The sequence below is a fragment of the Ornithorhynchus anatinus genome, chromosome 18 (assembly GCF_004115215.2).
Source record: "Ornithorhynchus anatinus isolate Pmale09 chromosome 18, mOrnAna1.pri.v4, whole genome shotgun sequence".
NCBI classification, from domain to species: domain Eukaryota; kingdom Metazoa; phylum Chordata; class Mammalia; order Monotremata; family Ornithorhynchidae; genus Ornithorhynchus; species Ornithorhynchus anatinus.
Window position 1 is genome coordinate 18,205,001 of NC_041745.1, and position 70,993 is coordinate 18,275,993.

A 70,993-nucleotide genomic window follows, 5' to 3' on the forward strand; every position below is an offset into this window, starting at 1 on the left:
GTCAAAGCCAGACAAACCAACCAGGCTCTGCCCACAGTACCTTTCTTGATCCAAGAAGAGGCAGCCAGGTTCTGCCCAAAGTTCCTGTATCAATACCTAAAGAGATGCCCAGGATCTGCTCACAGTCCCAGGATTCATGCCATAGGAGGTGTCTGGGATCAGGTCACAGTCCAGGTGTCAATGACAGAAGAGGATCCCAGGTTTTGGTCATAGTCCCAGTGAAAATGCCAAAAGAGGCACCCCAGATCTGCTCACAGTTCTTGCAAAAATGATGTCTGAGTTCGGCCCACAGTCCTTGTGTCAATTCCAGAAGAAGCATACAGTCTTCGGCCCGCATTCCCTGTCTGGATGCCAGAAGACTCCAAGGATCTGCCTACAGCCCCAGTGTCAGTGCCAGAAGAGGTAGTACACTGCCCTCAAAGCCAGAAGAAGCACCAAGGTGCTGCCCACATTGGCTGAGAGTCTGCCAGCAGAGGTGGTTGAGCTCTGCCATAGCCCTCATATCAATGTGAAAAGAGGGACCCAGGCTCTTCCCACAGTCTCTGTTTCAATGCCAGAAGAGGCTCACAGACTCTATCCAAAGCCCTTGTGCTAATGCCAGAAGAGGCACTCGGGCTGTACCAACAGACCCCATGTCAGTGGAAGAAGAATCAACCATGTGCTGCCCAAAGCCCCTGAGACTCTGCCACAGGGACACAGACTCTGTGCAAAGCCCCTATTTCAACGCAAGAAGCACCCAGGCTCGCCCACAGTCCCCTTCTCAAAGCCAGAAGAGGATTTTAGCCTGTGCCCAGAGCCTCATTTCAATGCCAAAAGAGGCACCAGGTTCTTCACACAGCCCCTGTGTCAATATCAGAAGAAACGCCCATGCTCTGCCCACTGCCCCTGAGACTTTGCTAGAAAATGTGTTAGGGATCTGTCCACAGGCAACCAGGCAGAAGAGGCACACAGGGCAAACCCACATTCCCAGTATCTATTGCCAGTGAGGCACCCAGGTTACACCCTCACTCCCTATATCAATGTTAGAAGAGGCACATGAGCTCTATCCACAGCCCCTTTATCAGTACCAGAAGAGGCACCTAGGCTCTACCACAGTCCATGCATCAATGCCAGAAGAGGTCTCCAAGCTATGTCCACAGTCCCTGTGTCAATGCCAGAAGAGACATTCAGGTTCTTCACACAGACTCTGGGTCAGTACTACAAGAATCACACAGGCTCTGCCCATATTCCCTGTCACCATGCCAGAACAAACAACTAGGCTTTGCCCACAGTCCCATGTCAATTCCAGAAGTGGCAGCCAGGCTCGGCCCACATTCTCCAAGACAGTGCCATAAGATGCAGTGAGGTTGTGCTCACAGGCCTTGTGCTAATGCCAATAAAGGTGCCCAGGCTCTGCCCAGAGTGTCTGTGTCAACACCAAAAGAGACGCACAGGATCTGCTCAAAGCCCCAGGGTCAATGCCAAAGGAAACACCTAGATTCTACCCACCGCCTCTGTGTCAATGCCAATAGAAGGGCCTGTGGTGAGCAAGTGTGACTCCATCTTGCACATAGCAGATTATTTGCCTCTGAGAGCAACAAAGTCAAAGGAAGATTTGGAGGAGAAACTGTATTATCTTTCTGAGGAGTCCTGAGGAGATGAATTGTTGGAGAGAAACTGAATTGTTTTGCAGAGGGACTTGAGGAGGAACTAAATTGCTCTGCTGAGATGCCTGCAGGTGTAAGCATGCAGGCAGGAATTGCCCCCCCGGGCTTACCCAGTAACAAGGAAGACAGCAGGAAATCTTGAGCAGACCCCACTACAACCACCTCGTGTCCCCAAAACAACAGATAAAAGGGGGAAAGAACTGGACTCCTGCCCCATGTGGAAAAATCTGCTAAGCCAAGACACCTTCGGCGTGCTGCACTAAGACACCTACCCCGGCTGCAGCCAAACCACCTAAGACTTTAACCAGTATGACAAGCTGAGGGCAGTTGAACTCCTCGAACTCCCCCAACATGAGATCATCTTCAAAAAGACTTGGGGAAAACTAGATTGGTAATAATAATAATAATTATGGTATTTGTTAAACACTTACTATGTTTCAAGCACTGTTCTAAGCACTAGGGTAGATATGAGGTACCTTTAGATGATGTAATGTGTGTGTGTGTGTGTGTGTGTGTGTGTGTGTGTGTGTGTGTGAGCATATATATGTGTCTACCTCCTGGTTTAGTAGGTTAAGTATGAAATAAAACTTTCAGTTGTACACAATAGTAGTTTGGTTTCATTTTTGAAAACTTGTCATGGAGCGCCTGAATTTAAAGGGGAGGTAATCCCAAGGGAAGGGCTCATAAACTGAGCACCTGAATTTAAAGGGAGTCAAATGTCTGGTGAAGGATTTGAAGGTCTAGCACCTGAAAATAACAGGGAAGACAATCCCCAGTGATGGTCTCATTACAGCGCCCAGGCTGTTCTTGTGTCAATTCCAGAAGAAGCATCCAGGTTCTGCCCACAGTCCCTGTCTCAATGCCAGAAAGGTCCCCAGGCTTTACCCACAGCTCCTGGTCAATGTCACAAGAGGCACATGAGCTCTGCTCAAAGCCCCTATGTCAAATGCCAGAAGAAGCACCCAGGCTTTGCTCAGAGCCCCCTTGTCAATGTCAGGAGAAGCACATAGGAGCTACCCATAACTCTGCCAAAAGAGTTTCCCAACCTCTGTCCACAGCCCCTGTGCCAATGCCAGAAGAGATGTCTAGGCTCTGCCCAGTCACTATCTCGGTGGCAGAAGAGGCAACAAGGCTGTGATTTTGTACAGAGAAAAGTTCAAAGAGAACCATTGTTTCACTTCCAAGCTCAAGGTTTTCACATTTTATGCTATGTTGATACAACAAGAGCACCTCTAAGTGTAGGAATAATATGTGGAGCAGCTTAGACAGTTGTCTCTAAATTTCTTTATCTCGTTCTGTGAGTCTTATGCCAGTAATTCTGTGTAGCCTAACATATTCGCTGTAGTGTGCTAATTATACAGCCTAGTGTTTGAGTCCAAACATCAGGTACCATTTTGGGGCAAGACACAACAACTGAAACTTTTCTTTTGATTCAAATATGAGATCTCCGAGACACTTTAAATAAAGATTCAAAATTTAAGTTTCATATTATACAGAAACACAGTCTCAGATGATATGTACACAAATCAAAAAAACCTCTGTACATCTCCTCAGGGATTTAATTTTCTCCAGGGCCATTAGTCTTCTGGCATGCTAAATTGATGAGTTATGAGTAAGATTAGAAGAGCTGCTCACTCTTTACTTTAACCTTAAGTTCAAAGCTGTAACAGTCATTTTGCTACCAAGCTCAAAGTTACCTCACTTAACTCTATGTTAATGCAAGAAGAGCACACCAAGGTCTAGGAATAATGTGTTAAGCACCTTAGTCCATTGTCTCTAATCCTTTCCATTTTGTTCTAAAAGGCTTAGCACAGTACATTTATGTAACTTTACATATTGTGTTTACTGTGCTTATTGTGCAGCCTACGGATCCACTCCAAGTACCAGAGATTCACTTTCTGGGAAGTCACACAGAAATTGCCTCCTAATTCAGACTTGAAATCCCAAAATTGCACTGTGGATGAAGGTTTAAATTTTAAGGTTCAAGTACAAGAGAAATACAGTGACTGATGACACACGCACATAACAATATATTGCCTCAGGAGTTTAGTTTTTACCTGTGCCATTACTCATTTAACCTTCTAGATAGGCACATTATGTGGAAGATTTGTAATGTTGTTCAACTTCTATGTTTACTATCTTTGTATAGAGAACAGTTGAAGCCATAACAGTTTTTCCACTTCCAAGGTCCAGATTTACTCATTTTACTCTATGATGAGACAATAATAGCATGCCTTGGTGTAAGAGTAATGTAGTTCAATCTTACTACAAAGTACTTTTGATAGCACGTCTAAATGTAAGAATAATATACTGTACTTATTTTGCAGCCTAGTAATTGAGTTCAAATACCAGAGACTGCTTTCTGGCAAGTCACACCATTTGAACACACGTCTCCTGAAGAAGATGTGAAATTCCCAAATGCACTCTAGATGAAGGTTCACACATTACTTTTCACATATACTATAGATTAATAATAATAATAATTATGGTATTTGTTAAGCATTTACTATGTGCCAGGCACTGTACTAAGTGCTGGGTGGATACAAACAACTCAGGTTGGACACAGTCCCTGTTCCACATGGGGCTCACAATCTAAATCTCCATTTTACAGATGGAAGCACAGAGAAGTGAAGTAATCCCAAAGTCACTCAGCAGGCAAGTGACTGAGCTGGGATTAGAACCCATGACCCTCTGACTCCCAGGCCTGTACTTTATCCACTACACCACATTGCTTCTCAGTGACAGATATGCATACTTATCAGTGAATTGCAATATAGAACTACACAGGACTTTACTTTTCTCCTGCTTTATTAGTCTTGGATCATTCTCTTCACCTCCTATATTAACGGTTTTGGATAGGGGACAGTTCAAAGTCAAAACATTTTGTTTTACTTCCAAGTGGAAAGTTTTCATTCATTCATTCAATCGTATTTATTGAGCATTTACTATGTGCAGAGCACTGTACTAAATGCTTGGAATGTACAATTTGGGAACAGAGACAAATCCCTGCCCAACAACGGGCTCACAGTCTAAATAGGGGAGACATACAACAAAACAAAGCAAGTAGTAAGGCATCAGTACCATCAAGATAAATAGAATCATAGATATTTATACATCATTAATAAAATAGAGTAATAAATAGTACATACAAATATGCACAAGTGATGTGGGGAGGGGAAGGGAGAATGGGGAGGGGAGGAGGGGCAGAGGGAAAGGGAGGGCTCAGTCTGGAAGCTTCCGGGAGGAGGTGAGCTCTCAGTAGGGCTTTGAAGAGGGGAAGAGAGCTAGTTTAGCAGATGTAAAAGGGAAGGCCTTCCAGGTCAGTGGTAGGACATGGGCCAGGAGCCGACGGCGGGACAGGCAGGAACGAGGCACCATGAGGCGGTTAGCGGCAGAGGAGTGAAGTGTATGGGGTGGGCTATAGAAGGAGAGAAGGGAGGTGAGGTAGGAGGGGGCCCGGTGATAGAGACCTTTGAAGCCAAAAGTGAGGAGTTTTTGTTTCATGCGAAGGTGGATAGGCAATCACTGAAGGTTTGTGAAGAGGGGAGTGACATGCCTAGAGCATTTCAATGGAGCAGGGAAAGACAGGAGAATGAGAGATCAGAGAAATAATAATCTGTCAATTATTATAATAATCCAGTCGGAATATTATGAGAGCTTGTACCAGCAAGGTAGCAGTTTGGATTGAGAGGAAAGGGAGGATCTTGGTGATGTTGTGAAGGTGAGACCGGCAGGTTTTGGTGACAGATTGGATGTGTGGGGTGAAAGAGAGAGCAGAGTCAAGGATGAAACCAAGGTTGCAGGTCTGTGAGACAGGAAGGATGGTAGTGCTATCCAGAGTGGCAGGGAAGTCAGGGAGAGGACAGGATTTGGGAGGGAAGATAAGAAGCTCAGCCTTAGACATGTTGAGTTTCCTGTTTTTCTATATGTTGATACAAAAAGAGCATATCTAGGTATAGGAATAATATGTAGAGCTGCTTAGTCCACTACTTCTAAACTTCTTTCTTTGCTTCTGCAAGGTTCATCCCAGTAACTCTGTGTAGCCTACCATGTTCTGCATACTGTGCTTGCTGTGCAGCCTGGTCCTTGAATCCCAACATAAAAGATCATATTCAGGCAAGTCACACTGATTGAAATTTATCTCCCAACTCAGACTGAGATCCCAAATATACTTTGGATGAAGGGTCAGATTTTAACTTTGAAGGGTCAGATTTTAACTTTCATAATCTGAAGAAATACTTGACAGATGATATGTCCAGTGATCAGGGAAGTGCACTCTACGATTCCTCAGGAGTTTAGTTTTCCCCATTGTTATTAGTTAATAATAATAATAATAATGTTGGTATTTGTTAAGCGCTTACTATGTGCTGAGCACTGTTCTAAGCGCTGGGGTAGACACAGGGGAATCAGGTTGTCCCACGTGGGGCTCAGTCTTAATCCCCATTTTACAGATGAGGTCACCGAGGCACAGAGAAGTTAAGTGACTTGCCCAAAGTCACACAGCTGACAAGTGGCCTAGCTGGGATTCGAACCCATGACCTCTGACTCCAAAGCCCGTGCTCTTTCCACTGAGCCACGCTGTAGTTCATTCAACAGTATTTATTGGGTGCTTACTATGTGCAGAGCACTGTACTAAGCGTTTGGAATGTACAATTCGGCAACAGATAGAGACAATCCCTACCCATTCCAAGCGCTTAGTACAGTGCTCTGCACATAGTAAGTGCTCAATAAATACTATTGAATGAATGAACAGCCAGAAAGATAGGAGAACCAGGAGAGGACAGAGTCTGTGAAGCCAAGGTGAGTTAAGGTGTGGAGGAGAAGGGGATGGTCGGCAGTGTCAAAGGTAGCTGAGAGGTCGAGGAGGATTAGGATAGAGTAGGAGCCATTGGATTTGACAAGAAGGAGGTCATGGGTGACCTCTGAGAGAGCAGTCTCGGTGGAGTAGAGGGGACGGAAGCCAGATTGGAGGGGGTCCAGGAGAGAGTTGGGGTTGAGTAGTGGGTAAAGTTGCCAGAAAAGGAGATTGTAAGCTCCTTGAGTTCAGAGATTCTGTCCACCAACTCTATTAAATTGTTCTCTCCCAAACGCTCAGTACAGTGCTTGCCACACAATCAGCACTCAACAAATACCACTAATCGATTGATTTGATTCTAGGGTCTGCCACATCACCACCTTGTTGGAAAAGAACTTTCTACACCTTCTCTTCTGCTCTTTCTGCTACTAGTGAGAAGCACTGCAGGCTAGTGGAAGTAGCACCGGGCTGGGAGTCTTCTAACTCAGCTTCACCACTTGCCTGCTGTGTGACCTTGGGCAAGTTATTTCACTTCTCTGGGCCTCAGTTTCCTCATGCATCAAATTGGGATTAAGTACTTGTTCTCCCTCCTACTTAGACTGTGACCCCCATGTGGGGATGGGGCTGTGCCTAGACGTTATTATCTTGTATCTACCCCAGCACTTAGTACAATGCCTGGTACATAGTAAGCACTTAACCAATTCTACAATTATTATTTTCTCTTGTTTTGCTAACTACCTGGGACTCCTTTCCTGGTCTGATTCAAGTGTCCCTTTGACCATTCCCCCAGACACTCTTCATCCTCAGAACCCAACCCCCAAAACAATCTTGCTTTAGGCCTACCTTCCTGCTATTCCTGAAATCCTTCCTTGACTTCTAAGACAGACTCATTCTGTGTCCTTCTGCCCCTGACCCCTCCCTGCTCCTTTACCTATTGTCTTCTTCCTTCACAGGATGAAGCCCATTGCCAGGCTCAGCACAGCACCAGCATGGCAGCAGCCACCACGCCCAGCACCGGACTCCAGGGCATCCTCCACATGGATTTACCTGGGACTGTGGGCTCAAGAGGGTCAGCATGGAGCAGTATAGCAGCCTGACCCCACAGCTCTTCCCTTAAACTGGTTTGTGGTCATTTTCATGTCATTTGAATTGTTGGTCTATATCATCTACTTGGTGTCCCTCAGTATTCAGTCCACAACTTGGGAAAGAACGATTACCAAAGGGAATTAAATTAGAAGTAAACTTATTTCTCTCATTTCTGGGACTACATTTCCTAAGATCCTGAAAGAAGAAGCATGACTTAGTGGAAAGATGATGGGCCTGGGAGCAATAGGGCCTGGGTTCTACTTCTGGCTCCACCACTTAATAATAATAATGATGGTATTTGTTAAGCACTTATGTGTGAAGACTTGTTTTAAGCGCTGGGGGGATACAAGGTGATCAGGTTGTCCCACATGGGGCTCACAGTCTTAATCCCCATTTTACAGATGAGGTAACTGAGGCACAGAGAAGTTAAGTGACTTGTCCAAAGTCACACAGCTGACAAGTGGTGAAGCTGGGATTAGAACCCACGACTCACTTGTCTGTTGTGTGACCTTGGGCAAGTCACTTAACTTCTCTGTGATTCATTTACCTCATCTGCAGAATGGGGATTCAATATCTGTTCCCAGCTTGGAGAAACTGCTGGCATAGCCCTGCCTTGGTGCCATCCTGGGGAGTTTGAGCCTCAGTGGAGCCCCTAGAGAGACATGGGTTCTCCTGCCCCTCCCCGCAGGGCCCATAACTGTGTAAGCAGTGGGCAACCCCAGGGCACTCTGCTCCACCAGGCAGGTAATAAGTCGTTGGCCTCTGCCTGCAGATAAAATCCCTATCCCTTATGGGGTTCCCAGTCTAAATAGGAGGGAGAGCAAGTAATAATGATAATGATAATAATGAAGGTATTTGTTAAGTGATTACTATGTGCCAGGCACTTTACTAAGCGCTGGGGTGGATACAAGTAAATTAGGTTGGACACAGTCCTCTGCCCCATGTGGGGCTCACAGTCTCAATCCCCATTTTTACAGACAAGGAAACTGAGGTACAGTTAAGTGATCTGCCCAAGGTCAACGTAACAGGCAAGTGGCAGAGCCAGGATAAGACCATAGGTCCTCTGACTCTCAAACCCATGCTCTTTCCCTTAGGCCACTACTTTCTCTACACAAAGGTGATTCAGATTGTCTTGTCCCACTTCCAAACTGTAGCGTTCTACTGAAGGGAGGTTGTATTACCCTGGTCACTGAATCACATATGAAAATGCTTCCCTGGCTAAGCCCTCTTTCCTTTTTCTTCCATGCCCTTCTGCATCACCCTGACTTGCTCCCTTTGTTCTTCCCTGCTTCCCATCCTCACAGCACTTAGGTGCATATCCATAATTCATTTATCTATATTAATGCCTGTCTCCTCCTCTAGACTTTAAGCTCATTGTGGGCAGAGAATGTGTCTGTTATATTATTATATTGTATTCCCCCAAGCACTTAGTACAGTGTTCTGCACACAGTAAGAGCTCAATAAATCAATGATTGATTGATTGGTCTCTCACCCCAGTCAGAAGAGTCCCAGGGAAGGCTGAATTCCCCTCCCTCCTCCTCACAAGGCACATACCCAGTAGTCAGTGGGATCCCAAGATTTTGTGCTCCACCCAACAACTATAGCTGGAGACCAAATCCCCAGAGTCTGGTGGAGGTAGAAGATGCTGTCAGGATTGGGGAGGGTCCCAATGTAGCTCTCCCCTCTGGCCAGGCCCTCCTCCCTGTCCTTCATCCAGTCCAGCAGGATGGAGCTGGAATAAAAGCAGGTGGACAGGCAAAAGAGTGTCAGGCTGCCATCTGGGCATTCATTCCGGGTGGCAGTGGTCTCCAGGAGTACTAAGGGAGCATCGGAGGGATCACTGTTGTTTCTGCTGGGCTGGGAAGATGTTCCCAGGAAGGAACCATACCCCTGCCCCCAGTTGCCATTCTTCTCCCTCCTGGTCATGCCATCTCAACTGCCAACTCAGCCCGCAGTTATTTTACTTGTTGATAAATTTGTTACTGATTTATTTAGTAACTTGAGCCAATCATTTTTATCTATCGGCTCCTCACAGTTCTTCATCTAACTGCCTCCCTTGTGAGACTGTCAGCTCCCAGAGGGCTTCTAGAGGTTCTCCAGAACAAAGTAGTATGCTGTACACAGTAAGGACTCAGTGAAATCTTAGGTGGTGTATGCGGGAGAGTCATAATACACCCACCCTGGAGAGGACACCTGGACTCTTTTTGATTTGCCTATGATTGTCAGTGCTGAAATTTTTTTAAAAGTTCTAACTGGAACATGGCTGGGCCCCAGGCCCCATCACCTCAGTGGGAAAGGGGCTCTCCAGGGATAGGGGGGAAGATGGAAGCAGGGCATGAACTCCCTGAAGGTAGGGTGTGTCCAATCAGCTAAAGGAGGAACCAGGCATGCAGTCTCAGAATTAAATGTGCAGGCTTGAGAGATCATTTTCATTCATTCATTCATTCATTCATTCATTCATTCAATCTTATTTATTGATCACTTACTGTGTGCAGAGCACTGTACTAAGCCCTTACATTATTCTAGCTGCTGGGATTGGTCAGCTCTGGAGAAAGCACTTCAGGCCAACCAAGGGATGTCATTTCTGTGGAACAGGAATAGCACATGGACCCAGCCACCCCTCTGGACTCCAAGCACAACCTCTCACCATCCCACGTCTGATCCCAGGCTCAGGCCTCCCATGTGTTTGCAACAACCCCTCTTTTCCTGCTCCATGTCTGTCCATCCATGGTGGGTCCGTCAGGGCGGGGCTGACTGAATGCCTGTGCTTCATCCTTGGGTAGACTGGGAGCTCCATGGAGGCAAGAACTCTATTACAGCCCCTAGGGACTCCCAGACCAGACTCGGGAACAGATGAATGAAAACGCTCTGGCTTTAGGGTTCTCACTTTTCCTTGAGACACAGACAGCCTGTGAGGATGCAGAGTTCCTCCCTGAGGGACATGGGGCCAGAAGCACTGGGCTTTGGGCTCTACTGCCGACAGAGACTCACCCTGCTCTGAAGCAGCAACCTGTTCCCCTGAGTCTGGAACACAAATGAAGGGAAAATCAAATATGCTTTTGGCCAGAGGGACCAGTTCATTATTATTAAATTATTATTACGGTGTTTGTTAAGCACTTATTATTTGCCAGGCACTTAACTAAGCACTGGGGTGGTTACAAGCAAATCAGGGTGGACACATGGTCCCTGTCCCACATGGGGCTCACAGTCTTGATCCCCATTTTACTGATGAGATAACTGAGGCACTGCATAGTTAAGTGACTTGCCCAAGATCACATGGAAGACAAATGGCAGAGCCAGGATTCAAACTCATGACCTTCTGACTTCCAGGCCCATATACTATCCACTATGCCATGCTGCTCATCCTTCCCATCCTCAGCCTCTGGGCAGACCACACCCAACCCAAGCTTGAATGCACATAGATGAAAACACCAGACAAGGAGGTCCCACAACCTTCTCAGCTGTTATTCAAAGGTCCAACAAACCTCACTGTTGGGAGAATCCTGCCAAAAGTCTCACCTAAGTTTACCCCTCCAGCCCTAACCGCTCTACTTCTCTGCAATCTGCATTTCCTCCTGCTTTCAGGACATCTTTACTTAGACATGCCACCAAAACCTCAAGCTTATCATGTCCAAAACAGAACTCATCTTCCTTACAAAACGCTGTCCTCTCCACAACTTTTGGATCACTTTAGACAAACACCACTAAACACCATCTCACAAACGTACAATCATAGCATTATCCTTGCCTCAACTTACTCCTTCAGCCTGCATATTCAGTCACTCGCCAAATCCCAGCTGTTCTATCTGCAGCACATCTCCAGAATTCTCCATTTCTCATATCCTTGCTGCTGCCACCCTGGCCCAAGCAATGGTCATATCTGGTCTCGACTACTGCAACAGCATCCTTGCTGACTCCAGCCTCTCCCTTCACCATTTCACACTTCACTTTATTCATATCCTCCCTTCAGCCTGGAAGTCTCTCCCTCTTCATTTCCTTTGGACCACCCTCTCCCCATCTTAAAAGTTCTACTAAAATTAAATCTTCTCCAAGAGGTCTTCCTTAATGAAACCCTTATTTCCCCGTGCTACTCACCCTCCCTTCTGCTACACCTTTGCACTTGGATCTGCACCCCATACACACATTGATATTCACTCTAAGTCCAGCCCACAGAACTTATGTATATATATCCTCATATTCTGCCACTTCTCCTAGCTGTAATTTATTTTATATATTTATTGTCTCCAACTACACTGTAAACTCCTTGAGCACAGAGATCACATCTACCTACTCTTAGGTACTGTACTCTACCAAGTGCTTAATACTGTGCCCTGCACTCAATAAATTCCACTGATCATTTGTCCCTTTAGGCATCTGTCCCCTTCTGGGTATAAAATAACTCTGGAGTGTCTTTCTCAGATTGTTAGTCCCCTCCTCTTTATCTAAATCCTCCTCTCCAAGTCACCAGGTGAGTGATTGACAACTTATGTAAATGAGCTTTCCTTGGGGAGGCAGTACTCAGGAGTGACTGTGTCTCTGGGCTTTCTCCTCTTCTCTAGATGTGGATCCAGGAAAGCTTGACCATCTGTCATCATTGTCCCACAACTCTCTCCCACCTTGCTTTCAGCTGTCCCATAGGACAGCTATTTGGGTATCCTGCAGTCATTCATTCTCTTTGCCTGGGCCATTTGGCTTTAGTACTTGGCAGCTGACTGTATTTCAGGGCTGTGATCTGTGATGTCATCTTACTATTTGAGGTTGAGTTTGGCTTACAAGGTAGACCCCTGCAATCCCACCCTTGACTTGACCTGACCCATGGGCATGGCCACAAAGAGTGTCAGGTCAGATGGCTGGTGTGAGGATGCAGGTTTGAATCACATGAGCAGACTTTCTGAGTTGGAAAATGAAAGAAATCAATCAATCATATTTACTGAGATCTTACTGTGTGCAAAGCACTCACTAAGCACTTGGGAGAGTACAGTATAACAATTTAACATGCACATTCCCGGTCCACAACAAGCTTACAGTTTAGAGCTTACAGTCTAGAGCCGCACCATCACTGCCATTGACAAGGTTACCACTACCAGCACTACCATCTCTGCTCCCCTTTCTTGTCTCAAGGTTATATAATTGTAGTAAGAAAGAGCCTGAATCAGGGTAGTAGCTGGGTGGAGACGAAGGGGCAGGGTAGAGAAATACTGTGACAGAAGAACACCTGTCCAGTTTGCCACTTAAAAACAGAATCATGTGAGGGCTTTTATCTCTCTGTTACCAACATAGATTTTTTAATTGTGTTTGTGGTTTCCCAAGGACAAGTTTATTCAGAGTTATCACTGGCAAGTCTGAGCAAGCCTCAGCCCAAAATGCCGGGGGCCATAAAATGGTTCCCCCCCTATATTTTGGGGGTTTGGAGTGCATATAGACAAGAGTTTCTCTCCGGATGATGCCCAAACTCATAAATCTCCCTGTTGGGAGGGTCATTTTCAAAGTTAAGGATAGCTCTTCTGTGGGAGGGAGGAGACCGGAAATGGTAAAGTCTGTGTAATAAGTATGTGCCTCTGACAACCTCTGAAACACTCTTTTTTCTTCTTTACCTCTTTTTCCTCCATTTTCTCCCCTCTAGTCTTGACTGCCCCATGGAACTTGATTACGAATGTTATGTCTGCAAGACACTAATACAGAGAACTCTTTTCCACAATTCCACTTCCAGCATTCGGCTAGATACGACTTAGCAAGCAATTTAATTGATTCTCTCCCTTTATTGGAAGGTTATACAGCCTTCCCCCATCCCTTGGTGCTAAGGGGCACAGCCACCAGTGGGGCAGAGACATAAAGAAGGGGTGGGGCCATAGAGGCAGAAAGGAAGAGCTAGAAAGGGAGAGGGGAGGGTGTCAAGGAGAAGATGTGATCAGAGATTGGGGAGGGGAAATGGTGGGGGAATGGGAGACAGTTGCTGGCTTTCTTGTGGTAACAGAAAGTATCTTCTTCAGCTGGGGTCCCTCTCCTGTGCTGGATCTAGGCCTGGAGAACAATATAAATGACCCGCACAAAGGGACCCCACCCAGTCCAAGCTAGGTAAGACCCAGTCCAGCACCTCCTCGGCTGGCCAGCTCCAATGTCTCCTGCTCCATCCAGACCGGCACTTTTCCAAGGCACTCAAATCACTCCTGCATCCTCTGCAGAGAAGCCCCATCTGCTTCAGAAATCAGGGAGCTTTCTGGTAGGATCTGGTCAGAGATGGTGATGGCCACCACCAGGAACAGCTTCAGGTAAGCCCCAAGCCATAGTGATAATGTTCCTGGAGGAAAACAGGAGAGACAGAAATGAGTGGGTCCAGAGAAAAGGACACAGAGCCCTGTCCTGAGACCCACAGCCCAGTAAGTGGAGGCCGAGTTGTTGGGAAGGATCTTCAACAGCTTTGGCCCCCTTCCTCCCAGGACAACCCAGACTGGGCAGTGTGAGCCTCACTGTGCCCCAGAGCTGGCCATACTGGCCACCCAGGAGCAAGTAACACCCACACAAGTCAGCTTTTCTGGCTTTGCACCAGACATGATCAAGGACTGAATGATAATAGCCCACCCTCCTTCACAACCTAATTTGGATCTCCACCAGTTTTGTATCCTTCCTTTACCTTTGGCAACAAGAACATTCCATTCCAGTGATGTCACAGCTGGAGGTACCCAGCTCAATCACTCCTCACCCCCTGTCCTGTCAATGGAATCTTTCTCCCCAAGGTAGGGGTTCCTACAACAGACTTGGTTCTTCCCTTCACCTCAGATACACAATGCCCTGGGCATCCATTCTCTAGGCAAGGATGCCCTGCACTGCCAAACACAATGTCAGTGACCTTATTCCTGTCCCTCAGAGAAAATGTCCTTAACTGATATAAAGACTCCATGTAAGAAACGTGTTTTTGATCCTCAGGGGTCATGCTCTTCAGGTCTTGGGTTTTTTGCTCTCACTGGTTTCCCCTCAGTTTGAAGGTCTAATACATCTGCTGTCTATTGCCTGGCAGGTGTCTTCTTCTGTGTTTACTCCTAGGGCCCAGTCATCTGCATGCAGAATTCTTGAATGACTGTTTTTAGGGTGATTTCAGCTTTGGATGATGCACAGTCTTTTGAGTTTACTTTCTCAGAGGTGTGGGCATGTGTTCTTTACTCCTGAATCCAGGTCTCTTGTTGCATCTTCCAGCCTGGCTGCAGAGAACAAGTTAAATAGGACTGAGTCCCTACATGGACCTCTTTTAACCTCTCCTCTTTGGTAGTGGGGAATAGATCAGACAGAGCACGTCCAGCTCAAGCTCAAGGAGATGAAGTCCAGTCCAAGCCCAAGAGAAGCCCAGAACCTCCTTCCCTCCCTGAGACCCCCAGTCCTGAAGGCCTGCAGGGGTTGGTCCTGCCTCCGTGGGACACTGAACACGAGAACAGATTAAACAGTGTGGCTCACTGGAAAGAGCACGGGCTTTGGAGTCAGAGGTCATGGGTTCGAACCCCAGCTCTGCCACTTGTCAGCTGTGTGACTTTGGGCAAGTCACTTAACTTCTCGGTGCCTCAGTTCCCTCATCTATAAAATGGGGATTAAGACTGTGAGCCCCACGTGGGACAACCTGATTCCCCTGTGTCTACCCCAGCGCTTAGAACAGTGCTCGGCACATAGTAAGCGCTTAACAAATACCAACATTATTTATTATTATGAAACCTGAGATGCCCAGCCAGGCTGTTCCCAACCCAGACCAGCCCAAACCTCCTGAGAAGGAAAGACCCAATATGTGCCCATCTCACTGGGCCTGAGCAGACAGGCCCAGGAGTCCTGGCTATGGGTGGGCAGGAGGAGCCACTGGCCCAGGACAATCAATCAATCAATCAATCAGTCATACTTATTGAATGCTTACTCTGTGCAGACCACTGGATTAAGCACTTGGAAGAGTATAATACAAGAGTTAGTAGAGATGGTTCCTGCTCACAGGAACTTCCCTGATCCACTTTTCTCTCCCTTCTTTTGGGAGTTAAGTTCCCAGATGTGGATAAGTGTTGGGAGTAGAAACTGGTGTCTATTAGAGGGTAGAAAACACCTCTTTGGGAACCAAGGAGCAAAGATCACATTCTCATGGTCTCCTCCCTGCTTCATTGCAGAATCTCTGGAATGAGGAGGAGCTGGCACATGGGTCAGAGTCCAGCTGTGTGCAGATGAATCTGCTACTCCTTCTGTGTCCCACTGGGGATGACCCTTAGCTCCTAGCCCAGCCAGAATCCAAGAGCAGAGTGTCCTGGTCTGAGTCAGGGGCAGAGACATAATCAATCAATCATATTTATTGAGTGCTTTCTGTGTACAATGTAATACTTACCAAAAGCTTCACACACTACTGACAGCCCTTAATAGATGTTTTTGACCCCTACCTCTCAGCCCCTGAGCTCCTTCCTCCCTCTCCCAGTCCACCTCAGAGTCTCAAGGAGCAATGTGATGGCGGTGGAGGCTGTGTTAACCCCTTTGGCATCAGAGAACTGTCCACTGCCCTAAACTGCAGGCCATGGTGTTCTCGAGCATTGCTCACTTCCTCTGCCTGTCCGGGGTCCTTTGAAGGCAGGGGGAGGTCCAGGCTGACCCCGTGGTCCAGGTTAGTGTGGTAAGTTGGGGCTAAGGTTGGACTGGGAAGGAACTGAGCTGAAGGGAATGAATCTCAGTTTTCTGCCATCGTGTCATCCACCTGTATCGGGAAAAAGAAACTGCTGAGGTCAGGAAGGTGAGGAGACCACCTTCTCAGGGCCACTGTGAGGTGCATTATGAGCTCTGGAATCTGAGGAGGGTATCATTGAAGTTGGGTGGGCTCTGATTTAGCAGTTGCAGAGAGCTCCTGCCTCACCATCCCCCCTTCCTCCTTCCCTCCAGCACTAGAATTTTCCCTTGCCCAGAGGGGGCCGCACCCCTCCCTCATGCACTACCCCCAACCCACAGAGGTACCTGGATTGGATTGTCTCGGTCACTCAACTCCACCGAGTTCTCATCCATCTTCAGCCTGTAAACAAGTCTGGTCCTGGGGAGAAGGGGAAAAAAGAGGATGTTCATTGTATTTTCCCCTCCCCCTCTGCAAATTGAGGTACCCTCACTCTTCTCTACAGACCCTGTACCCCAGGAGAGGAGCCAATGGGTGTCCCAGAATTCCCCTGGCCCTCTTACTACCCAGCCCCAACAGTCCAATCAACCAACTTCCCTGAGGATGGAACAAGAGTAAACAGGCTTGAACTACAGCAGGAGGGTTTGAAGATAGACTACAGGAAGAGCCTCTAGCCTGGGGAGTGTTGACTAGTCATAGGTATGGTATGGGGAGGGAGAGGTTTATCTTTCTGGATTCCAACATCTCAACTGTCCTGGGAAAACATAGCAACTGCCCTGGGGGCTTTCAGGGCAGTCCTAACCTGGAAGCAGTGTGTTGGATGAGATGACCTTTTAAGGTCAGAGGGCCCAGTGAGGTTACCTCCTCCATATCTTGAAAGCCCCCAGTCCCAGCAGCAACAGTAGGGAACCTGCAAGCACTACGAAGAACCACATGAGCTGGTGGTACAAGCGCAGATGGTCCAGGACTAGAAAGCAGAAAGGAACTTAATCAGTCCATGGGCCCCAGGCCCAGCCCCATGGCCACCTCCCAGCCACCATCTCCCCAACTCCTAGGTCAGTGGAGCACCTATGCCTGACTCCCAGAACTCAGTGCTTGGATCAGGCAGGGCTCAGGAGCTTCAATCTGGAGAAGCTGAAGGTGCCGCCATGTTCTGGCCTCCAAATTTAAGAAGGGTTCACATAAGCCAGATGGTGAGCTGCCTCTGGCTGCAACCCCTGGCAACAGGGTTCGCCTAGAGCAGATCCAAAGGGGAACTTCCAGGATCCAGGAAGTGTGAGTCTGGAATATGTCTCAAGCTGTTTCTCCTTCCTTAGAGATGGTTGAGAGATAGCTGGTCATTCTTTCACTAAGCAGACTTGAGGATCGTCCTGCCGGCAGGCAAAGCAATGGTCTAATTGACATCTCAACATTCCTTCCAGCCCATGCTTCACTTCAAACACTCCCTGTTGTTCCCAACCATAACTTCCAGATTCCTGCTCCCTCCCCTGCACACTGCCCAGTCTCCTCACCTCTAACGCCAAAGTAGGTGGAAGCATTGGCTGTGCCCAGTGCATTGATGGCTGAGCATACGTACTCGCCCTGGTCTCCAGGCCTCATGTCCCAGACTTCCACCCGCAGAGCATTATGGGATGGGAAGACTTGGACCCGGGGAGCAGGGAGGGTGCTTTGGTGAGTGGATGCCACAGGCTGGCCTCTGCAGTAGAGAGTCAGGTCAGCCTGGGGTTCACTGTCTGTACTGCAGTGGAGGATGCCCCGCTGGCCACTTTCTGGATCAAGGAAGGATGTCACTGTAGGTGTCTGAGGGGCATCTGTAAGGAGGGATAACAGGTGGTATCAGAGTTAGGGCAAAGGGAAGGCAGAACAGAGCCAGGAAAGGGACAGAAAAAGGCAACCAGGATGGTCAGGGGGATAAAGCAGCTTTCACTTGAGACTAGAGGGTGGGGAATCCGTGGTCTGAAGTGATCAGGCAAGGGGTCAGGGCTGGAGTTTACAGTACCAAGAGGGGGTGGACAGGACAAACAGAAAATTATTGTCCCTCCTCAAAAAACCTCCTACACACACCAAGACAAGGACAAGGGACAAGATGAGGGGAGGCGGGTGGGAACAAACACAAGGAAACTCTTCTTCCCCCACTGGGGAATGAGAGTGGGGACAGGTTTCCCACAGATAGCTGGGCAGCCAGAAACACCAGCCAGGGCAAGAAGAGATTGTACAGATCCATGGATGAGTGGTCTATGCTGGGTCACTAGAGGCATAGACAGGGATAAAGAGGGGAGAGTAAGGTGAATTGGATGGTTCATGCTGGGTCACTGGAGGCAAAGTCGGGGATGGGGAGGAAAGAGAGGGGTTGGATGGTCAGTACTGGGTCACTGAAGGGATAGTAAGGGATGGAAAGGGGAGAGGCAAGAATGTTGGACAGTCCATCCTGGGTCACTGGAGTAGAGTCAGGGATGGAGAGGGGACAGTTAAGGGTGTTGAATGGTCCGTGCTAGGTTACTGTCAGTCAGTCATATTTATTGAGAGCTTACTGTGTGCAGAGCACTGTATTAAGTACTTGGGAGAGTACAGTATAACAGACACATTCCCTGTCCACAATGAGCTTACAGTCTAGAGGGGGAGACAGACATTAATATAAATAAATAAATCACAGCTATGTATATAAGTGCTGTGGGGCTAGGAGGGGGGATGAATAAAGGAAGAAAGTCAGGGAGACACAGAAGGGAGTTGAAGAAAAGGAAAAGAAGGTTTAGTTATGGAAGGCCTCTTGGAGAAAATGTGCCCTCAATAAGGCTTTGAAGGGAGAAAGATTACTTGTCTGTCACATTTGAGGAGGGAGGGTGTTCCAGACCAGAGGCAGGATGTGGACAAGAAGCTAGTGGTGAGGTAGATGAGATCAAGGTACAATTAGAAGGCTAGCATTAGAGGAGCGAAGTGTGAGGGTAGGGTGGAGTAGGAGAGTAGCAAGATGAAGTAAGAGGGGCAAGGCGATTGAGTCCTTTAAAGCAAATGGTGAGGAGTGTCTGTTTGATGCAGAGTTGGATAGGCAACTACTGGAGGTTCTTGAGAAATGGGGAAACTTGGTCTGAGCATTTCTGTAGAAAAATGATCTGGGCAGCAGAGTGAAGTATGGACTGGAATGGAACAAGGCAGAAGGCTAGGAGATCAGCAAGGAGGTTGATATACAGTAATCAAGGTGGGATACTGGAGGGACACTTAGGGATAGAGAAGGGAGAGTCATAGGTGTTGGATGGTCCAACCCAAATCATGAAGTTGAGTGGCCAGGAGCACAAAGGGCACCCAATTTCTAAGAAGCACCCTGGTGCCCTTAACAGAGATGGTGTCCTGAGCCCACTGGATCATGGGGCTGACTTGGGGCATTCATTCATTCATTAATTCAATAGTATTTATTGAGCGCTTACTATGTGCAGAGCACTGTACTAAGTGCTTGGAATGTGCAAATCGGCAACTGATAGACAGTCCCTGCCCATTGACGGGCTTACAGTCTAATCGGGGGGAGACAGACAGACAAAAACAATAGCAATAAATAGAATCAAGGGGATGTACATCTCATTAAAACAATAGCAATAAATAGAATCAAGGAGATGTACATCTCATTAACAAAATAAATAGGGTAATAAAAATATATACAATTGAGCAGGCAAGCAAAGTGCTGAGGGGAGGGGAAGGGAGAGGGGGAAGAGCAGAGGGAAAGGGGGAGAAAAGGGGGCTTAGCTGAGGGGGGGTGAAGCGGGGGCAGAGGGGCAGTGGAGGGAGCAGAGGGAAAACGGGAAGCTTAGTCTGGGAAGTCCTCTTGGAGGAGGTGAGCTCTAAGTAGGGCTTTGAAGAGGGGAAGAGAACTAGTTTGGCGGAGGTGAGGAGGGAGGGCATTCCAGGATAGCAGGAGGACGTGGCCCAGGGGTTGACAGCAGGATAGGCGAGAACGGGGGACGGTGAGGAGGTGGGCAGCAGAGGAGCAGAGTACACGGGGTGGGGAGTAGAAGGAGAGAAGGGAGGAGAGGTAGAAGAGGGCAAGGTGATGGAAAGCCTTGAAGCCTAGAGTGAGAAGCTTCTGTTTCGTGCGGAGGTTGATGGGCAACCACTGGAGGTTTTTAAGAAGGGGAGTGACATGTCCAGAGCGTTTCTGCAGGAAGATGAGCCAGGCAGCGGAATGAAGAATAGACTGGAGAGGGGAGAGGCAGGAGGAAGGGAGATCAGAGAGAAGGCTGACACAATAATCCAGCTGGGATATTATGAGAGCCTGTACCAGTAAGATAGCCGTTTGGGTGGAAAGGAAAGGGCGGATCTTGGCGATATTATAAAGGTGAGGCCGGTAGGTCTTGGTGACGGATTGGATGTGGGGGTGAGTGAGAGAGCAGGGCAGGAACACCATTCAGGACCTGGTTCCCTTAAAGGCTTCAGTCAGGCAAAAAAGAGATGCTGAAGGGGACCAGGCCAGTGGAATCAGTCCCACTCAGGTGTACCTGATGCAGAGAATTCAGACTTGGTGCGCATTGGCAGATAATTTCTCTGGGGAAACTGATTCACACAATGGGGGGTGGGGGCCCAGGAGGGGCAAGGCCCAATCCATCCTTGACACTCACACAGCACATGGAGATTGACAGGACGTGAGGTGGTACGGCCTGCACTTCCCTCAGCCTGGCAGTGGTAAGCTCCAGCATGGGTTCTGGACACCCTGGGGAAGGTCAGCCCTGGCTCTGGTCCCTCTCTCAGCCATCGGCCGTTCCAGAACCAGGTGTAGTTGGCTACTTTGTCCAGGGTTGGGTGGACCAGCAGGCAGCTCAGCTTGACCAAGTCTCCTTCACAGATATCTCCGGTTGGTTCCATCTGCACCCTCACACCTGTAGGGATGGAACTGGAGCTGCCTTTCCACCCGGCCAACCCCACTTGCAGTGCGTCAATCAGAGCCCCCATCCCCTTCTGCTCCCTCCAGTCACCAGTTCCTTGTCTGCCTGGATCTATCCTATAATCCTTACAATACCGGGGGCTCTCTGTGGGCCAGGACCAGGTCCAGATTCTAAAAGAAGGGAAATAGTGTGGTTAGTGGAAGACCATGGGCCTGGGAATCAGGAGAAATGGATTCTAATCCCAGCTTCACCACTTGAGTGCTGTGTGAACTTGGGCAAGTCACTTAGTCGTTCCTCAGTTTCCTCTTCTGTAAAATGGACATTAAATACCTGTTCTCCCTCCCCCTTAAACTGTGAGCCCCATGAAGGGCAGGGACTCTGTGTGTGATATGATTAGGTTGTGTCTACCCCAGATCTTAGAGTGCTTGGCACAATTTTTTGTGGTATTTGTTAAGCACCTACTGCATGCCAGGCACTGTACTAAGCACTGGAGTAAATGCACACTAATCAAATTGGACACAGTCCATGTCCCACATGAGGCTCAGAATCAAAATCCCCATTTCACAGATGAGGTAACTGAGGCATAAATAAATTGTGACTTTTTTATGGTATTTTAAAAAATGTTTACGGTGTGCCAGGCACTGTTCTAAGTGCCTGGGTAGATATGTGCTAATCAATTTGGACACAGTCCATATCCCATATGGGGCTCACCGTCTTAATCCCCATTTTACAGATGAGGTAACTGAGGCACAGAGAAGTGAAGTGACTTATCCCAGGTCATACAGTAAACAAGTGATGGAGCTGCTGGGATTAGGACCCAGCTCCTTCTGACTCCCAGGCCCATGCTCTATCCACTAGACCATGATGTGCCTCATAGTAAGCATTTAATAAATATCAAAATCATTATTATCAACAGGGGCCCCCCAGAACTTGGTGTCTTCTCCCTCCACTAATGCCTCTCATCTCCTGCCCCCACCCCAGGCCAAAGGACTTTCCATCCCTGACCCTCTTGCAAGAGATGCCCAGAGCTGTTAGCTGTGCCATAAGCATTCCTGGCCAGGCATATGTAGGGTCCCATGTCTTCCAGCCGCACATCCAGCAGCTCCAGTCGCAGGGCATTGTGGGTGTAGAAGATGTGGCCCCGTCCCTCCTGTTCTCCGGGGGTCCCGTGGCTGCTGGCTACCGGCTCCCTGTCCCTGTACAAGGTCAGCTCAGCCTGGGGCTCGCTGTCCACAGTGCACTGGATCACGGTGACCTGCTCCATGCGGGTCTCCAAGAAGAAGGCCAGGGCCACGTCCCTGGGGGCATCTGAAATAAGGAGATCGGGCTGGAGTTGGGGATCGCTACCCACAGAGGTTCATGGGGCAAATCTCGCCCTCGACAGAATCCCTGCTGAGAATTCTGCTTCCCTGAAGGGTCCTGGGGACCCCAAAAGAGGATTGATACCTGCTCTCCACCAATACCCAAGGAGGCAGTAGGGGAGGTGGGACTTTGGGCGGGGGAGGAGTTGGGGGAATTGGGAAAAGGCAAGACACGTTTCACCAAACAGCAAGAATGAGGGCGGAGCCCATCGTTAAGAGTGGGGACTGTGACCAGGAGGGGGCACCCTCGCCAGGACTGCAGTGGAGGGGGCTTATGGGTCCGGGCTCCCCGCTCCCAGCCAATCTCACAGAGGATCCTCAGGGCGGCGGGCCGGGCTCCCCGACTGCCACGGACGTCGTGGACGGTGCAAGAGTAGGCTCCAGCTTGGGCCCGGGTGGTTCTGCGGAGCAGGAGGGAGCTGGCGGGGCCCTCCTGCAGCCAGTGGGCATTGTGGTACCAGGTGTAAACAGTAGATGGGTGGACAGGGGTCACGTCTTCGCAGGTCAGGGTCACCGATGTGCCCTCCAGGACCTCCGGGGAGGGGGAGATAGCCACCCGCGTAGCTGTGGAAAGACAGAACAGCACAGCTGGGAACCCCCTGGGGGTGGGACTTTAGGCAGGGCTGGGGCTGCTGGGATTCCAGTTCACGCTTCCACCCCACCTTGCTGTGTGTCCCTCAACCATAATTTCACCCTGTCTAGGGCCCATAGTCCCCATAGCCCTTCATGGCACTGGAGCAGAAGCCTAGGGCTGGAACCCAATCCAGAAACCCTAACAAGGTGGTCCAAGCTACCACCCTCTGCTTTCCCAATTCCCAGGGTGCCAAGCCACTGAGCACTTTTCAGAGGTGGGACTTGCCCCCAGGGAACCACAGGGTGGGTAAACACCCTGGATTTCCACAAGAGTTGTCCAATGCTGCAGTGGGGCGAGGGAGGGAAGGAGGAATAATCAGCCACCATTCCACCCTCAAGCTGATAACAGCACCTTCAATATGGGGGTTCTTCAACCTCCAACTGACTGCCCCAAAGTAACCTCCTGCCCAGTGACCACATCTCAAACTTACCTTCCACTTGCAGCTCCGTAGAGGCATTGGTCTGGCCCAGACCATTGCTGGCTGAACAGACGTACAGGCCCTCATCTTCTGGCTGCAGGATCTGGACCTCCAGACGCAGAGCATTGTGGGAGGAGGAGGTATGGATCCTTGGGATGGGCTCTCCACCCTGGCTAGAGGCAGCCAGCAGCACCCCAGCTCGGGTTAGCACCAGCTCTGACTGGGGGAGGCTGTCTACTGTGCAGGACAGGACAGCTAGCTGCCCATCGTGGATCTCCAGAAAGGATGTCAAGCGCATGGCCCTGGGAGGGTCTGCAGAAGGCATACAGGCAACCAAATCCTACCCAATTCCCCAGTTCTCCATCCCTTCGTAGTCCATTCAATCCCATCCCCCAGCTCCCCATCCCACACCTCAGCTCCCCACCTCATTTTACAGTTCCCAATCCCACAGCTCCCGATCCCATCCCCCAACTCCCCATCCCATCCTCCAGATCCCCATCCCATCCCCAGTTCCCCATCCCATCCTCCAGCTCACCATCCCATCACAATTCCCCATCTAAGCTTCCCATACCATCCCACAGCTCCCCATCCCATTCCTCAGCTCCCCATCCTCCCACCTCATCCATGTTTCCTTCACCACATCCTACGTTCTGAGAGTCAGGAGATTAGGGTTCTAATCTTAGCTCTGTGCCTAATATGCTGTGTGACTCTGGATCAACCACTCTCCTTCTCTGGATCTCAGTTTCTCCATCACCAATGGGGACCATTACACCTGCCTCCCAGGACAGGCATGGAACACACATGACATTTCTGATGTGAGGGTGTTCTGGGGGCATACGAACATCCACTGGGTTCCCACATGACCCCTCTCAGGCTTACACATGATGGTGAGCATGCTGGGAGGGGAGAACCGGGGCCCCCTGGGTGTGCTCACAGAGCAGCTGTAAGGAGCAGCATCGTCTCTGGTAACGTTGGGGAGGAGGAGGCTGCTGGCTCTGGGGCCCTCGCTGTGCCAGATTCCACCTCGGTACCAGGTATAGTTCACTGCCCAGTAGGAGCCTCCAGCAATGATACATGTTAGGTTCACGGCCTGCCCTTCGTGCACATCTGGAGAGGGGAAGATCTGGACAAACACCGCTGGGAGAGAAGGGTGGTAATGGGCAGAGGTGCAGGGGGAAGAGAGTGTGAGATGCATCCATCACCCCTATTCTACCTCGGACACACCCCAACCTCTCCCATATGGCCCGGGTTCTATGCCATTTCCTCCAGAAAGTCTTCCACGAAGGACTCTACTCTAGGCTCCCTCCTGCCCTGTCTGGGTCTGTTGGATCACTTGGATGGGGCCTGTCGGGTGTCCATCCTGTCTTCCCTCTACTGATCTCTCTTATCTGCCTCTCCTATTAATATGGATCCCATGCCCTGGATGCAGGATTCTGGCCCTGGAGGGGCACTCAGGGCAGACTGGGGGTGCAACAGGAAGAGGAAGGGAAAGAAATGGAGAAAGAAAAAGGAGGAAAAGGAGAATGAGGATGAAGAGAAGCAGGCAGGGGAATGGAGGAAAGGAGAAGGAAGATGAGGGAGAGGAGAAGAAAGAGAAGGAAGAAAAAGGAGGAAGAGGAAAATCAGGAAAATCAGGAGGAGGAGGAGGAGAAAGAAAGAAAAGAGGAGGAAAAAGGACAAAAGGAATAGGAGAGGGAAGAGGAAGAGGAGGAAAGAGAGGAAGAGAAGAAGTATTTCCAGCGAGGCAAAGGGAGTCCCAGGCAAATGGGTTCACATGCCCAGTTTAACCGCCCTGGCTCCTCCAGCATCAGGAAGGCATTAATGATCAAGAGTGGAGTGGGAGTTGGGACTATACCTGAAGAATGGCTAGCTTAGGAGTCCTTGGACTCCTTTTCTCCCCCGCCCCGGCACTGCCCCATTTTCACCCCTTTGGGACCTGGCTGGGGGGAAGGGGAGAAGGGGAGGGTAAGAATGGGCCTCATTAACATCCATACGAACCTGACCTAAGGTTGTGCCTGGGGCCAAGTGATTCGTAGGAGTCTTGGAAATCCCCTAGCTGGCATCACCATGTTGCCCTTCTCTCCACCATTCCCATCCTATCCCTCCATCGGCCACTAAGCTAGGTGCCCCTCAACTGGCCCCAACTACTCAGGAACTCCTGGACACTCACTCTGGGCAATGAAGTTCACAGAGGCCGTTGCATTGCCGTAGAGGTTGCTGGCCACACAGGTGTAGTTGCCCTCGTCCTCCAGCACCAGATCCAAGATCTCTACCCGCAGGGAGTTGGGGGACCAGGTGGAGTGGATCCTGGACCCACCCTGGGTAGACAAGCCAGGACCCCCTCCTTTGAGAAGGGAGGAAGCCACAAGCTGGTCCCCTCGCTGGAGGGTCAGCACTGCTTCCGGGTCACTGTCCACAGTGCAGAAGAGGAGGCCCAGTCTCCCTGCCTCCGCCTCCAGCAGGGTTGTCAGCTTGAGTTGACGCGGAGGATCTGGTGGGTGGAACACAGGAAGGTGAAGTCACAAAGACAGGAGTGTGGGGAGGGCTGGAGATAGGTGGGGAAGGGGTCAGGAGGAAAGGGGGTGGGGAGTGGGGTCCACCTTCCCAGTGGCCTCGACCTTGCCTATCTCACTACTGACCCCTTGCCTATGTTCTTCCTCTGGCCTGGAACTTCCACCTCATTCATATGGGACAGACCACCACTCTCTCCACTTTCACACCCTATTAAAATCACATCTCTTCCGAGAGGCGTTCCCTGACTAAGCCCTCATTTCCCCTACTCTCTCTTACTTCTGCATCATCCTTTAAATACTTAATATTCACCCCACCCTCACCCTCACCCTCACCCCACAGCACTTATGTACATATCCATAATTTATTTGAATGTCTGTCTCTCCCCTCCTACACTGTAAGCTACTTGTTGGCAGAGTATATGTCTACCAGCTCTATTTACTGTACAATAATTTACTGCACTATTTACTGTACTGTACAAGGGCTTAGCACAATGCTCTGTGCACATTAAGTAATCAATAAATACCACTGATTGCTTGATTGATCGATTTAAGGTGGGAGGGGCAAGGTGGAGTCACCTCTAATTTTTTCCAGTCCCAACTAAGTTTCCTCCATCTGTGTTGCCCCGTCTGGGAAGAGGATATCAGAGAGCAGAATCTGGGATCAATGAGTCAAATGGCCAAGTGGACAGAGCATGGGCCTGGGAGTCACAAGGTCAAGGGTTCTAGTCCTGGTTCCGGCACTTGTCTGCTGTGTGACCTTGGGCAAATCACTTCACTTTTCTATGCCTTGGTTACCTCATCTGTAAAATGGGTATTGAGACTGTGAGCCCCAGGTAGGACAGGGACTGTGTCCACCCCAATTTGCTTGTATTCCCCCAGTGCTTAGTACAGTGCCTGACACATAGTAAGGGCTTAACAAATACCACAATTAATATTATTATTATTATTATGAGAAAAAGGATTGCTGGAAAAGTACAGTCCTCTTGCCACAGTGCCACAGTAAGCAGTCAATAAATACTAATTGCTTGACCACTTGAATTTTAGGCAGTTGCTACAAGTGACAGACCAGACAATGGGGGCAGAGAGTGACTCCATAGAAACTATGTGTATGTGTGTGAGGGGGAAGGGGAAGGGGGTTTAAAAGAATGGTGGTATTTGTTAGCATTTATTACTATGTGCCAAGTACTGTGCTAAACATTAGGGTATATACAAGATAATCGTGTGTGTGTGTGTGTGTGTATTCTGGAGATGGGGAAGGGAAAAGAAGGGGGTGGCACTTACAAGAGACATGAAGGCTGGCAGAGGGAGAAAGCCTGGAAGCACCACCTGGGACCTGAGCCTGGCAGTGATAGGAGCCGCTGTCTGCTGCTGATATGGCAGGAAAAGAGAGGACTGGGTCTGAGGCCTCCAGGAGTGGCTGGCTATTCTTGAACCAGTGGTACACAGCCTCTTCGGGGGGCTGGCCCACCACCTGGCAGGTCAGGGAAACAGACATCCCTTCCTGGATTTCTGCTGGTGGTGATACAATGACAAGAGCGGCTGTAGGAAAAAGAGAAGTCAAGTCACACTGTGAAGGTTAGGATCCACACCTAGATGGAATGCCTTCCCCATCCTCTGCAGGAAACCATATCCCTTCCCCCCTTTAAAATTACTGCACATCCCATCTCCTCAAAGAAGCCTTCCCAGGTTAACCCAATCTAATTCTTCTCCACTTCAACAACTTTTAGCACCTAAGTATAGATGTTCAGGCTTAGGTTATTTATGGTTCTTATTTTGGTCTATATTTGCATGGGTGTGGGAGGGGGAGAGAGAGAAAGAACACAAATCCTGTCTTTCCTTAGGATTTACGGCCTCTTATTGGCAGGGTCCACATTTTCTCCTTTCTCTACCTCCCCCAGTCAATCAATCAATCAACCAGTCAGTAATATTTATTGAATACCTACTGTTGTTTTGGGAGAGGGGTAAAAGGGAAGACATAATTCCTGCCCCCAAAGAGTTTACAATTTAACTGGGAGGACAGACATGTTTAGCTCTTTGTGGACAGGAAATATGTCTTTTCCTTCTTGACTTTTCCTTCTTGGCTCTCTCCCAAGAACTTAGCATAGTACACAGCACTCAGTAGCTGCTCTCAATGAAGACCACTACCCAGGCACAAAATGAATTACAGTTATGAAGAAAAAGAGGACAGAAAAATGAGAAGCCAAGTGCTACTGAGTATGGTGACTCAGTGCCTAAGTGCAAAGGTGGTAGTTGAGAGTACATAACCTGGGAGAGGGGAAAATTAATCGGGGATGGAATTTCAGGTAGGTTTCGAAGATGGAGAGGGCTGCTTCCTGGGGGGATTTGAAAGGAGAGGGAATTTCAGACAGTGGAGTTGGGGTGGCAGGGTGAGCCAGTGGCCAGGGGACAGACTGCTGAGGGTGAAGTCAATGCCCAGCCCAGGGCTCTCCCAGCACAGGCTCTTGTTGCTTCAGACAGAGGAGGACTGAAGGTCAAGCCAACTCACATTCATCCTCGTTCGCCCTCCATCATTTTCCTCTCCCAGCTGCAGACATCCCCAAGGGGAGCAACAGAGCAAGGTGGTGGCTAGCCCGAGGTCTCACAGCACAGCAGGGGAGGGGTGGGAAGCTCTGAGTCCTTGCTCCCAGACCAGCCTGCTAGCCCTCCCAAGGGTGTGCAAGGGGCTGCAAGGCACCTCACTGGCCTGACTCCAGGGAGAAGCGAAGTACTCACCATGCACGTGGAACAGTAGCGCACTGGAGGCTGTGCCAAGAGCATTTGAGGCCGTGCAGTGGTAGGTTCCAGCATCTCCCAGCCCCAGTTCCCCCAGCTCCACTCGCAGGGTGTTGGGCGAGGCCTGGGCCCGCAGTCGCCCAGCTCCTGAAGTCCTCGCCTGGCTGCTGGAGGTCAGAAGCTTCTCGCCATGGGCCAGGGTCAGTTCAGCTGGGGGGCTGCTGTCCACAGAGCAGAAAAAAACTGCCATACGGCCCTCAGCCGTGTCCAGGAAAGCAATAAAATGTGGGGGCTTCGGAGGATCTGGAGGAGGTGGCAGGAAGGAGATGAATAGAGGTTGGTCTGAGAGCCTCAGGGTTCTCTCACCAATCATTGTTAACGCCAGCTTGACTTAGACCCAACTAGCAATCTTTCATACTCCCCAGCCCTAAACCTGCCCACCACCTTAGCCCCACCCACCAACTTTAACCATATCCACCTCAAGCCTAGCCTTGATCCCCACTTTAGCACTGCCCCTTCCAGCCTTAGCCCCTCCATCCATAAGCCCACCCCATACCTTAGCCCAGCTGCTCTAGCCTTAGCCCCAGCCCCATCTAAGCCTATCCCCTCTAGCTCTAGACCCACCCCCTGCCTTAACCTAGCCTCTCTACCCTTATCCCCACCCCATTTCATTCATTCCATAGGATTTATTGAGCACATACTGTGTGCAGAACACTGAACTAAGCACTTGGGACAGTGCAATATAACAATAAACAGACACATTCCCTGCCCACAATGAGTTTACAGTCTAGAGGGGAAGACAGATAGTAATATACATTAAAAAATTACAGATACATACATAAGTGCTGTTGGACTGGGAAGGGGGATGAATACAGTCAGGGTGATGCAGAAAGCAGTGGCAGAAGAGGAAAGGGGGACTGAGAGAAGGTCTCTTGGAGGAGATGTGCTTTCAATAATATTTTGAAAGGAGAGAGTATAATAATCTGTCAGATATGAAGAGGGAGGGCATTCCATGCTGGGGGAGGATGTGGGTGAGGTATCTGTGGCAAAATAGATGAGATAGAGTTACATGAGAAAGTTAGCATTAGAGGAGCAAAGTGTGTGGGTACAGTGGAGTAGAAGAGTAGTGAGGTGAGGTAGGGAGGGGGCAAGGTAATGGAGTGTTTTAAAGCCAATGGGGAGAAGCTTTGGTTTGATGTGGAGGTGGATGGGCAACCCCTGGAGTTTCTTAAGGAATGGTGAAACATGTTCTGAACATTTTTGTTGAAAAATGATTCGGGCAGCAAAGTGAAGTATAACCTGGATTGGGGAAAAGCAGGAGGCTGGGAGGTCAACAAGGAGGCTGATACAGTAATCAAGGTGGAAGAGGATAGGCGATTGTATTAACGTAGTAGCAGGTTGGATGGAGAGGAAAAGGCAGATTTTAGCGATGTTATGAAGGTGGAACTGGCAAGAATTAGTGAAGAATTGAATATGTGGGTTGAATGAGAGAGAGGAATCAAGGATAACACTAAGGTTACAGGCTCGTGAGACAGAAAGGATGGTGGTGCCACCTACAGTGATGGGAAAGTGAAGGGGAGGACAGGGTTTGGGTGAGAAGATAAGGAGTTCTGTTTTGGACACGTTAAACTTGAGGTGATGGGAGGACATCCAAGTAGATAGGTCTTGAAGACAGGAGAAAATGCAGGACTGCAGAGAGGGAGAGAGATCAGGGCTGGAGATGCAGATTTGGGAATCCTGCAGAGATGGTAGTTGAAGCCTTGGGAGTGAATGAGTTCTCCAAGGGAGTGGGTGTAGATGGAGAATAGAAAGGGACCAAGAACTGAACCTTGAGGGACCCCTCAGAATTAGGGGTGGGAGGCAGAGGAGGAGTCTGTGAAGGAGACTGAGAATGAATGGCCAGAGAGATAAGAGAACAAGGAGAGGACAGTGTCAGCAAAGCCAAGGTTGGCTAATGTTTCCAGGAGAAGGGGGTGGTTGACAGTGTCGAAGGCAGCTAAGAGATCGAGGAGGATTAAGATGGAGTAAAGGCACTGGATTTGGCAAGAAGGGGATCATTGATGACCTTTGAGAGGGTGGTTTCTGTGGAGTGAAAGGGACAGAAGCCAGATAGGAGGGGGCTGAGGAAAGAATTGAAGGAGAGGAATTTGAGACAGTGGGTATAGACAAGTCGCTCAAGGGGTTTTGAGAGGAATGGTAGGAGGGAGATGGGGTCCAGGGAGTTTTTTTTAAGATAGGAGAAACATGAACATGTTTGAAAGCAGTGGGGAAGAAGCCATTGGAGAGCGAACAGTGGAAGATGACTGTTAAGGAGGGAAGAATGAAGGGAGCAAGGTCTTTTGATAAGGAATGGGGTTAGATGCATGGGTGGGAGGGGTGGATTGCAAGAAGAAAGCAGGAGATCTCATTCATTCATTCATTCAATCGTATTTATTGAGCACTTACTGTGTGCAGAGCACTGTACTAAGAGCTTGGAAAGTTCACTTTGGCAACAGATAGAGACAATCCCTGCCCAACAATGGCACACAGTCTAGAAAGGGGGAGACAGACAACAAAGCAAAACAAGTAGACAGGCATCAATAGCATCAAAATAGATAAATAGAATTATAGATATATACACATATTGATAAAATAAATAGAATAATATGTACAAATATACATAAGTGCTGTGGGGTGGTGAGGTGGGTAGAGCAGAGGGAGGGAGTCGAATAGGGGTGATGGGGAGGGGAGGAGGAGCAGAGGAAAGGGGGCCCTCAATCTGGGAAGGCCTCCTGGAGGAAGTGTGATTTCAGTAGAGCTTTGAAGGGGGGAAATGAGCTAGTTTGGCGACTGGTGTGGGAAAGATGGGAGAGTTGAAGAACGGTACTGCCTTAGACCAGACCCTTTAGCCTTCGTCCTGCAAGACTAAATCCCACCCTTGGCTTTCACCCAGTTTCTCTTAGCCTTATCCCCACCCCCTTCTTAGCCCTGCCTCTCTAGCCTTAACCTTCACAGTCTTAACCCTGCCCTTGCCTTAGCCCCTCCAGCTACCTTAGCCTGGCCCCCCTCTGGTTTTAGCCGGCCCACCACCATTAATCCCATCCCCGCCTTAGCCCAGGCCCCCTAACTTTATCCCCGTCCCCTGCCTTAGTATGATTCTTCTAGCTTTAGCCCTGGCCAGCAACATTAACCCGACTTCTGCCTTATTCTTGCCCCAGCTTTAGCCCAACCCCTCTAGCCTTATTCCAGACCTGTACTTTAGCCGAGCCCCTCTATTTTAAAATCCGGCCCCTCCTTAGCCTAGCCTCATCTAGTTTTAGCCCTGCCCATCAACATTAACCCCAACACCTGTTTTAGCCCTGCCTTAGCCTGACCCCCTGCAGCCTTAGCCATACCACTAACATTAGGCCCACCCCCTTCCTTAGCCCAGCCCCTCTAGGTTTAGCCCCACCCCCTGCTTTAGCCCAGGTCCTCCGGGTTTAGTCCCACCCCCACCTTAGCCCAGCTCCTCTAGCCTTAGCTGCCTACTAACATTAGTCCCAACCCCTGCCTTAACTCAGTCCCTCTAGCTTTATCCATCCTGATCAACATTAGCCCCACCCCCATTTTAGCTAAATCCCTCTAGCCTAATCCCCACCCCTGCTTTAGCCTGGTGCTCTCTAGCCTTAATCCTGCCTATTGCCTTAGCCCCACCTCTCTAGCCTTATCCCTGCCCGGTTTTAACCCCGCCCTTCTAGCCTTAGGCTAACCCCTACTTTAACCCTGCCCTTCTAACCTTAGACCTGCCCATCAACATTAATCCAACCCCAAAGTTAGCTAGCTCCTCTATCTTCCTCCCCGTCCCCTGCTTTAGCCAGTCTTCTAGTCTTATTCCCTTCCCCTGCCTCAGCCTGCCCCTCTAGCCTTATCCCCATCTTCTGATTCAACTCAGCTCCATACAGCCTTAGCTCAGCTCCTCTAGCTTTAGCCCTGCCCACCAACAATAATCCCACCCCGACCTAAAGTCAGCTCCTCTATCTTTAACCCTGCCCCCATTAGCCCCGCCCCCATTTTAGCCCAGTCCCTGCCCACCAACATTAGCCCACCCCCTGCCTTAGCTGCTCTAGTCTTAGCCCCACCCCCACCTCAGCCTCGCCACTCACACAGCACGTGGAGAGCCAAAGGATTCGATCTTCGGCTTCCGGCTTCGGAGTCAATACTGCAGGCATACAGCGCAGAGTCTGTCCCCACGACGGGTCCCAGCGACATGACATCCTCGAGGCCCCTGGCCCAAGGTGCCCCATTCCGGTACCAGGTGAAATTGGTGGGAGTGGCCCCTGCAGCTCGGTGCACCTGGCAGCTCAGGTTAGCCTCCTGGCCTTCCATCAGGGTCGCCGAAGGGGAGATGACTAGCCACACGGCTGAGCCGGCCAGGGAAGAAACAGAGGGGCAGGTATGAGTGAAGTCAAACTGACCACCTTATCTTCCCACCCAAATCCCGCCCTCTCCGTGACTTTCCCATCACTGTAGGTGGCACCACCATCCTTGAGGCCTTCCCAGACTGAGCCCCCCTTTTCCTCTGCTCCTCCTCCCCTCCCCATCGCCCCTACTCCCTCCCTCTGCTCTACCCCCTTCCCCACCCCACAGCACTTGTGTATATTTGTACATATTTATTATTCTATTCATTTTATTAATGATGTGTTCATATCTATAATTCTCTTCATCTATTTTGATGCTATTGGTGCCTGTCTACTTATTTTGTTTTTTTGTCTCCCCTTTCTAGACTGTGAGCCCATTGTTGGGTAGGGATTGTCTCTATATGTTGCTGAATTGTGCTTTCCAAGCTCGTAGTCCAGTGCTCTGCACACAGTAAGTACTCAGTAAATATGAATGAATGAATGAATGAATGAATGAATGAATTCCCATAACCTTAATAAGCCTGTAACCTTGGCATTGTCTTTGACACCTCTCTCTCGTTCAACCCACTTATTCAATCCTTCACTACATCCTGCCAGTCCCACTTCACAACACTGCTAAAATCTGCCCTTTCCTCTCCATCCAAACAGCTACCACGTGAATATAATCACTCATCCTATCTCGCCTTGATTACTCTCTCAGCCTCCTTGCTGACCTCCCAGCCTCTTGTCTCTCCCTACTCCAGCCCATTCTTCACTCTGCTACCTGGGTCATTTTTCTACAAAAATCTTCAGGACATGCCATTCCGCTCCTCAAAACACTTCAGTGGTTGCCCATCCACCTCCTCATCAAACATAAGCTCCTCACCATTGGCTTTAAAGCACTCTACCACCTTACCCCCACATACTTCACCTTGCTACTCTCCTAAAACCAACACGGCACACTTCACTTCTCCTGTGCTAAGCTTCTCACTGTATCTTGGTCTCGCCTGTCTCGCTGCTGCCCCCTGGCCCACATCCTGCCTCTGGCCTGGAACGCCCTCTCTCCTCAAATCTGACAAATACTCTGCCCCCCTTTAAAGCCTTATTGAAGGCACATCTCCCCCAAAAGGCCTTCTAGGCTAACTAGACCCCCCTTTTCCTCTTCTCCCACTCCCTTCTGCATTGCCCTAACATGCTCCCTTTATTCTACCTCCCTCCCAGCCCCAGCATTTGTGCACATCTCTGTAATATATTTATTTGTATTGATGTCTGTCTCCCGCTTCTAGACTGTATGCTTGTTTTGGGCAGGAAATGTGTCTGTTTATTGTTGTACTGTACTTCCCCAAGTGCTTAGTACAGTGCTCTGCACACACTAAGCACTCATTAAATACAATTAAATGAATAAATGAAAGGGGCAGAGATGGAACCTTCAGTGATTGGGGGTATCCACCCCTCTGCTGCCTCCCTGGGAGAGAGGAGAAGGGGACGACCAGGACCCTGAGGTTCTCACAACCAAGAGCTTTAGTTGTCCAGAAACACTTTCAAATCAACATCTCATTTCATCTTTGCAACATCCCAACATCCCAGTTTACATCTGAGGAAACTGAGGCTCAAAGAGGCTAGGTAACTTGGTCGGGACTTCAGAGCAGAGAGAGGTAAACAAGTACTAGAATTCCTGCCTCCTGGTTGCTCTTCTTGGTAGACCATGAAGCCTCATGAAGGGGAAGTGATGGAGCCATCCTGGCCACAGCAAGGGAAGGGGAGCTCAGGTGGGAACGTTGGAGGGGACAAGATTATGTCTATCCCATTCAGAGCCAAACAGGGAATGCAAGAATCTCGGGTATGGCCAGTCCAGGGGAACACATGGGGTTGATATTTCTCCCCTCACGCTGAAGACCACTGGTCAAAAAGCCCTGGAAAGAGAATTGGCAAGACAGCCTCATCTCTAGCCTCTGCCCACAGTGACTCCTGAGCCCATTCAGACCTGTTTTCTGTTGTGTATTTTTTTTGTCTTGTTCTGTATTTTATGGTATTTGTTAAGCATATACTATGAACCAGGCAATATACTAAGTGCTGGGGTAGATGCAAGATAATTAGGTTGGACAAAGAACATGTCCCATATAGGACTCATAGCTTTAAACCCCCATTTTACAGATTAGGTAATGACACACAGAGAATTTAAGTGACTTGCCCAAGATCACTCAGTAGACAGTTTCCAGAACCGGGATTAGAACCTAAGTCCTCTGACTCCCACATCCATGGTCTTTCCACTAGGCCATGCTGCCTTCCACCTATTGGTAATTCTCTATTATCTCCATGCAGATTATCCACTCTGTATTCTTCAAGTTTCTCACCAGCAGGCCTTCCCATCAACCTCCCATTTTGATCCCTGGCCAGGTCTGCTCCAGGCTCCGCTGGTTGTGGGTCACTGCCTCTTGACCCCTGAACAGGTTTCAGGATCTTTAGACTCCAGCCCCCCTACCCCATCTGTTGATTTCCATCTTTCCACCCCATTAATGCAGCAGATGACTGACAGTGGACTGTCCTGGAAAGTGGGGATCTTAATAATAATAATAATGTTGGCATTTGTTATGTGCTTACTATGTGCAGGGCACTGTTCTGAGTGCTGGGGTAAATACAGGGTAATCAGGTTGTCCCAAATGAGGCTCACAGTTAATCCCCATTTTCCATATGAGGTAACTGAGGCAAAGAGAAGTTAAGTGACTTGCCCACAGTCACACAGCTGACAAGTGGCAGAGCCTCGATTCGAACCCATGACCTCTGACACCCAAGCCCAGGCTCTTTCTACTGAGCCATGCTGCTTCTCTATTCTCTATTCTCTAATCTTGCTATTGTCTAACTCTGAGACTGCCAGCTCAAGAACCCCTGGAGCTGACCTGCACTCACTTGGCCCCTCCAGGCGCCCCCGGGTGCCCCCAGCTGGCCCTGGCTCTTCCAGCACTACCGGACACTCACTCTGGGCAGTAAAAGTCACAGAGGCGGTGGCATTGCCGTAGGAGTTGCTGGCCATGCAGGTGTAGTTGCCCTCGTCCTCTAGCACCACATCACGGATCTCCAAACGCAGGGCATTGGGGGATGCAGTGGCACAGATCCGGGAGCAGCAACCCCCACACTGGGCTGAGGAGGCTACTGGACGGTCCCATCGGAGTAGAGTCAGCTCTGCCTCAGGTAGGCTGTCCACAGTGCAGAGGAGGAGGACCGACCTGATCTCTGCCTCCAGGAAGAAGGTCAGCAGAGGCTGACGGGGTGAGTCTGCAAAGAACACAAAGTTAGGACCACACCACCTGCCCGTCCTCAGTATCTCCAATGGATGCCATTCCTCCCATCTAAAATTTCCTCCTTGCCCTTCTTCACTAAATGCTGCCCTCCTCCCTGACTTAGAATTCCCTCCGCTTATTTCTTCACCAAACAAGGTTCCCCTCCTTCCAAATGGTTCTAAAAATCCACCTCCTCCAGGAAGACTTCCCAGATTAACCCTTCTGGTTCTTGTTCCTCTAATAACCCCAAGAGTCCCACTTATCACTTATAGAGTTGCCATGCCTCCAGGTGCCTGACTTAGTTCCCCATTCCCATCCTCAACTTTCAGGTAGTGCCCAGGCATCCTCAAGATGAATTCTTCGCCATTCCCACCTATTAGTCCTTCTCGCCACCAACCCCCTGCCCACCGCCGCAGCACCCAAAACTCCTCCCCTCTCTCTACCCCTCCAAGATGCCCAGCCTGTAGTCTCTGTTCCCTCTGCAGGCCCCTAGGCTGAACCCCAGTGGGAAGCCACTCACAAAGCACGGTCAGGGGGACGGCGGGTGAGGTGCTGTCTGTTCCCTGGCTGTCCCAGACCCGGCAGTGGTAAGCTCCCGCATTGGCACTGGTAACAGATTGGAAGGTGACAGTAGTGCTATCTGTGCGGTCCTGAAGTGGCACGCCATTCCGGTACCAGGTGTAGCGGACGTCAGGCTGAATGCTCTGGGTGGCTATGCAGGACAGGGTCACCTCCTGGCCCTCCTGGACCTCCAGGGCAGGGTAAATCAGTACCCGGGCTGCTGTGAGGAGGATGGGGGCTGGTGAGGGTGGGTGGAAGTGGGGGCCAGAGGGGAGGGGGATGCTCCAGGCCTAAGGGTGCCCCTGACCTGGAGAGTTTACAGGCCAGCTCTCTGCCGAGTCTCCACCCAGACCACTCTCCATGATCTGTGCCACAGGGCCAGAATAATCCAAACCCACAGATAATCCAAAGCCCTTTCTTTCACCATCTACCCTCCCAACTTCCACAGAGCTGCTCCCAGAAGTGGCCGGAGCAGGTCTGAGTTCCCTGTGCTCTGTCTAGGTCAAACTCCCGGCAAAATCTGGATGAGCAGAGAAACAACCTGGAAGCAGGAGGGCCTGGATAATCCACAGGCTGGATAGTGGAGCATCACCCGTCCTTACTATTGGCCCTGAAGTGGTAGGCGGTGCTGGCATTGCCAAGAGAATTGGTGGCCACGCAGCAGTACTCTCCCCCATCCTCTGCCTCCAAGCCCCGGATCTCCAGCCTCAGTGAATTGCGGGTGGATGTGATGCTGAGCCTCTGGCTGGGGGCTGCATAGGAACTGGTGGTGGCCATCACGTGGCCGTCGCGCTGTAGTGTCAGGGCCGCCGGGGGCTGGCTGTCCACCGTGCAGTGGATGATAGCCAGCCTCCCTTGTTGAGTCTCCAGGAATGAGGTCAGCACCGGCATCCGTGGGGGATCTGTTTGGGAGAGGGAAGGGCAGGCTTGCTGCAGATGTCACCTAGAGGCTAGGGGATGTATGAGTTCATCCCTGACTGTACTGGAAATCTCCGATTCAGTGACCCATGATTCTCAGTCACCCTTGCACTTGAATTCATATTCACTCCATCCTCAGCCCCTCAGCACTTATATATGTATTTGTAATTTATTTATTTATATTTCTGTCTCCCCTTCTAGACTGTAAACTCATTGTGAGCAGGGAGTGTGTCTACTAACTTTGTTGTATGGTATTCTCCCAAATGCTCAGTCCACTACTCTGCACATAGAGCTCAATAAATATCACTGATTGATTGGCTAATGGATTCTAGTCCCCACTCTACACTGAACACCTGGTCACATGCACTTCGTATAGGGCTCCACACACTGTAGCACTCAATAGGTACTATTTCTTAATTGACAGACTATTAGATCCTTCAATTCTCCCTCTGTATAATGGGGAGCACAAATCCCCCCTTGCCTATTTCCTTCCATATCTGCAGGGAAGACCCAGGATAGCTATGCAGGGTGGGAGGGATAAACAGAAGGGAAGACGGATAGACTCACAGGTCACCAGCAGGCTGATGGGAGGGGACTGCTCTCTGCCCTTGTCATTTTGGACCTTGCAGAAGTAGAAGCCAGTGTCAGCACTGGATGCCTCATGGAAGGTGAGGGTTTGGGCTGTCCCTTCCTTAATCCAGATGTTGTTCTTGTACCAGGCATAGTGGATCTCCTGCCGGGCCGCCTCTGGGACACTGCAGGTCAGTGTCACCCTCTGCCCTTCCCGGATCTCGTTGGCTGGGCTGACCTGGATCTCTGCAGCTGGAGAAGGATAGGCACAGTGGCCAATGCCAGGGGCTGCCTGTTCTCTGCCCTGCCCCCCAGTGACTGTCAAAACTGTGGCCCGAATCTGTGGACCACCAGGGTGGGTCCTAGTCAACTCAGACCAGATTTGACTCAAATCCCATGGAACAGCACTGGATCAGAACCTTTTTCTGCCTCCTCAGTGTGGAAGCAACAATCAGACTGGGTTTGGCTGGCAGGCCTGGGACCTGGGATCCCCCTGGCACTCCTTCTTAGGATACTCTTCTAGGTCCTGGCTCCTCAGCTGTCTTTCCCCCACCCGGCCCCAGACCTCAAGGAAAGCCCCTGGCCTGATCAGATCTAAGGTGTCAGCCAGAAGAAGTGACAGCTGTTTCTGGGATGGAGCATGGCAGCTGTTTAGCCAGCACATAGCAGTGCTTGGAACAGGGGATGGGGAGGCATGCCATAACCAGCCAAAGCTGCCACAAGCCAGCCCCTTCCCACACCCACCCACCTCTTTGACTTCTCCCCCCATGGCCCTCCCCTGGTGCCACAGCTGGGTCCTTCCAACACATGCCCTGTACTTACAGAAGATGTAAAGGGTCACTGGGGCTGCCACTCCCTTGCCCATGGGGTTCTCAGCCTCACAGTAATAGAGACCGTAGTCCTTCCGAGAGGCACTGGGGAGAGACAGGACAGATCGGGTGCCGGGGTAGGGGGCGCCATCCTTGAACCAGCGGAAGACGGTGGCATCAGGTTGGCTGCTGCTGACGGCACAGGTCAGTGAGACCAGGTCTCCCAAATGGATGTTCCGTCGGGAGGGGTCTATGGTCACTGACACCTTCTTGGGGGCATCTGAGAAGGGAAAGGGGAAAGTGGTTGGTAGCTGAGGGGCACATGGGAGCCCTGCCATGAGCTCAACTGTTCCAGTGCGGAGAGGGAACAGGGCAGAGCCATGGAGCAGACACTGGGTCGGGTGGGGGGAGTCCCTGCTAGAGAGCAGACATGTTCCCCCACTAGACTGTAAGCTCCTTGAGGTGGGGACTGTGTCCCCCAACTCTATTACATTGTACTCTCCCATGACCTCAGTACAGTGCTCTGCATACAGTAACCATTCAATAAATACTGTAAGCATTCAATAAATGCTACTGATTGGGTGCCTGATTGATTGATCTCCCCATTCACAGCTCCCCAGGACAGTAGGAGAGACGGGGCAGACCTTTCGCCACTGCACGTCCAACCTCATTGGACGGACTCTCTCCTGCCCACAAGCTCCCTGCAGACCACAAGCTAAACTGCCTTTTTAAACTTCTTTTAAACTTTTAAATATCTTCTCTGTGCCTTAGTTTCCTCCTACATAAAATGGGATGCAAAACCTGTTCTGCCTCCCTCTTGTAGGACAGGGACTGTGTCAGACTTGGTTGACTTGCATCTGTACAGTGCATAGCATGGTGATTGGCACAAAGTAAACACTGAACACAAACCACAATTATTATTAAACTTAAATTCTTACCACCACTTTCTGGAATGGTGGTAGTTCTTTATTTCTCTCTTCTGTGCTTTCACCACACCAAAAGAGTAAGCTCCCTAGATGTTAACACAGTTTGGTTTGTCAAACAATGTCCTAAAGGAAAAGTTCTGTTGTATGAAGTTATATTGCACTCCCCAAAGCACTTAATACAGTGTTCTCTGAACATAGTAAGCGATCAATAAATAGAGTAGGTTGATTGACTCTCTGGGCCTTGTAGTTCGAAAGGTACTTTTTAATCGGCATTTATGCATGTGTGAGTGGGCATATATAATGAAAAGCTGAGTCTTAGCTAGACTTCAGCATGGCCATGTGAGCAACTGATTCAGAGCTGAGTGCCAAAGTACAGATGTGCTACACAGTAGAAGTTGCTCAGAAAAGGATTTTTACCTTTCTTAATCTTTATTGGCACTGCCCCAAATAATATTTTCTGATGATATTGCTGCAAGTGCATACGTGTATGTGTGTGCTTGTGTGTGCGTGCTTGTGTGTGTGCGCATACATGCGTGTGTTCACAGGCTTGTGTGTGGGTGCTTGTGTGTTTACTTTGTGCTTTCTTATCTCTGACTGTGGTCCTGGATATATTCCTTTTTAAACATCTCCTTCACCACTACAAACAGAAGGAACAACCTTACTGGGTCATACCATGGTCCAACCTGCTCAGATGCTTGTCTGGAAGGGGCTTGACAGGACTGTGATGGGCAGTCATCTTAATGAACTATCTAATATGCTCTGCCTCTCCCTCTAGTTATCCATTATGGATTCTTGGCTGTGAATTGAGCCAAGCTCCTCTTGAACATACAGAGATCTTCTCTTTGCATGATGATGTCTGTCAGATCATGAGTCTTTTAAGTGCCAGGGACTGTGTCCAATTCTCAGGCATGTATTAATGCCCAATGCCTTAATACAGTACTTTGCCTACAGTAAGCACTAAATAAATACCACTATTACCACTATTTTTTGCTGCCAACTTGCTGTCCCTCAAGGTGAGCTCTACCACCTCTTCCTTCCCCCAGCCTGGAACACCCTTCCCCCTCCTCTTCCCCTGACTCCTGTCTCTCTCCTCCTTCCAAACCACCATGAATTTGGGACATGGGACAGACATGGTCCCCATCTTCAGGAGAGCCTCTGACCAACAGAGGAGATGGGACAGTTTACAGTCCCTTTAGTCTGTAAATTTATTATGAGCAGGGAACGTCTGCTAATTCTGTTGTATTGTACTCTCCCAAGCGCTTAGTAAAAAACTCTGTTTTGTTTTGTTTTTATGTTATTTATTAAGCACTTACTATGTGCCAGGCACTACTATGCACTGGGGTAGATACAAGATAATCAGATTGGACACAGTCCCTGTCCCACATGGGGCTCACAGTTTTAATTCCCATTTTACAGATGAAGTAAATGAGGCACAGAGAAGTGAAGCAACTTCTCCAAGGTCAAAACAGACATGTAGTAGAACCACCAGGATGAGAGCCCAAATCATTCAGACTCCCACGCCTGTGCTGTATCCACCAGTCCACACTACTTCTGCATATAGTAAGTGCTCAATAAATATGACTGATTGATTAATTAATTGCAGAGTGGCTTAATGTACAGAGCACAGACTTGGGAATCAGAGGTCATGGGTTCTAGTCCTAGCTCCGCCACTTGTCAGCTCTGTGATTTTAGGCAAGCTTCTCTGTGCCTCAGTTGCCTAATCTGTAAAATGGGGAATGAGACTGTGAGCCCCACATGAAACAGCCTGTTACCTAATATCGACCCCGGTGCTTAGAACAGTGCTTGGCACATAGTAAGCACTTAAATACCATCATTATTATTTAGACTGTGAGCCCATTGTTGGGCAGGGATTGTCTCTATCTGTTGCCAAACTGTACATTCCAAGTGCTTAGTACAGTGCTCTGCACATAGTAAGCACTCAATAAATACGATTGAATGAATGAATGAATTGACATATATTGTCCTCTCCCTTAGGGGAAACTTCGACCAATTGAGGAGAGACATTGGACATGGTCCCTCCACTCTGGGGATGCACACAGTCCTTTCTCACAAGCACAAACAGACAGCCATGACAGGATGGGATGGAGTAGGAGAAGTGGGCAAGGTCAATCAGGGAAGGCTTTCTAGAGGAGGCCCTCTTGAGCGGACCAAGATTGCTGAGAGAAGGGGACAGGGAGGCTATGATAATTGGGAAGCAGAAGAGAATAAAGCTGAGGGAGGTGGAGGAAGCACAGATGTGAGGTGGGGGGTGAGGTAAATCAAGGCACTGAGCTATTAAGGCATGAAGGCTGAGTGGGGAGACCAGACCACCATGTTGTAGCAACATTCTGCTGCAAGACTCAGGATATGGGGTGATGGAGGGGCTGGGAGAAGGGGGGCCACTGGCCACCTCACTCACATTTCACCTTGAGGGTAATCTCCCCCTGGACTTGCTGCTGCCCAACTGAGAGGTGGCAGGTCAGCCTCCGGCCATGATCCTTCCAGGACAGGTCAACCTGAAGGCTCAGCCCCTGGGAGATGCCATCCTTCTCCAGCTGCACAGTCTCTGAGCGGGCGGGGTCCTGTCCCTGCCAGGAAAGCACTATGCCCTCCGGGCACCCATATTTTGTGGAACAGTTGAAGATGGTCTTGGTGTCCTCTCGGAGCTCAGTCATGGAGGCAATCACAGGTGGGTCTGGGTGCTCTGCAGGGAGAGGGGAGCAGGCTGAGGCACCTCCCCAGGGGCCCCATTTCCATCCTTCCTCCACCCATCCCCAAAGACTCTGTCCTCAGCCCCCAGCCCTAGCCAGCCACCCCTCACCGGTCACAGTAACAGCCGAGCCTTGCATGTCAGACCAGCGGTTCCCCTCGCTGATCTCAAAGCGGAAGTTGTAGAGGCCGTCGTCAGCTGGGGTCAAGTCCCTCAGGAGAAGGGTACAGGTCTGCTTCTTGACGTCACCCTGCAGAAATGCCCTGCCCCGGAAGCGCCCGTCCACTAGCTCTGGCTGGGTTGAATGGTAGACCACCAGAGGATTTGCTGATGTGTAGCCATGGTACCAGATAAGGGTGATGCCGCTGTCAGGGATGTTGATGTTACTGGGGAAGGTGAAGGAGCAGGGGATGACCAGGCAGGAGCCCTGGACAGCTTGCAGCTGCCTGGGGCATGTCACCCCCCAGGACCCCAGGTCTGGAGACCGAGAGACATTGAGAAATGAAGAGGCAGATAGAGAGAGGGGAGAAGTGAGGTCAGCTCCACTGTAGATTGACCCTCCATATCTCCAGTAACTTCAGGCTCCATTTCTTTCCAGGGACTCTACCCTGCACCACCTACTCAGTATGCCCCAGTGTCCTCACTGTCCCCCATGCTCAGCACTCCCCCTGCCCTTCTTCCCTCTGCCTAGAATGCCATTCCCATTCCTCTCTCCAAAAGTCCAAACAAAAGTCTCTCCTCCTTCCAAACAGCCATAACTTAGGATATTTCCAGGCCTCTCTGGAGAAGCTGGAGTTGGGGATGAGGGTAGTAGTAGTTTGGGCTTGGGAGAAGCTGAAGACATGAAGGAGAGAAATGGAAGGATGAGGAGTGGGGTTGAACTCGCTAAATCCTGGGGGTTGTTTTTCAATTGATTGAAGCTTACATCTTTCTGCCTTTGCCATTGCCAGATAGATCTGGGTGATCACTATGGTGAAGGCTGGTGACTCCCAGCCCTGTTTCCAGAGAGAACCACTTTCAGATCAGGTTCCTTCTGGTAGGCTGACCCTCTCTTCCCCCTCCTATACCTCTGGGTCCCCTAGTTTGTGGAGCACCACCAGTGAGTGGGGAAGAGAGGCCTGGGGTAGGAATGGCTGTATATCTGGTGGTCAAGACCCAGAGGTCCTGGAGTAACCTTACCTGGGGACACGCAGGAAATGAGGCAGAAGAGAAGCAGGAATAACATGGCACCAACTGGAACCAAGCAGAATCCACTGGAGCAGCAGTTGTGAGAACTGGAAAGAGCAGATAGGTGACCGGCTGTCCTAGACCCCTCCCGTCTCCAGAAAGCTTCAGGACTGGCCACCCCTCCCTGCCAGGCCCTTGCTCCTGGCCTGAGCAGGTCAGGCAGGCTGCAGGGCTTCTTCTGGGAGAGGGTCCAGTCAGTCAGTCAGTCAGTCAGTCAGTCAGTCAGTCAGACAATCGTATTTATTTATCGCTTACTGAGTCTAGAGCCCTGCACTACACATTTGGGAGAGTACATTATAACAGACCCTGCCCACAGTGAGCTTACAGTCTAGAAAAGTAATCTAGACCCCTTCTGACTACGCTGATCCTAGCACCCCTTACCCTCCAGCAGAAATGGACATTGGCCACCTAATAATCACTGTACTATTTGTTAAGTGCTTACTCTGTGTCAACTGCTGTGTAGATAGAAGATAATCAAGTTGGACATAGTATCTCTCCCACATAGGGTTCACACTATAAGGGAGAGACAACTATCTTACCCCCATTTTACAGATGAGGAAACTGAGGTACAGAGAAGTCAAAGACTTGTACAAGTTCTTACAGCAGGCAAGTGGAAGAGCTGGGATTGGAACCAAGAGCTCTGACTCCCAGTTCTGTGCTTTTTTTCCACTAGGCCACACTACTCCTAAAAGATCTGAAACCCCAGGAGGCAGGGGGAAGGAGGGAGCATGGTAGGGGGTGGGGAGGGCAGGGGTGGTGGCAACTTGTGGCTGGGAATAAGAATAAGAGCAAGGAAACACTCTTCAGTCAGATGAAGAATCTGAGCCAGTCCCTAAGATTCCAGGGTCCAAGTATAGGGTTCTACTTTGATGTCCCTCCCCTAGGCTATGCAGGGGCATCAGCTCTACTTCCTCTCATGCACCACCCCCCCATCTTCCCCCTCCTCCTCCCAACCCTCCTCCTTTGCCCTCTGCTAAGGTGGGGGGGGTGCAGGGGCGAGAAGATCCCACTTTGATGCTATTAATGCCTGTCTACTTCTTTTGTTTTGTTGTCTGTTTCCCCGTTCTAGACTCTGAGTCCGTTGTTGGGTAGGGATTGTCTCTATCTGTTGCCAAATTGTACTTTCCAAGCGCTTAGTACAGTGCTCTGCATACAGTAAGTGCTCAATAAATACAACTGAATGAATGAATGGTGAGGGGTGAGGGTGCTGGCAAGGGAAGATGAGGGCTGAGAAGAGGGCCGGGGGCTCGTGGAAAATGGAGTCTCAGCCTGGCTGGTTCCTCTCTTCCTTTCCCAAAGCTGCCTAGCAGCTTCAGTGCCCAACCCCATGCTCAGGCCACCACCCAATACAGTGCTAATGGCCCCTTCCTTGAAGGACTCCACCCCCAAGGTATCTCTTGGCTTGAGGCTAGTTGAGCCAGAATCTTTCATCCTCACCAACTATTCTCTGGGGCAATGCAGCCCCTCTTCCAGGACACAAGGTGGTGTGGGGGGGAGGGAGGAGTCTTGGACCAGCAGGTGTCCAGGTCGGGCACCCAAGCAGAGTTGTGACCAGTCCAGGCACCCTGGGGCCCAGCAGCAAAGGGTCTTGCTGGTGGCCCCCCACCCTCAGGTGGGCACAGCAGAACAGGATGCTGGGGAAGGGACTGGGATCAAGCAGCCCTCTGCTCTTGATCAGTTTCATTTCTGCCTTCTGCCGCCTCCACAGTCCAGTTTCAATTTCCCTCCACAGGCCTTCCCACCGCTCTTTCATAACCAGAACAAAGTCAGGGTGGCCAAGTAGGTGGAGCTGGCTCTAGGGAACCAGATCCCCAGGTGCCAGAATTCCAGACTGGGAGGTGGGGACCGGGGTCCCCACCAAGGCCCATTCAACCCCAGCCCCAGCGTCACTGCATGGTCTTGGACATATCACATAATCTCTCTTGGATCTCCCTGTGTAACCTGTTGGTGTGTTTTATCACCCTCGATCCCCTGGAGGACTTTCCTCTAGTCTAATCCATATCCCCTCTGCTGCACTGAAAACAAATTTCCTTTTCCTTTGTCCTCAGGGGAAATGGAAAACAGCCAGGACCTCTACACCAATGGATATATGGCCCTTAATGTTGAACCTTGAATGGACCTAAGGGTTTTTCTTTCAATCAATCAATCAATTGTCCAGGGAGCCCTCAGGGAGCTCACAACCACAGTTTCCCAGAAAGCTTACATGTTAATGCTTGCATTCCTCACCTGCCCAGCTCTATAGGCAGGAGCCAAGGAGGGACAAGGATGATTCTCCCCACTGAACAGATGAAAAACATGAATCCCAGAGAGGGGGAGTAATGTTTCCAAGGCCACATAGCATGAACTGGGACATAATCAGACCTAGAATCTGGGAAGTCCAGACTTCCAGCTCAGTTAGTTGTGCTCTCTACTCTTCAACCCACTTCTCATCCCATTCTTAGAATTTTAAAGGGAGTACTTAGAGGAGGGGGATTTTGCAGAGGGGGAAACTGAGGACGAAGGTGGAACCAGACCTTTCAAAAAAGGCACCATCCCAGCAGGACAACTAATAATAATGTTGGTATTTGTTAAGCTCTTATTATGTGCAGAGCACTGTTCTAAGCGCTGGGATAGATACAGGGTAATCAGGTTGTCCCACGCGAGGCTCACAGTTAATCCCCATTTTACAGATGAGGTAACTGAGGCACAGAGAAGTTAAGTGACTTGCCCAGAGTCACACAGCTGTCAAGTGGCAGGGCCGGTTTTTGAACCCAGGACTTCTGACTCCCAAGCCCGGGATCTTTCCACTGAGCCACGCTGCTTTTCCCACTAGCCCCTGTGGCACCCATTGACTGGATCTTGGACCCTGCCTGTGTCCCCTAACCCTTCCCCCTCCCCTCATCTCTCCCAAAGTAGGGATAAGATTCCCAAAGGAGTAAAAACTCATACCTGCTCAGCGTGCCTGGGGAGGAGCTGGAGCCTGGAAGAGGACTAGGAAGAAGAAGGAGGAGAAGAAAGAAGATGTCAGAGGTGGATGGAAACTGTTTCTCTGCTGTCTTCTGACTCTTGGAGGAGACACTGAAGGCACTGCTGGCAGCTGCTGCTGCTTCCTCTTTTTCCAGAACCAAAACTTCCCCGCCCCCCTCCCCCAGCCCGGCCTTGCACAGAGTCAACGGTCCAGAAATGGCTTGAGTTAGTGATGGGGGTGGCCAGTGAGTTTCATAGATAGAGGTGGCCTGGAGGGCAATGAAGTCCATGTGGGCAGGGGCTGAGCCCTGGGGGACTTGACCTCAATCCAATCGACCCCTAGGTTGCACAGGCTGGGCCAGGGGGTTATCTCTAAGGAGGGGTCAGGGGTCAGAGAAGTCAGAGGCAGGAATCTCTGGGGGGCTGTAAACTCTGGAACTGTACAGCTCTATTGAGGTGTGACTTAGCAAGTTGGACTGGACAGATGTGGTCATCAGACCTCTCAGTGCCCTCCCTAGACTCAGCCCCTCAGCCTGTCCAATCCAGGTCTCTGTCTTCAGCATGGGCACCAGGATGCTTAGAAGAACCAGATTTTGGTTGCCCTTCTGGACATCCCTCTTCATGGTCATAGTTGGACCATTCAGCACCCCTGCCTTTCTCCATTCCTGACTGCCTCTCCAGTGACCCAGCACAGACGCTTGACTCTCCTTTCTCCATCCTTGGCTGTTCTCCCAGTAACTCAGCATGGACCATTCATGCATGTATCTATCCAAACCCTTCTGGACCTACTACTGTTTCTCGCTGCACTCTCCCAAGCATTTAGTATATCAGTCAGTCAACTGCATTTATAGGGAGGAAGTAGGGTGGCCTAATGGAAAGTTGAGATTTGGGATTTAGACAATCTGAGTTCTAATCCTGACTCCACCACTTGTCTGCTGGTTGATCTTGGGCAAGTCACTTAAATTTTCGGGGCCTCAGTTTCCTCATCTGCTAAATGGGGATTAAATACCTGCTCTCCCTCCCCCTTAGGCTGTGAGCTCCATGTCTCCAACCTGATTATCTTATATCTACCCCAGAATTTGGCACAGAGTAAAAGAATTGATAAATGCCATAATTATTATTCTATCATTATTATTATTAACATTATTAGAGAGATATACATGTATGCTAGGAGTGGGCTAATCTGGGAATGCTTCCTGGAGGAAGTGAGTTGTTAATCTTCATTAGAAAACCCATCCCTCTTCAACAGAATGTTGCTTTGATCCCCTGGGTTTCCCAGCTCAGATGGATTTTTTCCCTGAATGTGAGGAGTTAATGACACAGCCACCATTCCAGTCTGTGGGAGGGGTGGGCTCTATGGCTCCCAGTGTCCATCTCTGCCTCTCCCTTCTTCCCCTTCTCTTCCCCACTTCCTTCCTCCTCCATCAGCAAGTAGATGTTCTATCAGGGTTCAGATGAACTGAGAAGCTGAAGTGAAACTTTTCTCCCTACACCTCCCAGACCAAAACCCCCGTCTGGCACCCCTGACCTCTGATGGATCCCTCTGAACCCTACCTGGGTCCCCCTGAACAATCTAGGCCCCCATGAATACCACCTGTTCCCTCAAGCACCACCTGGGATCCCCTGAATCCAACCTGGTCCCCCTGAACACTTTTTTAGTTCCCCTGAACTCCTACTCTTCCCTGAATGCTTTTTAGCTCCCCTGAACCCTGCCTGCACCCTCTGAACACTGTCAGATCCCCCTAAATCTTTTTCTGGTCCCTTTCAACCCCACCTGGCCCTCCTGAGCCCCACCTGATCTCTTTGATCCCCACCTGATCACCCTAAACTCCGCTATGCCTGATCGCCCTGAATTCCAACTGATTCCCCTAAATCCTGCTTGTACCTCCTTAACCTGCTGGGTCCCCGTGAACCCTATCTGATCCCCATGAACCCCATCTGGTCAACCTAAACCCCACCTAGACCTCTTAGCTGCACATGCAGTCCTCTGGTCCCCCAAAAACCTCACTGAACCTAACCCCCCAAACCCCATCTAGTTTTTCTGAAATCCATCCTATTCCCCTAAACTCCACTGTACCTGATCTCCTCAACCCCAGTTGATATCTCTGAACCCCACCTGATCCTTCTGAATCCCACTACACCTATCCCCTGAAAGCCTCCTGGCCCTTCTGAACCCCACCTCCCCCACCCCAAATCTGTATTAGCCTTGACTAGTTGTCAAGGCAGAGTAGAACCCTCATAATTCCTGTTCTTCTTTATGAGCTTCTGTTCTATCTTCCCATATCCCCCCAATTAGACTGTAAACCCGTCAATGGCAGAGATTGTCTCTATCTGTTGCCGAACTGTCTATTCCTAGCGCTTAGTACAGTGCTCTGCACATAGTAAGCACTCAGTAAATACTATTGAATGAATGAACACACACCGCATTCATTTATTCATTCAATCATGTTTACTGAGCGCTTACTGTGTACAGATCACTGTGCTAAGTGCTTGGGAAAGTACAATATAGAAATAGAGACAATCCCTGCCCACAACGAGCTCACAGACTAGAGGGGGGAAGACAGACATCAATTCAAGTAAACAGACATCAATATGAATGAATAAAATTACAGATATATACATAAGTGCTTTGGGGCTGGGAGAGGGGGGAAGAGCAAAGGGAGTAAGTCAGATGATGCAGAAGGGAGTGGGAGATGAGAAAAAGTAAGGCTTAATCTGGGAAGGCCTCTTGGAGGAGATGTACCATCAGTAAGGCTTTGAAGGAGGGGAGAGTGATTGGTGGATTTAAGGAGAAAAGGCATTCCAGGCCAGAGATGGGACATGGGCCAGGGGTTGGTGGTGAGACAGGAGAGATGGAGACACAGTGAGAAGGTTAGTGGACTGGGTTGTAGAAGGAGGGAAGTGAGATGAGGTGTTAGGGTGCAAGGTGACAGAGTGCTTTAAAGTCAGTGGTGAGGAGTTTTTGTTTGATACAGCAGTGGATAGGCAACCACTGGAGATTTCTGAGGATTCATTTCAATTCAATCAACTCAATTCAATCGTATTTATTGAGCACCTTCTGTAGAGCACTGTACTAAGTGCTTGGAAAGTATAAATCAGTAACAGAGACAATCCCTTCCCATAGCAGGTTCACAGTCTAGAAGGGGAGGATAGGGTGATATTCCCTGAACGTTTCTGAAGAAAGATAATCCAGGCAGCGGAAAAAATATGGACTAGAGTGGGGAGAGTGTCACCCGTCGCCGGGGACAGGTTCTTTCGGAATCGGCGCGGGAGAGAGAGAGAGAGAGAGAGAGAGAGAGAGAGAGAGAGAGGCTGGAGATGGAAAACCTGAGTTTTGTATAGAATTTATTCCGCGGGGCGGATTGAATTAATTAATTATTTAGACGCGACAGTCGGCCTTCCCTTTTGGGGGAAATATGGTGTTAAAGCTTCCCCTTTGGGAGGAATTTGGTGTTAAAGCTTCCCTGATGGGAGGATTACACTAGTATGTTACTCGAGTGTGGGCGGACACCAGGGCCCGCCCAGGAAGAGCTCGTTAATGGTTTACTCACAACGTGGTGAGGCGGCTAGTTCCCACCATGTGCGCACCCACTTGGGAGGAATCCACTTAAGCGTTCAATCTATTTATGCGCCGACCCCATTTAGGCCTTAGACTTACTTATGTGTTACACACTCGTGCGTTAAACTCACTTGCGCGTTACACTCGCTTGTACGCTACCCACTTACGCACTAAACTCACATGTGCATTATACTCACTTATACATTGCCCGCTTATACACTAAGCTCACATATGCGTTACACTCATACATTACCCACTTATGTATTTAACCCAGTTATGTGTTACACTCACCCATCCCACGACTCCTGTCTCTGTGCATTGTTCCTGGTGGCAGAATGGCGTCTGGTGCTCGGGACAGGGAGAGACACGTGGGTGGCCGTTGCTACCGCTGTGGTCTTCCCAAAGAGACCCGAGCACCAGAGGCAACAGGTATTTATTACCTTTGGTTTGGGTGGTCCCCACTTCCTTCCTGTTCAATCTCCGCCCCCTTCCGCTCCCTTCCCTTCCATACCTTATTGGGTGGGCACGGAGGTGAGGGACACCTATCTTCCCGTCCTGCCTCCTCTGGCCAGAGAGGTTACATCACTGATGGCATTTTGACCTTTGGGTAGCCGGTGCCCAGGTCCACCTTGGCACAGAGAGGCAGGAAGTTGGGAGGACAGAAAAGAGGGTGATGTAGTAATCTAAGTGGGTTAGAATCAAGCAAAAACTCCTGACTATTAGCTTCAAAGCTCTCCATCACCTTGCCCCCTCCTACCTCACTTCCCTTCTCGCCTTCTACAGCACAGCCCTCACACTCCTCTCCTCCGCTACTAACCCCCTCGCTATGTCTCATTCTTGCCTGTCCCGCCGTCTACCTCTGGCCTGGAATGACTTCCCTCCTCACATCCGCCAAACTAACACACTCCCCCACTTCAAAGCCCTACTGAAAGCTCACCTCCTACAGAAGGCCTTTCCAGACTGAGCTCCCCTTTTCCTCTGCTCCTCCTTCCCTTCCCATCACCCGTACTCCCTCCCTCCGCTCTAACCCCCCTCCCTGCCCTGCAGCACTTGTGTATATATGTACATATTAATTATTTTATTTATTTTATTAATGATGTGTATATATCTATAATTCTATTTATTTACATTGATGCTATTGCTGCCTATCCACTTGCTTTGTTTTGTTTTATTGTCTGTCTTCCCCCTTCTAGACTGTGAGCTCATTGGGTAGGGATTGTATCTGTTGCCAAATTGTACTTTCCAAGTGCTTAGTACACTGCTCTGCACACAGTAAGTGCTCAATAAATATGATTGAATTAATGAATGAATGAGTGATTATACTAATGTGGTAACAGTTTGGATGGAGAGAAAAGGGCGGACTTTAGCAATGTCGTGAAGGTGAGACCAACAGAATTTGGTGATGGATTAGATATATGGGTTGAATGAAAGAGTGGAGTCAAGGATCACACCAAGGTTACGGGCTTGAGATGGAAAGGACTGTGGTGCTGTTTACAGAGACCGGAAAGTCCAGGAGAAGACAGGATTTGGGTGGGAAGATAAGGAGCTCGGTTTTGGACATGTTAAGTTTGAGGTGATGGGAGGACAGCCAAGTAGAGATGTCTTGAAGGCAGGAGAAGATGTGAGCCTGGAGAGAGGGATAAAGATTGGGGAGGAGTTGTAGATTGAGGTATCATCCGCATAAAGGTGGTGCTCATTTGGGAGCAAATGAGTTCTCCAAGGGAATGAGTGTAGATGAAGAATAGAAGGGGACCAAGAACTAAACCTTGAGGGAACCCCACAGTTAGGTGGTGGAAGGGAGAGGAGGAGCCCGCGAAGGAGACTGAGAATGAACAGCCAGAGAGATAAGAGGAGAGCCACGAGAGGACAGAGCCATCGAAGCCAATGTTGGATAACATATCCAGGAGAAGGGGATGGTCCACAGTATCGAAGGCAGCTGAGAGGTCGAGGAGGATTAGAATGGAGTAGAGGCCATTGGATTTGGCAAGAAGAAGATCACCTTTGAGCGGGTGGTTTCTGTGGAGCAAAGGGGATGGAAGCCAGATTGGAGGGGGTCCAGGAGAGAGTTGGAGGAGAGGAATTTGAGACATACTTCCCATGATCCATGCCTGCAAGGAGCTTACAGTTTAGATGGGGAAATAGACATTAAATAAATTATGGCTATCTACATAAGTGCTAGGTGGAGAGTGGGGCATTCTGGGGGAGATGTGTCTACGGAGTCGCTATGGGTCGGAGATGACTCGACAGCATAAGACGAAACAAGACATGAATGTTGTGAGGCTGAAGGCGGGATGAGTGTTAAGAATTTAAATGATAGACTAGGACAGAGACTTGCGGTCCTGGGTTTTCAGGCTGTGTCAGGAGAAAAAAGTGCTCCCCTCAGACCCGTAAGTTAGATCTGGGATTGTGGGAAGTGGTGAGACAGAGGTTCTAGGATAAGATGGGAAGGGGCAATATTTGGAACTTCCCAAATGATACTATTGCTGCTGCAGCTACTGCTATTGCTACTGCTAATATTGCTACTGCTGTGGCTCTTGGGACCACTTCTACTACTCCTGCTACTGCTATCACTACAACTGTTTCTACTACTACTATTACTATTACTACTGTTACTACTATTACTACTACTGCTATTACTGTTACTACTATTACTATTACTACTGCTGCTGCTATTACTGTTACTACTACTGCTATTACTGTTACTACTGTTACTAATGGTACTTCTGCTATTACTGTTACTATTGTCACTATTACTATTACTACTGCTATTACTATTAATACTATTACTACTACTATTATTACTGTTACTACTATTACTATCACTACTGCTACTGCTGCTATTACTGTTACTACTATTACTAGTACTACTACTGATGCTATTACTGTTGCTACTATTACTATCACTTCTACTGTTTCTGCTACTACTATTACTGCTACTACTATTACTATTGCTACTGCTACTACTGTTACTATTACTACTACTGCTATTACTGTTACTACAATTACTATTACTACTACTGCTGCTGCTATTACTGTTACTACTATTACTATTGCTACTGCTACTGCTATTACTGTTGCTACTGTTACTATAACTACTTTTGCTATTACTATTACTACTGTTACTATTGCTACTACTACTGCTATTACTGTTACTACTATTATTATTACTGTTACTACTATTACTACTGCTACTGCTGCTATTACTGTTGCTACTGTTACTACTACTGCTGCTGCTACTACTGTTACTACTATTACTATCACTACTACTGCTTCTGCTACTACTACTACTGCTATTACTATTGCTACTGCAATTACTGTTACTACTGTTATTATTACTACTACTGCTATTAGTATTACTACTAGTACTATTACTATTATTAATGCTGCTATTACTGTTACTACCATTACTACTACTACTGCTATTACTGTTACTACTATTAATACTACTACTATTACTGTTACTACTATTACTACTGCTGCTGCTGCTATTACTACTGCTGCTGCTATTACTGCTACTACTATTACTATCACTACTACTGCTTCTGCTACTACTACTGCTGCTGCTACTATTACTATTGTTACTGCTATTACTGTTACTTCTGTAGCTACTACTACTGCTATTACTGTTACTACTACTACTACTGCTATTGCTACTATTAGTAGCGCTATTACTACTGCTGCTACTGTTACCATTGCTACTATCAAACTTGCCATGTTGCCCCGACCCAACTACTGGCTGGGAGTAGCCACTCCCTCCCTCAGCTTCCCACCTCTCCTGATCCTACTCCTTCATTTCTCTGCCTGCCCCATTTCCAATTTGTGATATTATTTACCGAAATGGATGGCCCAAAAGGTGATCTCTGGGGCAGAGTGAACGGTGTTGGGGGCGATGCCTTAACCTTGAAGGAAACCCTAACTGTTGGTGTCCCTCAAGGTTCAATTCTGGATCCCCTTCTATTCTTCATCTACATCCACTCCCTTGGAGAACTCATTCGCTCATATCTCCATTCCTGATCTCTCCCCCTTTCTGCAGTCTCACATTTCCTCCTGCTTTCAAGACATCTCTACTTGGATGTCCTGCTGTCTCCTCAAGCTTTAACATCTCAAAAACAGAATTCCTTATCTTCCCACCCAAACCCTGTCTTTCCCCTGACTTTTCCATCATTGTAGACAGCATCACCATCCTTCCTGTCTCTCAAGCCCATAACCGTGGCATTATCCTCTCTCATTCAATCCACATTTTCAATCTATCACTAAATTCTGTCAGTTCAACCTTCACAACATCGCTTAAAGCTGCCTTTCCTCTCCATTTAACTGCTACCTCATTAAAACAATCACTCATCCTATCCCCACCTTGATTACTATATTAGCCTCCTTACCAGCGTGGCTCAGTGGAAAGAGCCTGGGCTTGGGAGTCAGGGGTCATGGGTTCGAATCCCGGCTCTGCCACTTGTCAGCTGTGTGACTGTGGGCAAGTCACTTCACTTCTCTGTGCCTGAGATACCTCGTCTGTAAAATGGGGATTAACTGTGAACCTCACGTGGGACAACCTGATTGCCCTGTATTTACCCCAATGCTTAGAAGAGTGCTCTGCACATAGTAAGCACTTAAATACCAACATTATTATTATTATTATTACTGACTTTCCAGCCTACTTTCTCTTCCCACTCCAGTCCATATTTCACTCAGCTGCTTGGATCATTTTCCTACAAAAATGCTCAGGATGTGTTTCCCCATTCCTTTGAGAAACTCCAGTGGTTGCCCATCCACTTCCGCATCAAACAAAAACTCCTCATCATTGGCTTTAAAGCACTCAATCACCTTGTCCCCTCCTACCTCACCTCATTAGTTTCCTACTACCACCCAGCCCACACACTTCACTCCTCTAATGCCAACCTTCTCAATGTAACTCGATCTCATCTTTCTCTCTGCCAACTTCTTGCCCACGTTCTACCTGGCACTCCCTCCCTCTTCCTAACGCACAATTACTCTCCCCACCTTCAAAGCCTTCTTGGAGGCACATCTCCTCCAAGAGGCCTTCCCTGACTAAGTCCTCTTTTCCTTTTCTTCCATTTCTTTCTGCATCATCTTGAATTGCTCCCTTTATTTATCCCCCATCGCAGCACCACAGCACTTATGCACCTACCCGTAATTTATTTATTCATATTAGTGTTTGTCTCCCCCTTTAGACTGTAAGCTTGTTGTTTGCAGGGAATGTGTCTTTACTCTCTCAAGCACTTAGTACAGTGCTCTGCACACAGTAAGCACTAAATAAAGATGATTGATTGATAGATGCATTTTTGTCTTAGTTTTCCTATTGTCTGTTGCACTGTTCCTTCAGCTTAAATAATACATATCTTCTCTTCTGAGCTTCCTTACCCCTTCTCTCTCTTCTGTACTTCCTTTATATTTCACATTTTCTCCCAACCACTGCCCCCTTCTTTCCTCTTTCCAAGTGACTGTGTGTGTGTGTGTGTGTGTGTGTGTGTTTAAATGCTGTTTTTTTAAGAGCTTACTATGTGCTAGGCACTGTCCTAAGTGTTGGCATAAATGCAATCTAATTATGGCATAGATGCAATCTAATTAGGAGAGTATGGTAGCAAAAATGGGGTCAGGGGTCACTGACTACAAAAAAAACTATAAGAAACTTGAGAATGTGCAGCAGAATATGGTTTATTTTCTTTCTCCAGTGTGTGGCAGTAGGTGTGAGTTCAGAACTGCTTCTAACTCATTTGCTTCTATGTGTGTGATTCCATTCTAACTCCATATTCCCCTCCTTTGTTTGAGAAGCAGCATGGTTTAGTGGATAGAGCACAGGCTTGGGAATCATAAGGTCACGGGTTCTAATCCCAGCTCTGCCACTTGTCTGCTGTGTGACCTTGGGAAAGTCACTTGACTTCTCTGTGCCTCAGTTACCTCATCTGTGAAATGGGGATTGAGATTCTGAGCCTCACATGGGACAGGGACTGTGTCCAAATCAACTTGCTTGTATCTACCCCAGCGCTTAGTATAGTGGCTGGTATATAGTAAGCATTTAACAAATGCCATTATTATTATTTTTTGAAAAGTCATTCCCTCCTTTCCTCAGACCTCCTGGTAATTCTTCTTAGCCTTTAGTACTAATTCCTCGTTGACTCCCACATACAGTTTTCATCCTCCCATGTCATCTTTACCCACTGGCCCATTTCTCTTTTCCCTTTTTCCCCCTGAATTCCTCAAGCTGAAGGGAAGCTAGGGAAGCAGCATAACTTAGTGGAAAGAGCATGGACCTGGGAGTGAGAGGACCTGGGTTCTAGTCCCTGCTGTGCCACTTACCTGCTGTGTGATCTTGGGTAAGTCACTTAACTTCTCTGAGCCTTAGTTCCCTCATCTACAGAATGGAAACTCAATACCTGTGCTCCCTTCTACTTAGACTGTGAGCCCCTTGTGGGGCCTAATTATCTTGTATCTACTCCAGTACTTAATACAGTGCTTGGCACATAGTAAGTGCTTAGTGAATACCACAATTATTTTATGGTGAGTCACACCCAAAATTTGAGATTAAAAAGTTGAGGAATAATTATCTATCAAACATCACTTGCTCCTATTTTCCTAAATTTTTTTTTCCATTTCAAACTCATCTGTTTCTTATAGGCAAAACATTTTGTGGGTTGATCAACATGGTACCTCTTTGGGTCACTTTGATCACCAATTCCCCCTTATGCTCTAGTCCAGTGGTCTCAAATCTGTCCTATTCATACTTGACCTCTCTGCCCTCTTCTACCTACTGTTGTGTGGATCATCTTCATTAAATATCACTTAACACAAATCTTTCCATTCCAACATTCCTTCCCATTTCCAATCATATGAAATTACCCATGATTGGCTTCATGGCCTTGTACCATCTCTCCCAGTATTACAGAACAGCTCTCTTCATCTGCTCATAATAATTGTGGCCTCTGAGCAGTACTAACAACACACTTCGCTAAACTCTGAATTAGATACAATAGTCAGATCAGAAACAATCCATGTCCCACATGGGGCTCACAGTCTAAGGAGAAAGGAGAAGGTATTCATTCCCAATTTTACAGATGAGGAAACTGAAGCACAGAGAAGTGTGATGCCCAAATTAGAACTCAGGTCTCATGACTCCCAATCCTGTGTTCTTTCCACCAGACTATGTTGCAACTTCCCAACTTACTCTGACCTTATAACTATTTCGCTATAGATTCTGTCTCCTCCCCGATGCATTTCCCTTGCATAGACTCTTCTTTGCCCTCTCCCTCCCTCCAACAGATCACAACTCTCCCTATAATCAAAGCCCTCTTAAAATCCCATTTCCTCCAACAAGATTTCTCCAGTAATTCACATCTCCCTGGGAATACTGCTGCTGATGCCTGTCTACTTGTTTTGTTTCGTTGTCTCTCTCCCCCTTCTAGACTGTGAGTCCGTTGTTGGGTAGGTATTGTCTCTATCTGTTGCCAAATTGTGCTTTCCCAGCTCTTAATACAGTGCTCTGCACAAGGTAAGTGCTCAATAAATATGAGGTCACACATCTGGTAAGTGGCACAGCAAGGGACTAGAACCCAGTTCCTCTCACTCCCAGGTCCGTGCTCTTTCCACTAAGCTATGCTGCTTCCCCAGCTTCCCTTCAGCTTGAGGAATTCAGGGAGAAAAAGGAAAAAGAGAAACGGGCCAGTGGGTAAGGATGATAAGGATGACATGGGAGGATGAAAACTGTACATGGGAGTCAAAGGAATTAATACTAAAGGCTAAGAAGAATCACAAGGAAGTCTAAGGAAAGGAGGGAATGACTTTACAAATAATAATAATAATAATAATGTTATTTAAGTGCTTACTATATGCCAGGCACTGTACTCCCAAGGCATATGAGCCCGACAACCACTCTAATACTTTAGATTTTATTTTTGCTATTCCTCTGCATTTGTGTATTTAGACCTAATCAAGTAAAGAGTCAATTACTTACTCTGATGACTCTATTTGTAAATACTTTTATTTCCATTTTCTCTTTCCAAGACTTAGCTCCTTATGGGAAGTGAATATCTTTTGTCCTTAAGTTGTCCTTTCCCAAAAACTTAGTACAGAGCATTACATCCTGTAGCCATGTAATAAGTACTTATAGCCTGAATTATTCTTCCTACAGTCTTGGACTGGATGTCCCTTTACCACCTTCATCACTATTCCCACCTATAAGATTTGTTCCTAGACTCTGTTTTCTTTCCACAACTGTAAGACCATTTTTCAGAAGTCATGAAACCCTACAAGCCTGCTAGGGATTTAGATGCTTTTTCAGGATCATATTCCTCATCCAGCAACCATCCTTCTCTCAGGCATGAAGAACAATCAGCACTTACATTTTCTCACTATGTCAGATAGGGGAGCAGGTCTGACAACAAGAAACCTGCTCAAAAGAAGTTGTTGTAGGAGAGGTAGGATCATCTAGGAAGAAAGAGCTGAGTTTGTAGCAACCCATGAATATTGTGGGTGGGTGAGAAGCTGAGCAATAAAACTTCAAAGGGAGAGGAAGTCTGGACATCTCGCAGGTGCTGCAAGTTCTCCCTCTGGATTAGGAAGAGGGTTCTGAAGAGGGTTCTCTGTGATACAGCTTCAGTGTTTATGGAGCCATCTCAGGGTCTGTCAGTGTGTTACTCTTAAAATCCACAGGGACAATGGCCTGATATTGGAGTGGGGTGAGATAGTTGCACTCTTAACTGGGGAATAACATAATAATAACTATGGTACTTGTTAAGCACTTGCTATTTGCTGAGCACTGCACTAAGCGCAGCGTTAGATACAAAATAATCAGGTCCCACATGGGCTCATATCTAAGTAGGAGGGAGAACATGTATCAAGTCCCCATTTTGCAGATAAGGGTACTGAAGCACAGAGAAATTAAGTGACTTGCTCAAGCTCTCACAGCAGGTGTTATTGTTATTGTGGTATTCGTTATTGTGATATTTGTTAAGCACTACATGCCAGGCACTGTACTAAGTGCTGGGGCAGATACAAGGTAGCTGTGTTGGACACAGTCCAACATAGAGCTCACAGTCTTAACAGCCATTTTACCGATGAGGTAGCCGAGACTCAGAGAAGTGAAGTGATTTATCCAAGGTCACAAAGCAGACAAGCGGCAGTGCTGGAATTAAAAGCCAAGTCCTTCTGAGTCCCAGACCTGTCCTCTATCCACTAGGCCATGCTGCTCCTGGCAGAGACAGAATTAGAACCCCGGTCCACTGGCTCCCAGGCCCGTACTCTTTCAATTAGGCCATGTTGCTTCTATAACATGAAGTCTACCCACTCCACTGTACTCTTTGGGTTCATCAAGTACGTAAACATCTCTAAACTCAGAGATTCCTAACCAGGCCAATTTCAGGAGACTAGTGATTTCAAGAGCCCTTGCCTGGGAGTCAGAGGACCTGGGTGCTAATCCCGGCTCTGCCATTTACCTGCTGTACGATCTTGAGTAAATTACTTAACTTCTATGTTTCTCAGTTTTCCCATCTGAAAAATGGGAAATTCATACCTATTTTCCCTCCTACTTAAACTGTTAGCCCTCTGTGGGATCTGATTAACTTGTATCTACCCCAGGACTAAGAACAGTGCTTGACACATAGTAAGTGCTTAATAAATATTATAATAGCTATTAATTATTATTATTATTGTTATTCCATCAGGAAAGGAGGGAAGAGAAGCTTTAAAGAGATTTAAAGCCAGAGGAGCAGAGTGGCTTAGTGGCAAGAGCACAGGCTTGGGAGTCATAGGTTCGAATCCCGACTCCGCCACTAATCAGCTGTGTGACTTTGGGCAAGTTACATAACTTCTCTGTGCCTCCATTACCTCATGTATAAAATGGGGATTAAGACAGCAAGCCCCACTTGAGACAACCTAATGACCTTGTATCTACCCAGCGCTAAGAATAGTGCTTGGCACATAGTAAGCACTTAACAAATACCATCATTATTATTATTATTATTATTAAAGGTAGGAGGGTAGCCATTTGAATGTTCTCAATCTAATGGGACCAATTAGCCTAAATGTGAGCCCATGTGTTACAGGGACTAGACTACTGGCTACACTACTGTGTCAGCCTTCTCTCTGATCTCCCTTCCTCCTCTCTCGCCCCGCTCCAGTCTATTCTTCACTCCACTGCCCGGCTCATCTTCCTGCAGAAATGATCTGGGCATGTCACTCCCCTTCTTAAACACCTCCAGTGATTGCCTATCAACCTCCTCTCCAAACAAAAATTCCTCACTCTAGGCTTCAAGGCTCTACATCACCTTGCCCCCTCCTATCTCTCCTCCCTTCTCTCTTTCTACTGCCCACCCCGCACGCTCCGCTCCTCTGCCGCCCACCTCTTCACCTTCCCTCGGTCTCGCCTATCCCGCCGTCGACCCCTGGGCCACGTCCTCCCGCGGTCCTGGAATACCCTCCGTCCTCACCTCCGCCAAACTAATTCTCTTCCCCTCTTCAAAACCCTACTTAAAACTCACCTCCTCCAAGAGGCCTTCCCAGACTGAGCTCCCCTTCTCCCTCTACTCCCTCTACCGCCCCCCTTCACCTCTCCACAGCTTAACCCTTTTCCCCCCATTTCCCTCTTCTCCTCCCCCTCTACCTTCCCATCCCCTCAGCACTGTACTCATCTGCTCGACTGTATATATTTTCATTACCCTATTTATTTTGTACATCGCCTTGATTCTATTTAGTTGCCATTGCTTTTACGAGATGTTCTTCCCCTTGACTCTATTTATTGCCATTGTTCTTGTCTGTCTGTCTCCCCCGATTAGACTGTAAGCCTGTCAAAGGGCAGGGACTGTCTCTATCTGTTGCCGACTTGTTCATTCCAAGCGCTTAGTACAGTGCTTTGCACATAGTAAGCGCTCAATAAATACTATTGAATGAATGAAAGGGACAGTGACCAGTCTAATTAATTTGTACCTACCCCTCTTAGAACAGTACTTGAGAAAGACTTAATAAATGCCATAATTATTCACTATTATTATTACAGATCAAAGTGCACAGTCAATGTAGAAGAGACAGTGAGATGTGCAAAGATGACTGTTTCCCTGGGTGATTCCTCTCCAGTCCATTCCTCCCGCCACACACACACACATACACACATACACACACATGTACACACACTATCACAGACAAACATTCACACACACACCTCAAATTTATGTGATCATCTCTACTCCTGACTCTGAGAAGCAATAGTGGGGCATACAAAACTGAGAGTCAGGAGATCCAAGTTTTAATACGAGCTCTGCAACTTGTCTGCTGGATAACCTTAGACAAGCCACAGCTTCTTTGTGCCTCAGTTTCCTCATCTGTAAAATGGGGATTCAATAACTATTCTCTCTCCCCATTATTGTGGGCCCTACGTGGGAAAGGTACTGGATCTGTGCTTACCACAGTTTTGGCACATAGTACACCCTGAACAAATACAACAGTTTTTATTATTCCCTCGAAAGACCTCTCCCAGCAAAGTGACCCTCAGGAATCTCCTCCAATTCTATAGCTTTCTTGATTAGCCAGGGGAAAGGCGCCCCTCCTTCCCCCTTCCCCCAGCAATGACTCTGGCCCCCACCTGCCTGAGTTGGCAAGGATGAACCCAGTGGAAATGCTTCCCTTGTTTCAGGGGTCAGTCTGCTCCCAGAGGGCTAAGGCTCTGGCTGACCCTTCCCTGGGAACCGTGCCCAGCCCAGCTGCAGAACCAAATACTGTCAATGCCAATGCAGTGATAGTGACATGATAACCCTGGCACATTTCCCCACCCTCCACATCCTGATGGGAGGCAGAGTTCCCATCCCCAGTGATGGTGGGAGACAGAATGGGGACACACCTGTGTCTTGAGAGGATTTGGTGTTCCCGTACCTGGAGACAGGTGACTGGGCCCAGTGACCTCATGGTCTCTCAGCCACTGGGTTCTAGAAGCCCAAAAGAGAGGGACAGAGAGGGGGGAGGACACTGACCAGCTACCCATCTAGATGGAACTCATGCAAAGCTGGACTGCATCCCCCACCAACCGCCACAAACTCCACCTGCACCTCCCCGGCCAGCTGCTTCCTGGCTGGTGAAGGAAGAAGCCAGAAGTGGCACTAGCAGAGGTTAAGGAAGGGGGAGGGTGGTGAAGGGACCTCTCTCTGCTGCTGGATTCCTGTATCCAGTTTGGGTCAGTAGTGGCCAGCCCTTTACTCTACCGCAAGCTCAGGATGATACCCTTCTGCCCCCCAAACCTCCAGGCCCTGCTGAGACAACTGGCTTTGCAAGGAGCATGGTGTAGTGGATAGAACACGGGCCCAGGAGTCAGAAGGTCATGGGTTCTAACCCCATCTACACCACTTGTCTGCTGTGTGACCTTGGACAAGTCACTTCACTTCTCTGTGCCTCAGTTGTCTCATCTGCAAAATAAGTCCACATGGGACAGAGACTGTGTCCAACCCAATTTGCTTGATCCACCTAGTGCTTAGTACAGTGCCTGGCACATAGTAAGCACTTAACAAATACCATAATTATTAACTAGCTAATCTTTCCAGCAAAGTTGGCAACTGGGGGTGGGGAGGGATGAAAAGAGCAGGTGAATAATCCAGAGAGGCCAGAGTCTGAGAATCCAGAGTGGACGCTGGAGCAACTTCCCTTCAGGCAGGGTGGGGAACACAGAAGAGGTGCCTGAAGACTACTGTGGCCTGTGTTTCTCAAACTCTGGGGAGATTTATTAATCGCTCCATCAGTGGAATTAGTAGTATTTACTTAGTATCTACTAGATGTAGGGGCCTGTACTAAACCCTTGGCAGGGTCCACCAAAGTAGAACACACAGTTCCTGTCCTTAAGGAGCTTGCAGTTAAGAAGCAGGTTTATCCAGAATGGTTTAGGTGCTGTCGCACTGGAGGCAATCATATGAATTAGATGACCTCTTTGAGTCTCATTCAGCCATTAGTTTCCTAAGCTCCATCTCTGCAATTTCTTCAGTTTCTTCTGCTCATTGTCTGTGAATTTTTCTTCCCCCCATCTTTCATAAAGGAAAATTGAGGCTCAGTGCTATGAACTGGGTCAGTAACTGGGAAGAAGGAAAGGAGCTGGAAGTAGGGGGTTTGGAGGAAGCAAGTCATTGAACGAGGAGCTGTCTCTCCCCATCCCCAATCCCCACCCACTAGTCCCCCAAACTGGCCCTGCTCAGAATGGTTAAGTGAGCAGTACTGCCTGGACCCAGGCCTCCAGAATCTTAGGTTTCTGTTGTCTCCGCTACCATTGCATAGAGCTCCTTGCCGAATTATCTGGCTACGGCCTGGAACACTCTGCAGCCTATTACCAAGGAAGGAGAACCAAATTGGGAGGATTTGCAGGTCAGGGTTGGCCTAGTTGACCTTCCAGCCCAGGAACTCTGTGAGCCTGCAGGTCAGTGGAAGACTTCTCTCAGCAGAGTTCCTTTAGCTGGGCCAGGAAGTTAGCCCTGCCTTTGGCAGGAAGGCACAGCCACCGTCACCTGGATGGAGTGCAATTTCCACAAGTTGGGGGATGCTAGGGACTGTCAGGGAGAGGAATTTTACATATACCACTCAGGAATATTATGGCAGTGCCCTAGTAAGGGGCCGGGGGAAGGGGTAGTGTGCTAGGGTCCCCTCTGCTGAAGAGAAGAGGCAGGGACTAGCAAGGAAGAATTTATCACACCTGAGTCAGAGAGAGTAGGGAGACAACATAAAGGCCGATGGGAAGCCAGATGCAGCTTTGAGTGGGAACACTGGTCCCACACTCAGGGATTGGGACAGGCAGAGTCAATCATCCAGCCTGCACCCTCTCTCCAGATACCCCTCATCTATTCAGCCACATTGACTATGTCAGTGGGGAAGTGGCATGGCAGCTGGAGTCCTTCCATGTCTGTCAGTAAGTCAATCATATTTATTGAGTTTTCTGTGCGCAGGCCACTGTACCAAGTGCTTGGGCGAGTACAACAATAAACAGACACATTCCCTGCCCACAATGAGCTAGCAGTCTAGAGGTCACATGTGTCCAGTGGTAAGACCCTGGGCTCTGCAAGTGTAGGGGTGATTGTGCCCTGGCTCTGACCCACCACAGTTTCAAGGCCGAGTCATGCGCACTGCTGCACCTTCGCTGTTATGGTATGTGCCCTGGGCATGAGCAGACCAGGCAGGTAAACACCTTATGTAGGCTATTTTGCTTTTTAGTGACATCATCCGGCATATAAAGGGTCAGTCCCAGCTAGGTCGGGGGGGGGGGGGGGTGTCTCCTGTGCCCTGCCACCACCCAGGGCTGTCCTGTAATTAACTTCCCCAAATAAACCACTTTTATATATATCTCACTAAGCCTGACTGGCGTGGTCTGATTCCTTTTCCGGAAACTAGGCAACTCGACGGGAAACTGGGCAACTCGACGGCATTTGTAGGTACAGCAAGTGAGAGGATTCTAGTCCCATCTCTACTTCTAAATCAGTCTCTATGACCGTGAGCAACTTGCTTAACTTATCTCTAGCCCAGTACTTCCAGAAGCCCAGTGGTTGCCCATCCTCCTGGCTTTAAATCACTCCACCACCTTGCCCCCTTCTACCTCACCTCGCTACTCTCCTTCTACAACCCAGCCCAGACACTTAGCTCCTCTAATGCTAACCTTCTCACTGTGCCTCGATTTCACCTATCTCGCCACCGACCCCTAGCCCACATCCTGCCTCTGGCCTGGAATGTCCTCCCTCATCAAATCCGGCAATTACTCTCCCCTCCTTCAAAGCCTTATTGAAAGCGCATCTCCTCCAAGAGGCCTTCCCAGGCTAAGTTCCTCTTTCCTCTTCTCCCACTCTCTTCTGCTTCACTCTGACTTGCTCCCTTTGTTCTTCCCCCCTCCCAGTCCTACAGGACTTATGTATACATCTGTTATTTATTTGTTTTATTGATGTCTGTCCATCCCTCCAGCCCCCACCCCCACCCTGAAACTGTAAGCTTGTTGTGGGCAGGGAATGTGTCTGTTTACTGTTGTATTGTACTCTTCCAAGCTCTTAGTACAGTGCTCTGCACACAGTAAGCACTCAATAAATACAGTTGAATGAATGAATGAATTGTACTATTGGCCTAATCATGCCTCTTGGGGGCACTGCAAGCTCCCTAGAGCTTAAGAGAATGGTGCGGGCCATGGAGATTCATGATGGTGAATTATGATCACTGGGGAGTCTCCCTGGGTGGAGGGGTGGAGAGAGAAAGAGAGAACAGGATAGGATCCCCACCCATTTCCTGGCAGCAAATGACAGATCCCCTAACAGTGCATGGTCTTCTGGCCCCTGGGGAGGGGGTGAGCCATACCCGGAACAGCTAAAAGTAGCCCAGGACCGACACTGGTAGGGAAACTGGAAACAGAGCACCCTGCTGCCTTCCCAAAACAAAGAGAGGGTCAGAGACAGAGACTCAGAGATAGAGACACAGACATTGAGAGACGTATCCATGAGAATGAATATCCAGGAGAGAAACCCATAATTTGTTTTGTTTTGTTTCAGTGATATTTGTTAAGTGTTTACTGTGTGCCAGGCACTGTTCTAAGCACTGGGGTAAACACGAGGTAATCAGCTTAGACATAGTCCCTGCCCCACATGAGTCTCACTGTCTTAATCCCCATTTTACAGGTGAGGTAGCTGAGGCCCAGAGAAGTGAAGTGACTTGACCAAGGTCACATAGCAGACAATTGGTGGAGCCAGAACTAGAACATAGGTCCTTCTGATTCCCAGGCCTGTGCTCTTTCCACTTGGTGTGGTGCTTCCAGATGCCCCTGGGCAGAGGCAGAATCCTAGGCAGGAGGGGTCATGGGATAACTCAAAATGGTTTTGTTCTTGATTTCACAATATAGTGACCCAAATCAAAGACCCCCAACGCCTCTCTGTCTTCCCAAACTCTCTTCACTCCCCCTGTGGCCAAGCTTGGGCCTCAAGTCTTCATGTGTCCAGCCCTAATAACTCCCAGTCCAGGAAGGGCCCCTCAGGAGGACAGCTCCAAATGCCATTGGTAAAAACAGGCCTAGTAGAAAGCAATATAGCTTTTTGGAAAGAGCACGGGCCTGGAAATTAGAGGACCTGGGTTCTAATTCTGACTCTGCCACTTGTCTGCTCTGTGACCTTGGGAAAGTCATGACTTTTCTGGACCTCAGTGTTCTCATCTGTATAATGGAGATTCATTTCCTGTTCTCCCTCCTACTTAGACTCTGGGGCCTGATTATTTTGTATCTACCCCAGCAAGCAGTACAATGCTTGGCATATAATAAGTAACAAATGTCATGATGATGGTGATGATGATGATGATGATGATGCTCTTGAAGGCCTTGGAGTTGGGGAAGGGGAGGAAATGGAGGAACCTGCAGTTTGAAGAGAAAGAATCCGGAGGGAAAGGGAGGGCTATGAGGTCATTGTTGTAGGGAGTGGTGAGATGGGTGAGTAAGAGGATAGAGCTGAGAGTGGAGTTGGATGAGGTCAGATCAGGGAGCAAGAAGAGTGTCCAAGGAGGTGACTGGAGAAGCAGGAAGAAGAGGAAAAGGACGAAAAGGAGGGGGAGGAGGAGGAGAATCAATTAATCAATTATATTTATTGAGCACTTAATCTGTTCGGAGCACTTAACTAAGTGTTTGGGAGAGTACAATACAACAGAGTTGGTAGACTTCTTCAGAGTTAGAAGAAGCAGCGTGGCTCAGTGGAAAGAGCACGGGCTTTGGAGTCAGGGCTCATGAGTTCGAATCCCAGCTCTGCCACTTGTCAGCTGTGTGACTGTGGGCAAGTCACTTCACTTCTCTGGGCCTCAGTTCCCTCGTCTGTAAAATGGGGATGAAGACTGTGAGCCCCACGTGGGACAACCTGATTCCCCTGTGTCTCCCCCAGCGCTTAGAACAGTGCTCTGCACATAGTAAGCGCTTAACAAATACCAACATTAGACATGTTAGAATGGAAAGGAGATCATGAAATTCCAGACTTAATAGACCTAAGGGTCAAAGAGTCATCCCAAACCCTACCTCTAGGCAGCACTACACTCATTCTACCCAAACTGACAGAGCTGCTCCTGATTTTTTTCAAGATTCCAGTAAGGTCGAAGCCTTCTCTGATTTCCTCCCATCCTTTCTGAGCAGTGAGATAGCCTGGAATTGGACTCAGGATTTGGATAAGGACAGAGTTCAGTGGTTCTAGTCCCTTGTACATCCCACCTTGGGTGATACAGACTGGCACTGTGGTGGCTCTTTTAGCAATGACCTGACATTGCTAACTCATATTCAGCTTCTGGTCTACTATGACCACCAGGTCTTTGCCTGCCTCATCAGGCTTTCCCCAGCCTGGACTGGTATTGTTTGTGTTCTGTCCATGAGGACACCAGTGATCCTTATTCTGTTTTTGAAGGGGAATTTCTCAAGAGCAGTTTAATTTTATTTCTGCCTTTCAAAGGAAGCAGCCACACCATATAAGTTAGAATCTCTGTGAATTTGAGCTAATCTCTCTTTCTCTACCCTCACTTTGAGCTGGGCCTGGTCAAGGGCCCCTCACCATCAGCCATGGCTTAGAATACCCTTCCATCTCCACTTCACCACACCACAACCCTCCCCTCCAAAGTGCTACCAGAGCCTACCACCTTCAGGAAGCTTTCCCTGATTCATTCTTCCTGGTTGTTCATCCCAGTCACTCTGGCTCCCAACCCTCCCAGCAGCTCTGTATTGCTTTGGTAATGTGTGTTTGTATCCTTGTGGGATTATCTGTCCTATGCTCTGGCATTTTTTTCATGTGTCCTCACTGCCTCACCATACGGTCAGTCTCTCAAGATCAGTGTTGTGGCTTTTCTTTCCTCTGTCCCTCCCCACAAGACCCAGTAGCATGTGTGTGTGTGTGTGTGTGTGTGTGTGTGTGTGTGTGAATCGTGTCTCCCCCATCAGACTGGAAGCCTCTTCAGGCCAGGGACCATGTCTCCTCCTCCCTCTGACCCTCCCCCAGTGCCCAATACATGTGTGTATATAGGTGTGTGTGTGAACTGTCTCCTCCATCAGACTGGCAGCCCCTTGAGGGCAGGGACCATAGCTCCCTTTTTCTTCCCCATTCCTCTACCAGAACCCAGTATAATATGTGTGTGTGTGTGTGTGTGTGTGTGTGTGTGTGTGTGTGTCCTGTCCCCTCATTAGACCAGCAGCCCCTCAAGGGCAGGTGCCGTATCTCTCCCCACCCCGCCTTGCCCCAACCCAGGGCTATAGTCAGTGCTCAGGGTTCACTCAGAGCAGGAGGTTGACCTTTTCATTATCTTCACTCCCTTACCCGATCTAGGGTTCTGCTAAAATCACAAATAATCACACTAATGATAATAATAACAATAATTATAATAAAATGATATTTGTTAAGTGCCTGCTATGTGTCGAGCACTGTTCTAAGTGCTGGGGAAGATACAAGTTACAGTCTGTATCCCATGAGGGGCTCACGGTCTAAGTAGGAGGGAGAACAGACATTGAATCCCCATTGTACAGATGAGGAAACTGAAGCACAGAGAAATTCCCTAAGGTAACATGGCAGATGACTGGCAGAGCCAAGATTAGAACCCAGCTCCTGTGATTCCCAGGCCCGTGTTTCCCACAAGGCCATGCTGCTCCTGGTTTAAAATTTGTTTTGCATTTTTGCTTTTGTTCTTCAGGCCATCACCTTGTTCTGAGTGGGGAGAGAGCTGTGGTCTCAGCTGAAATAGGGTGCTTGTTCAGGGTGGGGGGAGGGGCCAGTGGCTGGGGGTCTCTGACTTAGATTGCACATCTGTGGTCCCTCTCCCTTACCCTCCCCCACTTTCCATTCCCTTTTCCAAGCAGACTCCTGCCAAACTCTTCAAAAATATTTAGCGCTCTGGGCCTCCAGCTGTGGGGAGAGATCTGGGAGGCTGAGGGCCAGGAGGGGCTGGAGGAGAGCCTGCAGCTGCCTTTGTGAAGTCTTGGGCAGAGCACCAACCCACCCTCAGCCCCCTTGCCACAGGCGAGGGTACGACCCTGCAAGGGAAGGATTGTTGTCATTGACAATCAGCAGGCTGAATCTCAGCTGTTGTTACCCATCTTTCCCAGGAAGTCCTCCCAGATTGACTCACTGACCACCCTGGTTTCCCACCCTGAGGCCCAAAGAAAGGCTCAGCCTTCCTGGACTGGGGGTGGGACCAGGATCTGCCCAACATGTGGCCCGTCCATACACCTAAAGTAAAGGCCCTGGAGGGGCTGTGGGGAAAGGGGCAGGGTGGGTCCAGTCCAGCCCCCAAACCCAGATCCACGCCAGAGGCTCCAGGAATGAATGTTTCCTCAGCACTTCCTGCATCAGCCGCTCAGAGGAAGTGTTAGCATCACCCTTGGCAGGGAGACGGGCCCAGGCGGAGCCACTGGACAGAGTCCCAGCAGACCCAGGCCCAGGCCCAGCCCCCCTACCACAGGACCAGGCCCCCTGCCACTGACCCAGCCCCTCTGCCCCATAGCCCAGCCCCTGTCCCAGGTCTCTACCACAGCCCTACAACCCCTGTCCTATTAACCCCAACCCTGACTCCCCCCAACCCAACCCAACCCCCCATCCTCTGACCTAGCCCCACCAACCCCAATCCCAGTCTCTAGTTCTCTAGTTTTCTGGCCCCAACCCCTGTCCCAACCTCCGATACAACCCCCCCGCACCAGCCCCACCAACCCCTACCCCCAACATCCAGCCCCCCACCCCAGCCCCAGCCTCACACCTCTGTGTTGACTGCACCGGGCTTTCTGGGGAATGCTTTTCAGACCTGCAACTGCCTGGCTTTAGAAACACCACAGGTCAATAGTGTCGGGAATTTACCTCAAAAGAAAGAGAAAACAGAGCAGGAAGGATGAGGGCAACAGACCATAATTTCAACCTTCTGCTTCCAGTGACCTCAGCCACCTCCAGACCTTCTCCAGTCCCCCACCCTCCTCTCTGCAGGCGACAGGGTCGAGCTGGGGCACACATTTTCCAGACATACTTGGCTGTTGGATGAGATCTGGCAAAACAAAAGAGGCCAAGGAGAGGCCGAGGCGAGGCCTGGCTGCGACCACTGAGACTCTGACTCTAGACCCAGCCCTCTCCGGCCTAAGCCAAACCAAACCGAGGACAGAGCTGAGACCAGAAGAGCAGGCCCCTACCAGAGGCCTGGCCCAACCCTTGGCCACCAGGACCCCCGGGCTGGGAGCACTGCACACAGCACCCTGAATACAGAGCACTATACTGGCCACTTATGTATAGAGGACTTTATTGGGTGCCTCCTGGGGGCACAGTACTGTATTGGCCACCTACTACATGTAGAGCACTATATTGGGTGCCGCCTGGTGTGACAACACTGTACTGGCCACCTACTAAAGGTAGAGGGCTGTACTGTGTGCCTCCTGGGAGCACAACACAGTACTGTCCACCTACCTTATGTAGAGCACTGTACTGGGTGTCTCCTGGGTGCAAGGCCTAGAACAGTTGGACATATACTACAGAAAAAAAA

The 70,993-nt window shown here is 49.0% G+C and overlaps 1 protein-coding gene and 1 long non-coding RNA gene across 5 annotated transcripts; both read right to left on the minus strand.

The window, feature by feature from the left end:
• Positions 1–13,266: 13,266 nt before the first annotated feature.
• Positions 13,267–14,936, minus strand: LOC114805440. Its single transcript, XR_003753415.1, has 2 exons — positions 14,409–14,936; positions 13,267–13,825 (listed from the first exon to the last, which is right to left on the minus strand). It is a non-coding gene; the product is annotated as an uncharacterized LOC114805440 (long non-coding RNA).
• An 882-nt stretch (positions 14,937–15,818) lies between these two features.
• On the minus strand, positions 15,819–47,074 carry SIGLEC1 (sialic acid binding Ig like lectin 1). 4 transcript variants are annotated; one of them, XM_029046567.2, is made up of 22 exons: positions 46,948–47,074; positions 43,972–44,066; positions 42,904–43,269; positions 42,502–42,786; positions 39,170–39,436; positions 38,345–38,599; positions 37,462–37,761; positions 36,819–37,076; positions 35,997–36,293; positions 32,787–33,044; positions 28,666–28,968; positions 27,214–27,471; positions 25,590–25,910; positions 24,299–24,556; positions 23,432–23,731; positions 22,677–22,931; positions 22,012–22,314; positions 20,743–21,000; positions 17,650–17,949; positions 17,000–17,105; positions 16,486–16,558; positions 15,819–16,231 (listed from the first exon to the last, which is right to left on the minus strand). In XM_029046567.2, exons 2-22 carry the CDS (start codon positions 44,015–44,017, stop codon positions 16,205–16,207), a joined length of 5,094 nt encoding a protein of 1,697 aa, XP_028902400.1. In that variant the 5' UTR covers positions 44,018–44,066; positions 46,948–47,074; the 3' UTR covers positions 15,819–16,204. The 4 variants fall into 4 exon arrangements, 3 of the variants coding, with proteins under 3 accessions (XP_028902400.1, XP_028902399.1, XP_028902402.1); XM_029046566.2 differs by having other exon boundaries at positions 36,819–37,079; XR_003753411.2 differs by lacking the exon at positions 17,000–17,105 and having other exon boundaries at positions 36,819–37,079.
• Positions 47,075–70,993: the final 23,919 nt, after the last annotated feature.

What these genes read in the sequence shown, in the direction of transcription:
- SIGLEC1 (XM_029046566.2), bottom strand. Translation starts at nt 44,017, where the DNA reads ATGTTATTCCTGCTTCTCTTCTGCCTCATTTCCTGCGTGTCCCCAG. An exon ending in TTTGGCTCTCCACGTGCTGT is followed by an intron (nt 28,969 to 32,786) that starts GTGAGTGGCGAG and finishes CACCTCCTCCAG; the next exon opens with ATCCTCCGAAGCCCCCACAT. An exon ending in TACGGAGCTGCAAGTGGAAG is followed by an intron (nt 22,932 to 23,431) that starts GTAAGTTTGAGA and finishes GTCTTTCCACAG; the next exon opens with CTACGCGGGTGGCTATCTCC.